Source organism: Emydura macquarii, unplaced genomic scaffold (genome assembly GCF_026122565.2).
Source record: "Emydura macquarii macquarii isolate MOO-44397 ecotype Brisbane River unplaced genomic scaffold, CSIRO-AGI_Emac_v2 contig_3470, whole genome shotgun sequence".
NCBI lineage: Eukaryota > Metazoa > Chordata > Testudines > Chelidae > Emydura > Emydura macquarii.
In genome coordinates this window covers 9,244,137-9,314,574 of record NW_027133607.1, presented here as the reverse complement: position 1 = coordinate 9,314,574, position 70,438 = coordinate 9,244,137, and the positions used below count along the sequence as shown (strand labels likewise).

Here is a 70,438-nt window from a genome sequence, read left to right as displayed (position 1 = left end):
CACTCATTCTCCTACTGGCAAAGTCAGGGTGGCCCCCAGGCAGGGAGGGGGGCACAACTCCCACGCCATAGCTGGAAAATTGGGCGCCCTCAGCTGTAGACATCCCACCCCGAGGGAGGGTCAGGGGAAGCCCCATACCCCCTGGCAGAAGCCGAGCGGGAGTGGAGGGGGGGGAGCCCCAAAGCGTGGCAGGCACCGGCAGCCAGTGAGCTGGGCCTGGAGCTCTTCATGTGTTGGGTGGGTGTGAGCCGGTGAACCCACAGAGACGGGGAGCGGGCAGCAGGAAGGCTGACCAGCACAGCCTGTCGCCAGTGGCAGCCAGTCCCGATCCTGCCTTTCTTGACCCTGCCGCCCATGGGACCCTCCCGGGCAGGGGCAGGATGGGGACTGCTGCCGGGGCTTGTGTCCCATCACAGCCTGCCACCTCCTGCCCCTGCTGCTGCTCTCACCCCCCCCCCCCCCACACGGGCAGTCCTGATCCCGCCCTGACCCTCACCACCTTCATGCCGGGGGGCAACGTTCAGCTGTCCTCCCTAAGATATTTTTAGGTCCGCCTTTGTACTGTTGGAGTGGAGCAAAGGGGGTTATTTCAGATCCGGGTCTGGGTAATACGACATGGCGTGTTATTTGAACACCAGGACCTGCTTAGCATGCCTGCCGGAAGCACAAATATCTGGATGAGGCCTGGTCAAAAATTTTCAGTTGAAACAGGTTTTTTGACTGAGAATTGGAATTTCAGAGAATCAAAGAGCCATAGAAGACGAGGGTTGGAAGGGACCTCAGGATGTCATCTCATCCAACCCCCAGCTCAAAGCAGGGCCAACCCCATCGAAATCATCCCAGCCAGGGCTTTCCACAAGCAAGACTGCTTGTGAAAAATGTCTGCTTTCTGGAGAAACGGCTGGGTTGCTGCTGAAAACCTAAATGGTTTTTGTTTTTCAAGGAAAACTTTACATTTTCTGCAGAAACTCTCTGCCCTTTGCCCCATTTTCCGCTTAGCTCTAATATGTGTGTTCTTTGGGTGGAAAAACTGTGCAACTGCAGGCTAGCTATTTGCTGCTATAAAAACCATGGACAAAAATCTCCCACATCTTGGAATTCAAACATTTTAAACCACTACTTTAACTGTAACTTCAAACAACACGGAATGCAAAGCAAGGCATTGCAGGTTTGTGGGAGCCTGGCAGGCCACTTCTGGGGGATACAGATATTTAGTTGAAATGCCCAGTGGAAGTGTTTTGATTTAAGCTTCAGTCTTTGGGCAGTTGAAAGGAAAAGTATGCAAGCATGGGCATGAATGCCACACAGCCCCGTGGGCTTACTCAACAGACTTTTCATTACACTGACCAAACCGCAAAAGAGAATCCTGAAGCTTCAGAATTTGAATGGCAAAGTCTAAAATTATGAAATGAGAGACAGCATAAAAGATAAGAAATCAAAATAGTAAACAAAAAATAAAGTTGTTTTACATACTACTTCTCTGTAAGAAAAAGAAACAGACTGGAAAAGAAGCCATGCAGCACTGGCTCCCATGAGAAATAGCAGTCTGCAGGGCAGGTGCAACCAGGGCACAGTTTTTAAATTAAAACTATTATTGGAGTTGATATTTTCAAGCATAATCATAGAGTCATAGGCCTGGAAGGGACCGTGAGAGGTCATCTGGTCCAGTCCCCTGCGCTCATGGCAGGACTAAGTAATATCTAGACCATCCCAGACAGGTGTTTGTTTAACCTGCTCTTAAATCTCCAGTGATGGAGATTCCACAACCTCCCTAGGCAATTTACTCCAGTGATTATAACCACCCTGACTGTTAGGAAGTTTTTCCTAATGTCTGACCTAAACCTCCCTTGTTGCAGTTTAAGCCCATTGCTTCTTGTCCTGTCCTCAGAGGTTAAGAAGAACCATTTTTCTTACTCCTTCTTGTAACAACCTTATATGTACTTGAAAGCTGTTATCATGTCCCCTCTCAGGCTTCTCTTCTCCAGGCTAAACAAACCCAGTTCTTTCAGTCTTGCCTCATAGGTCATGTTTTCTAGACCTTTCATCATTTTTGTTGCTCTTCTCTGGACTTTCTCCAATTTCTCCACATCTTTCCTGAAATGTGGCGCCCAGAACCGGACACAATTCTCCAGCTGAGGCCATATCAGTGCAGAGTAGAGCGGAAGAATTACTACTCGTGTCTTTCTTACAACACTCCTGCTAATACATCCCAGAATGAGGTTTGCTTTTTTTTTGCAACAGCGTTACACTGCTGACTCAGATTTAGCTTGTGGTCAACTATGACCCCAGATCTCTTTCTGCAGTGATCCTTCCTAGACAGTCATTTCCCATTTTGTACGTGTGCAACTGATGGTTCCATTCTAAGTGGAGCACTTTGCATTTGTCCTTATTGAATTTCATCCTATTTACCTCAGACCAATTCTCCAGTTTGTCCAGATCATTCTGAATTATAATCCTATCGTCCAAAGCACTTGCAACCCTGCCCAGATTGGTATCGTCCACAAACTTAATAATGTCCTCACTATGCCATTATCTAAATCATTGATGAAAATATTGAACAGAACCGGACCCAGAACTGATCCCTGCGGAACCCCACTCATTATGCCTGTGGCTGTGAACCACTGATAACTACTCTCTGCAAACGGTTTTCCAGCCAGTTTTGCACCCGCCTTATAGTAGCTCCATCTAGGTTGTATTCCCCTAGTTTGTTTAAGAGAAGGTCATGCAGGACAGTACCAAAAGCCTTACTAAAGTCAAGATATACCACATCTACCATCTCCCCCCTATCCACAAGGCTTGTTACCCTGTCAAAGAAAGCTATCAGGTTGGTTTGACATGATTTGTTCTTGACACATCCATGCTGCCTGTTCCTTATTATCTTCTAGATGTTTGCAAATGGATTGCTTAATTATGTGCTCCATTCTCTTTCTGGGTACAGAAGTTAAGTTGACTGGTCAGTAATTCCCCGGGTTGTCCTTATGTCCCGTTTTGTAGATGAGTGCTATATTTGCCCTTTTCCAGTCTTCTGGAATCTCTCCTGTCTTCCAAGACTTTCCAAAGATAATGGCTAATGGCTCAGCTATCTCCTCAGTCAGCTCCTTGCGTATTCTAGGTTGCATTTCATCAGGCCCTGGTGATTTGAGGACATCTCACTTGTCTAAGTAATTTTTAACTTGTTCTTTCCCTATTTTAGTTTCTGATCCGGCCTCATTTTCACTGGCATTCGCTATTTTAGACATCCAATTGCCACCAGCCTTCTTGGGGAAACGTGACTTCTTTGTTTTGGTTAGCACCCTTGCCATTTCCACATTTTCTGTTACTGTTTTTCCCCCATCATTGAGTAACGGGCCTACCCTGGCCATGGGCTTCCTCTTGCTTCTGACGTATTTGTAGAATATTTTCTTGTTACCCTTTGTCTCTAGCTAGTTTAATCTCGTTTTGTGCCTCGGCCTTTCTAATTTTGTCCCTGCATACTTGTGTTAGTTGTTTGTTTTTCATTCTTTGTCATTTGATCTCATTTCCACTTTTTGTGGGACTCTTTTTTTTACTTTTAGAGCACTGAGGCTCGCCTGGTGAAGCCAGGATGGTCTCTTGCCAAACTTCCTCTCTTTCTTACAAAATGGGTACTTTGCTCTTCTGGCCTTAATAGTGTGTCTTTGAAAAACTGCCAACTGTCTGTCTTCAATTGTTTTTCCTCTTAGACTTGCTTCCCATGGGATCTCACCTACCAACTCCCTGAGTTTGCTAAAGTCTGCCTTCTTGAAATCCATTGTCTTTATTTTGCTGTTCTCCCTCCTACCGTTCCTTAGAAGCATGAACTCTACGTCACTGTGTTCTCTTTAAACAGTACAGATTTTATTTAAATATTAAAACTACTGCACCTGCTTGTTAATGAACAAAGCTAAATAGAAACTAGTGTGCAAGGGCGGTTCTTCCAACACAAACTATGTCACAAATGATCTGACATTTCCAACCAAGACGGGCCACGGGGAGAGGCTCAGAAATGCCACTTTACATTTAATTTCTCTATAATTTGACTGTCAGCAATGTGGGGTCGGGTGAGTTCTTCTTCTGCGCGGTGACAGGTTTAACAATTTGGGGTGTTCAAATAATAAGTTATTATTTGAACTCCAGAGCCAGCATACCCCACCCCTTCTCCTGCTCTGTCTTCCGGAGGTCTGGGTCTCCACCACCCCCACCGCAGCAACATGAAGATGTCAAGAAAAAGGCTCCAAATGGGAGTGACCCCCACTGCCCGCCTTAATAAAGTTTACTATCAGCCGGTCTCTGCTTCTTTTAAATCCCCCAAAGGAGGGGGAGGTGCTCATGGGAGGGAGTCTAGGGGGAGGGGGCAGAGTGGTGGCAGGAAGAGGAAGAGTGGGGGCGGAGCCTCAGAGGGTGGGGCGTTGGGGGGCAGAGCCGGGGGGGGGCACCCCCCAGGCAAACCAAAAGTCAGCCCCCTCTGGCCGTTCTTATATTTAACCATGATAGCAAATTACCAAGGATGGTGGTGGCCATTTTTAAATAAAGTCTGGATGTTTGTCTATAATATCTGCTCTAGGAATTATCTTGGGGCAGTTCAATGGCCTGTTCTGTGCCGCAGGTCAGACTAGGGGATCGTAATGGTCCCCTCTGGCCTTGGAATCGATGAATAGAAGAAAAGTCTTCACAAGAGACCAGCCCGCTGTCATCCAAAGCAAATATCTCCGTCTATCCCCAGAGACGGCAAAGGAAACATGATTCACCTTAGCAGCGCGAGAGGAAATCCCAGGGAAAAAGAATCTGACAAGACCTGGCTGGGAATAAAATGGGTTTGGGGAAGGGAGACGCGGGCAGTGCTGAAACTCTGCGTAAATGGGGAAATGGATTTTTCAGTTTCTTTTCTGACTGGGATGTCTCCCGTCCTGATATCACTGCAGGGGCCTGACCCTGCCCTAAAGGAGGCTAGTTCAGATTTCCAGGCCAAGTGTATCCCAGCTACAGCCCGAATAGTTCCTGTGCTGCTTCCTCGCCCTGCTTTTAAAAAAGGGAAATCAAATGTTGGGATTAAAGGGCCTCCCCAAAACTCAGCTGCACCGGGGGGGGGGGGGGGGGGGGGGGACGACGACACACACACGCTTGAGACCCAGCGAGAGGAACCTCTTGTACCCGCTTCCTGGACCAGGAACCCCCATGTGGATGGAGACCAAGAGGGAATCCAGCGCCAGGTAGACACTGGTTATAGTCTGAATTAAAGGAAATTCAATGCCCTGGCCTTTCTGAACTAGTCCCTCCTCAGCACGGAGAACAAGGGCTTCCGACGCTCAAGAGACATGAGGCTTTGAAGTGAAGGGATAAGACCACACGCGGCAGGTAAGGGGACAGGCACAAGGCAGCGCTGACAGCAAGAGAGAAACACAGGGTTGAAAACAGAGCATCTTTCTGCTCCAGGGAGGGGCAGAGCGCTGGTTCAGGCCAGGTCCGCACTACAAACTAACGTCCATGTAGCTACACGGCTCAGGGGTGTGAAAAACCGTTCTAGGTTTCTCCCGCCTCTGCCTGGGGCTCCTTTCAGAGGGTTTCCCACACGCTTCCGACTGCAGCCATTGACTCTCTCTGGCTCACAGAGAGGGAGGGAAGCCGTGGGGAGGGGACGTGGATTTTCATCGGATGCTCCATGCGCTGCACACCGGGGGCAACTCAGCGAGAGGCATGCCGGAAACATCCAGAACGAGGGACTGGCCGTTGCTGGTCCTCAGTGCGTGCCACCCACATCTGCAACACATGCATTGCCTGGCCCCGGGCCAGCTAGACCTGCGGGATGGAGCCCGGTGGGCCTCTGTACGCGCCCTGTTGTTCTACTCAGCGTGCCTTCCCGTGGGGGGCTGGGCCAGGTCATGCCTGGCATACAAGTGTGGGACGACAGGCCTCACTAAAGTGTCATGCCAGGCCCCTGCTACTCATGCACGCTGGGCTCCAGCAGCAGATTCTGAAGCTGCATCAGAAGTTGTCGCTGTGGACAGCCCACCAGGCCCAGCCACGCTCTGGGAGCCCAGCCATTTGGAGATACGGAGGAGTTACGGACAGCCCCCTGGGCTCAGCAGCTGCTCCCAGCAGGACCCACAGCCGTGTCTGTCCTGTGGGACGTGTCCCAATCCCTGGGCCACTTTGGGTACAGGGTTCTGAAGCATTTGAAGATGTGAGCAGGATCTGAATGAGCTCTCCCCTGCCCAGCTCGCTGCAGAGGGGGAAGGGCGTCAGGACCAGACTGCATTTACATGAACACACCCACGCTGCCCAGGTACCCAGCAGACAGAGCTGTGTGGCCAAAATGATCACCATTGGCTGATCTTGGGTTACAAATCCCTTCACAAATTCACTTCACTTGAGTGCAGGGCTAGTGAACCGTTGTTGTCCTTCCTGCCCGAGTAAAGGGCAGCCCAGCTGTGCCCAGCCCCCCCTGACTCAGGGGGTCACCCTCACCTGAACTGAGCTCACTCAGCAAGGGGCTCCAATGCCCGGGGGGGGGAGGGGATGCACATGTGTGGCAGGTGTCTCTTCTAGGGGTATGAGTTTTGCTTAAGACTCCTAGGTGTGTTTGCGCTGTTCTTCCTCCTTGTGCAAAGATTGAGTTAATTAAGGCTCCATTAGGAAGTGCGTTGTGGTTTGTCAGACAGTCACTAGAGCTGCTGTGGGATGGCGTTTCCTGCACAGCCTGCTTCAGCACTGAAGTCCCCACCCCACTGAGCTGGGAGGAACCAGCAGCGGTTGCAGCAGGGAAGCAGGTGGCAGCAGAAAACGATGGTGTGCGTCGGTGACGGCTGGCAGGGTGGCCTGAGAGCAGAGCAGCTGGACAGTGGCGTGAGCAAAGGGCTTTCTTTGCCCCCAACCAGGGGATGAGGGGATCTCTGCAGCTGCACCTCTGAACTCTGGGCCAGCCCTGACTAAGGACAGCCCCTGTGAGTGGGGGGCAGAGAGGGGAGGGGGACATTAAAGGAACTTCTGGCTGCTAGACTCAAGAATCGGAGGCAAATGGAAACTGCCCAGGGAACTCGGGGGTGGGTGTTTTGCTCCTGGGTTTAAGTTGTGAATCCTGCGTGCGCCGTTTTCCCAAGTTAATGCCGGGTTATTTTTCCCCTTTTCATTCACAGTCTCCTTTCTACACGCAGTCTCTGTGCTGCGAGAGGGGCAGTGTCGCCTCTACAGACACCCAAAGGGGGGGGGGGGTAATTGTCCCATGTTACTGGGTGGGGGCTCGAGCTGGTTTTGTGTTGTACGGGGGAAAGGGCCGCCTAGATATTGAACCCGGCCCCTGTTGCTGCTGACTCCGATGGGCAGAAGGGCTACACAAGGACTTAGACGCTGCCCTTCTTCTCCAGCGCTGGAGTTCAGGTGCCAGGCACTACATACCCTGGCCACTCTACAGAAACCACAAGAGCAGGTCGGGGGGGGGAATACGTCGCCATGCGTGTGCCAAGGCAGGGATGTGCAGAACGTTATGTTGGAACGTTGTATTTAAACTCCCATTGGACCAGCGACAGCGTGGAAATGACCCACAGGCCTGGGTGGTGGGAGACCCCGGCTCCAGCCCCCCCTCGCTCCAATCATTATTTATCCACAGGGGAACAGCTTCAAGAGGATTGCTGGAGGGATCCCCCGTATCCCAGTGGTTAGCGCACTCTCCTGTGCGGTGGGAGACCCCTCTTCAAATCCTTTCTCCCCCTCTGGCAGAGACGGGGGAACTGAACCTGGGCCTGCCACATCCCAGGTGAGCGCTCCCATCGACTCATTGACTCTCAGGGCAGCAGGGGCCAGTCTGACCGCCTGCGCAACGCAGGCCACAGAACCTCACCCACCCACTCCCATAATAAACCTCTAACCTCTGACTATAACTTAAGCCTCCAGAGCCTTTGCCAATCTGCCCTGGGGGAAAATTCCTTTCCAACCCCAAATACGGCGATCAGTTAAACCCGCAGCACGCGGGCTCTAGCCACAAGCCTGAAAGCTACACGCTGAGCCCTGCCGCCACCATCCGGCTTTCGAATGGGGCCCGATCTGGTAGGTGCGCTCAGAGGGTGCCTACTAGACCAGGCCCCGTGGGCGGGGTAGGCGGTCAAACGCCTCTCTTCACCCGGTCTGTGGGTTGCTCCGGGACCCAGGGGGGAGACAGGCGGCCGGACACCCGGAGGCAGGCAGAGTTGGAAACAGGGTTTGTTGCACTAACCCAGGAACCTATCCCTGCAACAAACCCCGTTGCCAGCTCTGCCCACACATCGACTGTAGTGTCACCATCTCTGGTCCTAACCACATCAGCCACACCATAAGGGGCTCATTCACCTGCACATCTACTAATGTTATATTTGCCATCATGTGCCAGCAATGCCCCTCTGCTGTGTACATTGGCCAAACCGGACTGTTACTACGCAAAAGAATAAATGGACACAAATCAGACATAAAAAATGGTAACACCCATAAACCAGTCGGAGAACACTTCAATCTCCCAGGACACTCTGTAGCTGACTTGAAAGTTGCCATACTTCTACAAAAACACTTCAAAAACGGACTTCAGCGAGAAACTGCAGAGCTGGAACTCATCTGCAAACTTGACACAATCAAACTGGGTCTGAACAGGGACTTGGAATGGTTCTCTCATTACAAGAAGTAATTGTCACTGTTCACACATTCTCACCTCCTAATCAATGGTTGTGAATAGGCCTCATCTGCTCTAACTGAATTGACTTTGTTAGCACTTGCCCTCCCCATTGTTGTTCCCTACCCTTAGATGTATATATATACCCCCTATCTGATTTCTGTTTCTTGCATCTGATGAAGTGGGTTGCAGCCCACGAAAGTTTATGCCTGCAGAAATTAAATTTGTCAGTCTTTGAAGTGCTGCAGGACTCTGGTTGTTTTTGCTGTACACAGACTAACACGGCTACCCCTCTGGATCTTTTCATTTGGTTCCATTTCCACTAGGTGGCAGAACGTACAAAGTAATGCAACCTTTGATCTTTTTACTGTGCTCTGTTCTTCTAAGCTATGCCGCCTTGTCCCCTGAATTCGTCTTTCTCAGGGGAAATGCTCTCCCCCTTTGACAAGCAAGCAACTGTACCAGGCAGGTGTTAAGACTCACGTCTTCCTTCAGCCTGTTTGTATCAGGCCTAATTTTGTTGGCGGTGAGAGGAGAAACGTGCAGGATTTCAGCGTCTTTCAAGAGGATTTCACATGGTTTGCAGTGAGTGACCCAGGGGTGTGGTTGCTGTACAACCGCTTGGCTTAGAGAAGAGCTCAAGGACCAGTTACAGTTTCGGATGAGACATGGCGTGGTTGCTGTTTTCTCTCTACCTTCTGGGGACCAGGCTGTGTGGAGGTAAGAACAGAAGGCTCAGGGGTGAATTGATCACAGTCTGTAAGTATCTACATAGGGAACCAATATTTATTAACAGGCTCTTCAGGCTAGCAGAGGAAGGTCTAACACGATCCAATGGCTGGAAGCTGCAGCTAGACAAATTCAGACTGGAAATAAGGTGTACATTTTTAACCGGAGAGTAATTAACCAGTGGACCAATTAACTCAGGGTCGTGGTGGATTCTCCATCACTGGCAATTTTTAAATCAAGACTGGATGTTCTTCTAAAAGCTCTTCTCTAGGAATTACTGTGCAGAGTTCTCTGGCTTGAGTTATACGGGAGGTCGGACTAGAGGATCACAACGGTCCCATCTGCTCTTGGAATCTCTGAACCTTAGTACATTCTATTCTAGCCCAGCATATCTGTGAGCGCAGTCTTACCCTAGGACAAATGTTTGCATTTTCTTGAGAGCCTGCAGTGATTGTGCATGGGCTGAAGCTGGAACCAAGCTGTGAATCAACTGTAAGCAAAGTAGCTTTGTGCAGAATTTTACTGTATAATAGCAGACAACTCCCTCCCTTAGCTGGAAAACCTGTCCTGCCCATATAGAACTTGATGTGGCCTCATGTTCTATGCCCCATAATGTGAGCAGAAACGCTCTTCAAATAGAGCTCGTGTTATAGTAACTGACCAAGCGTGAATACAAAATTGCAGATGGTTTCTCTTTTTCAGGTCAGTTGTAACATACAGTTTGTAGCACAGGCATTCACTCGCTAGATGCTGGGCGTAGTATATACGCACCTCGGTTCCAATCCTGCCCAGACTTACCGATGTGCTTGACTTTACACACGGTGAGAATTCAGTCCATTAAATTACTTGCAATGCATAAAGGCAAGAATGCGCTGAACTCTTGGCAGAATCAGGGCCCTAGTTCGTTGTCTGTGTAGCCTTCCTCTGAAAAGGTGCGTCTGGGAGTTAGCGTTCTCAAGTAGTGAACGATATATGCGAGGCTGAGAAGGGCTTTCAACTCAAAGTTTCTTTTTTTATTCGCTCCTAACTCTCTGGAGGAAAAAAAATTCTTTTGGGATGAAACATTGTATGTTTGGTTTCCTCTAGCGTTGGCTTAAAAATGGGGAAAAAAATATTTCTGAGCAACACCTGGAATTATTTGTGTGTCAGAATTTCCAAATGGCAGTTTTCCTCAGGAGCCCTTCTCAAAAGTGATAGGTGGATGGAAGGTTTGAGTGAAATCCATTCAGCTAGCTGAGTGGAGGGGGATAAAATACACACACACACACGTATATGCTGTGTGTCTGATACTGTGTAGAATATTGTACATGCACTATTTCTTATCTATTATGTGTGTGTATATACTGCTCTGTTCTGTATGTGACAGTAAAGAATGGAACACACCATAGTATATTTTAATTTTAAATTCTAAGTTCCTTGAGATACGGACCTTGGCTTCCTGCACATCTGCAAAGCATGCTCATCTTTGGTGTGTCGGAAATAAAAATATCGCGTTGATGTGTGGGCCAAATTCTGCTCTGTTGGATCCATGCAAATGTACTGAAATCAATAGGTTTGGCCTGTGTTTTTATTCTGAGGAGATTTGTTAGAATGGTTATGGAACAACTTGTTAGACAAATTAAGGATTTCATTCTGCTTGGGGTATTTGTATGGTCCTCATTACCCTAACATCTGGGCAGCTCATAATCTTTAGCATAGTTATCCTCATGGCACCCCGATGAGGCAGGGCTATTATTCCCATTTCACAGATTGGTGACTGAGGCAGAGTTGCCCAAGGTCAGACAGGAAGACCAGGTGGGGATAGGGAAATGAACCTGGGTCTCCAGGAACCTAGTCTTTACTGTACTAACAACCTGCTGTTTTGTCTGTGTGTTAGACCAGCCTTTAAAAAAACTCATTTAATCTCCTCAACGTGTTAGCTGTGATTTTTCTTAAAGAAACAACGCTTTCCCTTGATTTATTGTGTTCTGCAACTTTCACTCTCCTGTACATAGGCAATGGAGAAATGTTTCTTTTAATAGTCACTTCCTAGCGCCTACTACTTTCTACTGTGGCAAAAGCACTTTGTGTGACGGGAGGATTCCTAGACAACCAGCCCAGTGTGTTACGATGAAAATGTGCCAAGGAGCCATTTTAATGTTGGGCAATTCTGTCAAGGAAGTGACACGGGGTTTATTAGGCAAAGAAATCTGGGTGAAGTTCTGACCACGTCTACAGTGCAACTTGCAACTTTGTTTGCAATTGGATGGGGCGGGGGAGACAAATGTAGCGTAACCAGATTCCCTGACATGGCTGCCTTTGCTGTGTAGACAGAGCCTAGTGGAGTCACTCCAGAGTGAACTCTTGCATTCTGATTTACTCAACACTCTCCTTTTCCTTAGCTGTGTCCAAACAAGACCTGGTTTTAGATCAGCCTCGAGTTGTCAGAGCTCTCAGAGGGGAGTCTGTGACTCTGACCTGCTCCTGTGACGTCTGTAACTACACTGACTTCCACTCAGAATGGCGTTTCACCAGTGGAAACGGGGATCCAGTGACAACCGTTGCTGTGAAGACGTCCATCACTTCCAAACAGCTGGACCCATGGTACAAGTTTGCTTTGACGCTCCAGAGAAACTCAAGATCTTTGCTGCTCATTAAAAACCTGCAGATAAACGACCAGGGAACCTACATTTGTACAATGATTAAAAACGTGCCGCCTCCAACGGTGATCTTGAAGGGACCCGGGACTCAGCTTGAAGTCTACGGTAATGATCATTTACACGAAACACGAATAGCCTGGGCCTCATGCTCAGTAGTCATGGGACTAAGCTAACCACCTGGCCTAAACACAGTCTATGTCAAACCTGTCCTTTGTCTTGCAGCTCAGATGACGGGAGAGAGAGAGCTGGGGTGTGTCTCGTGTTCTTTACGGGTGAAATTCACCCCTGCACATCGCACCAGCAGAAAGTCACCACTTCAGAGCTCAGAATAGGAGTCTGCACATCTCTGATGTGCTAATGCAACTGTTCCCAACCTGGGGGGCGGGACCCCATGGGGGGGGGAGGGGGCGCCACCAAAGATTACAGGGGGTCCATGAGGCTTCAGGGATATTGAGGTCATTTAGCCCCCCGAGCGCCACGCCAGCCGGAGAGGAGGAACAGCCGGCCCCAGCCCCGCACTGGTGGGGGCCTGGCACAGCCCCGGCCAACCCGCCAGAGCCCACCTCCATTACCCTCAGTCCATGAGGGACAGGAAGGGGGGGGTGGGGGCTGCGCCAGGGAGGGCTTAGCTCCTTACTCAGGTAAGAGTAACTTATTATTATGTGATTCAGTGTTATTATTATTATTACCATGATATGTGTTTGCAGGGGTGATATGTGTTTATGGCCGGTGTGGGGGCGGGCGGGGGGGGAGGCGTGTTTTACCTAGTGTTAACTAGTGGGGCTTTCGCTCAGAAAGACTGGGAACCACTGGTCTAATGTACCTGAACAAATCAATATCCACCCCGATGCCTATTCATCACAACTGGGACCTCTAGATCACCCTCTCTCTCCAGATCTGCGCTTTGGTTCACCTTGTTCCCTTCTCCTCCCCACAGTGTTGCCCAACGTCTGGTTCTTTTCTCCTCCTGCGGAAGCAGCTCTTCACATGACCCTAGTGACTTGTGCGGTGAGGGACTTTTATCCAGAATCTCTGAACGTCACCCTGAGCACAACATGCGGGGCATACGAGGCGCTGGATGACAACCCATCAGCTGTCGTGGCTGGTGATGGCACCTTCAGCGTGATCCTACGGGCCTGGGTGAATGCGACCGACTGCCAGAATGGGGCAGAAGTTACCTGTCTGGTTAAACAGCACGCAGCTGAGACACGCAGGATTCTCTGGATACCCAGAGTGAAAAATAAAGGTAGGAGCCCTGGCTACCTGAGGGGTTAATGGCCTTATGTATCACTTCAGAGACGGCTTTCCGGGTGTCAGAGCGTTGAGGGAGAATGCGTGACAACAGTCGTGATAGACGCGGTGAGCGCTAGTTGGGTGGAAGGGGTAGAGGGTGTCCTGAAAGAAGATAAAAGCAGATAATAGAGAGAAGAGCTGTGAAGGGCAGACAAGAAGCTTGGATTGGATTGTCTAAAATGGTTTGACCGTGTGCCCAGAGTGCAGGGTGGATGCATTTACTAAATCAAAAATAATAAGAACCAAATTGTGTGTGCAAATTATGTGTCTGTGCAGGCAAGTGTCCCAGTACTTGTGCAAATGCCCATTTTGCCTAGTGACACCCAGCCTTTGATGGGATATTGTCAACTTCAAAATAGCCCTTCAGTCTGCAAACTTCAGACCCGCTGTTGTAGCAAGTAAGAACTTAGAGTCCTGTGATGTGGGGGCGGGGTGTTAAAGGAAACAGATATTTTTCAGATTGTCTACTGCACTCACCAGCACTTTATGTATGGCCAGTTTCATGGTTTCCTCTGTAGAGTCAACAAGGCTGAGTTTGACCAGTCCATTTCCCTGTTCGCAAAAGGCTTAAGCCCATGTTTAAATCCCATTGAATTCCCCGGGGCTGGAGCACGTGTTTAAAACTAAGCATGTACTGAAACACCACTGACTAATGGTGCTTAAATAGGTAGCTAAAGTTAAGCACAGTCTTAAATTAATGGGGGTGGATTTAAGCACACGCTTAAATGCTTTGCTTAATTGGGTACTTAGGCCTGATCCTACAACAATCTACACACATAAGTAACTCATTTGCATGAGTATTTGTAGGTTTGACTCTTAGGGTTTGTCTACATGGGGAGTTATTCTGGATTAACTAATCTGAATTAAATCCATAGCTGGATACTCTTATGCCAGAATTAGAGTGCTTTATTCTGAATTAATTTAATCCAGTGGATTACTCCAGTTACTCTGGAATAAGAGTAACTCCATGTGTGGATACTCAGGAATAATTAATCATCTTTAAATTCACACTCTAGTTTATTCTGGATTAATTTTCATGTGCAGACAAGCCCTTAGTTTTATATGTCATTTTAGTGGGTCTTTCACCCAGCAACAGGGAAGAGAGAAATATTTCAATAAGTAGAAAAATGTGACAATGAAACCACACAAATTAGCAGTGGTGGACTCTAATGGGCAGGTGTAATTCACACCAGAAACTACTCTGTAACTCCCCTTTTCTGAACCTGACTAGGTTTCAAATTAGTTGTGTCCTTGTAAGTGAGTGATTGTGCAAATGACATCTTGCTATGAAACCGTACTTGGGCAAGACTGAACCAACACCACACATTTGTCCAGTTCCTCCACTGACTCCATTCTACTTTCGTTGGGATTCGTGGCCTGCAGTCCCACTGAAGTCCATCAGAGTCTTTCTATTGATGTCAGTGGGCTTTGGATAAGGCCTTATATTTTTTTAAAAGCATATTTTGGCAACTGAGTTTTTTAGCGGCTTGGTTTCTTCACAGGCTGGGTATACCTCAAAGCCCCATTTCCATTTTCCTGTCTGTCCGAAAGCTTAACAGCAGCTTCCACGTGGTCACTGCTGTTGATTCTGTTTTATCTGTGTGGTGAGCCACAGACTGATGGGTCTGAAACATACTTCCCAGCTCATCGATTGCTGTTTGCAGAGCAGACCTGTGTCCGGCTAAACGCCCTGCTGTTCCCATTGCTTTCAGGCGTCTAGTGAGAGCCAGGGCTGTCTTACTTACCGCTCTTTTCTAACAAAACCAAATAATTAAGTAACTTGCACATTGAAAAGATGATCGAAGATCGGTTCTGATGTCCAGAGATGGCTGCCCAGCATGCAGACTGATACTGGCCCCTTGTTTCTTTGTGCTGCCGTGTCTGCCTGTGGGGATCTATCTACCTGTCGTCTCTTGTCATAGATTGCGAGCTAGCATCATAGCAGATGAAGGTTGGAAGGGACCTCAGGAGGTATTTAGTCCAGCCACCTACTCAAAGCAGGGCCAACCCCAACTAAATCATCCCAGCCAGGGCTTTGTCAAGCTGGGCCTTAGAAATCTCTAAGGATGGAGATTCCACCACCACCCAAGGTAACCCATTGCAGTGCTTCACCCCCACTTTTTGAGACAGGGCCATCTTTTTCTTCTGTGTTTTGTACAGCCCCAAGAACAAGAGGATCTTGGTCCAGGACTGGACTTCTCACCACTACAACAATACAGATAATTAATAGTAATTATTATTACGATATAGCTTACATAAGTAACTTACAAAGCTAGTGGTTTACTTTATCGTCCCCTCTCAATCACACGTGCCTGGTTTAACCTCGTGGTGGTGTGTCGTGGGATGGATAGATTGCAAACTCATGAGGGCAGGGACTCTCTTTACCATACGTGTGTAAACACTGCAGGAAAGTAGGCATTCTCGCCATTCGGGGAAAGGAAATCAAGCTCTGTGCATTGCTCCTTTCCTTGAGGCTTGTTTATTGACCACAATACAGCTACCAAAACAACACAGCTGAAAAAAACTACAATAATCCCCAGCCACTTTCTCTGAAGTGGTAGTTTTGTTTCAAAATGTAGCTAGATTTTTTTTTTTTTTAAAGGAGTAACAATGCCTTACAATTAAATGAAAAGAAATATTTTTAAAAATTAGTTTCTGGTCGAACTAAACGTTTTGTTCCACCCAAATGGAATATTTTCCATGCTACGTTTCGGCTACTGAACTGAAAAGTCTATTATCGCCCTGCTCTGACCGTAAGGATTCAGCCTGCTGGGTTGCCTGGTGCATAGTTTGGAGAGAGCCAGTGTATCTTGCAGTGGGCTGATTTTGCTTTAGTGACACATGCATGCAGTGTACTGGAATTTCTCCAGTGCTGGGAGATTACTCCGCCCCGTCTCTCCCAGACCATCTTCATAAACTTCAAGATAATCTGCTCGAACACTGCAGCAACTGGGCACGCTTCCGGTCTGAACAATGCCACAGGCCTTATCTTCACACCTGCAGAGTGACCATAGAGCAGAAAAGATTCAGGAGGAAGCCGATCATGGCCTGTGGTCAGGGCCCCAGGTTTGCACTAAACTGCACATCATCTCTTTCTCTGCAGAAGCAAACACTGTTGAGTATTGGGTGGACAGTATTAGGGAAGAACATGAGATGAGATTAATAGGTTCTAAAGTGCCAGTGATGTGGAAACATCTGGCTTTTTACCGACTGCAGTTTCTTAAGTGCTTGTTTCTCTGCCTGGCCTGGAATTGTTCCCCTTGCCCAGGATTTGCCCGTCACCTTGGGCTATGCTCATTTATTAGGGTTACCTTCTTGGAAGGGGGTGTGATTCTAGGGGTGTGATTCTATTAATGTACTGCTTGTGTTACTGGTGTGTTCATATGGCTACAAGTCCCCTCCCAATGGAGCTATCCTGCAGGACCGAAGGTTCTCAGAGCTGGGTTCCTCCAGCACCAGATTCAAATAAACCCCCCACAGATACACACACACATTCCAGACTAACCAAGTGTGTCTGAGCGGACCGGGCTATCGGCACTCTCAGCTGATCCCCCATGTGTCCCTGAACTCAGCAGGCTGGGTGACACAGCACCTCTTGTCTTGCTTTTGGTATTTTAGCCATGACTTAGGAAATATTTAGTACCGGTGGGGACTGACCCCATCCTGATCTGCACGGGGCCTGATCCTGTATCAGGAGCAATGGCCTATCTAGGCCAACGGCCTGGCACTGCACCAATAAAAGTGAATGTTTGTCCACGTGTGACAGGGTGCACAAACCCTGCACTGGAAAGGAAGGGCTTAAAAAGCATCCCCCATCCTGCCGCCCCTGGAAAGCAGGTCTAGGTTGGAGTTTAAAGGGAGAAGAAACAGAACAGGGTGCAGAGGAACTGACCCCCCCCAACTCCTTGGAGGGAGCACAGCGAGAGGTCCAACTGTCCAGGGCCACCGGCTTTTGGGACTCTACCGGGCCTGCTGAGGGAAAGGCCTCTCGACACTCAGAAGGCCTGAGATTTATTTTATTTACTGTCTCCAGTTTGCCCTTTTGGAGCAGGGGACTGGCAGGAAGCGATCCAGAGCAGGAGAAGTACAGCACCTTGGAGTGCAGACCCTCGCTGCTTACCACAGGGCCCTGGATTGGAATCCAGTGGAGAGCATGGGCTCCAGTTCCCCTACTAGCCTAGGGGGTGCCGAGGGTCACAAACCTATCCTGGTATGAGAGAACCTGAATGGAAACAAAGTCCCAAAACCAGGGGAGTAGTGACCTCAAAACATAGAGTCAGGGGCATTATCTAAATCTGGCATTATCTAAATCTGTGGTCGAGCCTCTGTAACTAGCATCCCATAAGTAGGGACAGAGCCCAACGGAGGGCGAACCACTAGGGACAGACTCACCATGATGCCACGCCCAGATGCCAGGGGGCGCCCTGGCAGTGAACTGCTTGCTACATCACATGACATGTAATTAAGCTGTGGAACTCATTGCCACAGGACGTTGTCAAGACTGAAAACACAGGGAGGGTCAAAAAGGGATTGGATGTTTGTATGGCTAGCAAGAAGGTCCAAAGTTGTTACAGTTAATGCTAACGGGCATTTTGGAAGTGAGATTAAACCTCTTGCTTCAGGGCTGAAGATCACTTTTAACTAAAGAGATTAGAAGGAGACCTAATATGGGGACATCTGCCCATTATGGGGTTCCATGGACCTTCCTCTGAAATATGTGGTGCTGGGCTCTGTCAGAGACAGGATACTGGATGCGTTCCAGTCTGGCTGGTCCCAGGTTCCTCTGCTTTGCTGTGGTGTTGTACTACAAGTGCTGATGTTACCTCACCTTAAGCCAGCATCACACTGCCAGCAAGGCCAGATGGGTTTGTTGCGCTGTGTTTACCTCATGGCTCTGGGGGCACCATTCATTGAGTGGGTCTTTGCTCAGCGATGGGATTCCTGATGCTACTGTTTCTTTGCTTCCCACCCAGTGCACGATGCTCTGCTGATTACTCATCAGAGATCAACAGTTATAAACAAATGCTTTTCTCTTCTCTCCTTTGTCTCCAGCAGCGCTGTCACCTGTGCCGGTCATCCTCGTCAGATTCATCCTTGGAGGAGCTGTGGTTCTTTGGCTTATTTTCCTGTTAGGCTTCTTCAGGAAAAGTAAACGTCCAGTAAATGGAAGCATTTGATGCTGATCAAGGTAGCTTTAAACAAAGCATCTCCGTCTTGGCAAGTGCTCTGACATTTCTCCTGGTGGCAGGATAAACGTCCTGGCGACCAGAGCTGGGTACAATCTGACTTCTCAGTGCAGGGGTCACTGGGTGGAATGCTTTGTGCAATGCAAAGCAGACTAGGGCCAGGTCGACACGACAAAGTTTAATCAACTTAAATTACATTGGCTGACAGCCGCCGATTTTTGTCTGTTGCTTGGGCGTGTGCACATTTGAGTGCTTGCATCAGTGCTGTGCTTCCTCACCATGCTGTGTCAATGGAAAATTCTCTTCACCCTCAGTAGATATCCTGGTGTGCCCCACACCGTCATCCGGTGCAATGCCTTGTGGGGCATTTTTGTAGAGCTTTGTGAACACAATGGTCCCCAGTGGAATGAAATGCACTGCCACTGTTCTGCCACAAGGTGGCATGGTGTGTAAAATACTGTAGCCAGTCCAGATCTGGTACGAGGCACATGACATGGTGTCAGGAGTAAACTAAGAAAAGAGACAGAAGGAACAAAGCACCAAAGGTTGCAGGATCTCATCAACATGCCCCTCTTCAATGCCCCAGAGAACTTCAGCTTTGACAAACCTTCACGGTGCGCAGACTGGAAGCAGTATTTTGCAAGACTTTCTCCTCAGAGCCTATTCTGTGATATCCGAGGGCTTAGCGATAGATAACAGATTTCCTGGTGTGTTTGGGGTGGTGACTGGATCTGTGAAGGCAGGTGTGGTGATCTGTGTGTTTCTTGTATAGAGTTGTTTGTAGGGTTCCATTGTTGAAGCCAGTCATAGTGTCCAGGAAGTTGATGCTAGTGTGGGAGTGTTCCAGAGAGAGTTTGATGGATGGGAGGAGGGGAAAAGGGGGGTGGGGGTTTGAAGTTGTGGTGGAAATCTATGAGGGGTTTTAAGTCGTCTGTCCAAAGGATGAAAATGTCATTGATGCAGCTGAGGTACGTCATTGGTTTCATGGGACGTTTGTCCAGAAATTCTTCTTCAAGGTGGCCCATGAAGAGGTAGACATATTGGGGAGCCGTCCCGAGGGTAGGGTGAATCGGGGCGACCACCCCAGGCCCTGCACTTTGGGGATCCCTGCCAGTGGCGTACCGAGGAGGAGGAGGAGGAGGCCATGCCCCTGGTGGGGGACGGGCACAGGCTGAGACCTCAGAAGAGAAGCCAGCCCCCCCCCAGGGGTAGGCGCAAGCTCCCATGTGGGGAAAGCAGTGGCCCCTGCAACTGGGGTGGGGTGGGGCACTGGGCTGGCTCAGCCAAAGGCAAGGGAGCGCGAGCCCAGCTGATTTGACCCGGACCCTGAATCCCCCTAGGGACGGCCCTGCCCATGGCTGTTCCCACGGTTCGCACAAAGTGTTTGTTGAGTGTAGAATCGTGCTGGGTGAGGACGAGTGTGGCTGTGTCTGGGGTGGATCTCTGATGATTGTCCGGTGTCTTGTAAACATGTGAGGTGGGCAGCTATGCCGTCATTGCGAGGGATGTTGGTGTGTAGGGAGGTGACATCCATGGTGTCAAGGATGGTGAGCTGAGGGAGGCTGTTAATGTTGCGGAGTTTGTGGAGGAAGTTGGTTGTGTCCCGGCAGAAGCTGTCCCTTTGTGTGGTGAGTGGTTTGAGGATGGTTTCTATGAGTCCCGGTATTCCTTCGATCAGAGTGCCATGGCTAGATATGGTGGGTCTGCCGGGGTTCCCTTGTCTGTGTATCGTAGGAGGCATATAGGAAGTCCCTGGGGTGGGTTCTTGGGGGATGAGTTTGTAGAGTTTCTCTTGGAGTTGTTTGGGGAAGAATTTGAGGATATCCTTCAATTCCTGGGTGAATTGGGGTGTGGGGGTCGTCTTTGAGTTCTTTGTAGGAGGTGGTGTTGGAGAGTTATCGGTTGACCTCATTTCAGGCCACTTCACCTTGGCTGGTCCCTTGAAATATGTGTTAACTATGTATGCTAAACAATCTGTCCCACTTTATACTTAGCTCTGACGCTCTGAGTACATTTCCCAGACCTGACGAAGAGCTCTGTGTAAGCTCGAAAGCTATTACCTCACCCACTTTGTGTCTCTAAAAGCTGTGCATTCAGAGTGCATGTGATCAAAGGATCAAAGACCAACAGCTTTCTCACCTGCAAGGTGGCAGCCATGATGGGCCTCGTGAGAAAGGTGGAAGAACTTGATGGAGGATTTGATGATATTGGACTTTTGAAAGGAGATCTGGTACAAATCAACTTAAGAGACACAGCTGAACCATACAGCGTACAAACACCTCTGCCAGAGAGACCTTGGAAAAGACATCATTACCTGGTCATCGTGGGCTATTTTTCCAGGTATACAGAAATAATATACTTGAAAGACAGAACATGTTGCAGTGTTATCAAGAAACTGAAGTGCACTTTTGCTCACTTTGGCATTCCAGAACAGCCAGCGACAGACAATGGATCCCAATTCGCTGCAGCTGAATTTAAGTCCTTCCAAATGAAATATGATTTGGATCCAATTACTGGCAGCCTCAGGGCTGGCTGAATGGATGGGCAACGTGGGCGACTGCCCAGGGCACCGTGGTCCGGGGGGCGCCGTGGTCAAGAGCCAAGGAGTAGGGAGGGCCTGGGGTACGAGGCCGCAGTGTTACCCGGGGTTTTTCCAACCCAAAGCTCTTGGTAACGTTACTCTGTGCAGGGTGATGTCAGGAAATAAATCAAATGCAGCAGCAGCGGCTTGCCGATTGGCTGGTCCTTCCAGCTGCCGTTGGGGGACCCCAAAACTGTGCCCAAGAAGAGATCCCTGGAGAGTCCAGACCTCTTCCTGCCCAATTGACCCTTGTTAGCAGACAATAACGCATCAAGAAAAAAGCTTGTTGGGCCAGTAGTTTCAAAAGTTCATTGAGAGGTTTCCCCAGATTGCTTTTTAGCCGGGGGGGAGGGGGGTGCAGAGTCAGATAGAGGTTGAGAAAAAGGCTCCCCTCCCCTCCGGGCTTAGTCATGCTAAAGCTGCATGGTCCTGCAGAAAGGCCTACTGATTTTGGCTACTGTTAGCAACAAGTCTGATCATCAACATTACACTATCAAGTGGTCCCTGGCCCTTTTACTGGTCCATCAAAATCTCCCCATACAGTGATAGGGAGCCTGGGGCAAGGAGGGTGGGGGAGGCAGCAGGGCTCAGGAGTGATTGGGAGATGGGTGGGGAACCTGGGGAAGCAGTGTGGGCCATGGGGATGGGGGATGGATGGGGGTTTACAATTTTATTCAATGGCTTTCAGCGAATCCACGGTCCAAAGTGTTCCAACGCCCCCTGTGTACAGACAGCCAAGAAAACCCGACAGCAGGAGGAGCCATTCCTTGCCCTTCTGAGTTACAGATCAACTCCAACAGCAGCTCCTGGATATATTTTGTTTATTTTATTGTGCTAACCCCAGGCTGCGGGCGCGCTATTCAACCCTCTCTCTTGTTTTGCTAGTTGGGAACATTTAACCTCCTCTGCTCCCTCCCCCTTTTTTCATGTGTCAGGGCAGCACCTGTTCTTTGTAGGTTCTTACACCCAGGGACCCTATGTGCGGGGGGGGAGGAGGGTATACTTTACTGGGGACCAGAGGCCCTGGGGGGTCCAGCCTAGGCTGCAACCCCCATTACCATGAGCAAAAAATTGAAGCTAAATTGTAGCTTATGCCTGAGGATATTTATAGAAACGTATTTCCCTGTGTCTATGTATCCATTACCCAGATCTTGGGAGATTTGCTGGCGCCAGTCAGAAGCAGTGTTCCAGAAGTCTCAAGCAACATTGTGAACAGTGAATTGCTGGGCCCGCTAGCCCAGCCCAGGCACTTCTCTAGAACAGAGAGTGTGTTCTTGTGCTGTTAAACTAGGACTTGTCGTTTGAGACTGAGAGACAGAGAGATTTGTGCTCCTCTCTGTGAGATGCTCTATCATCTCTAGATCAAGAACTACCAGTCCCAGAGTTCCTTGTGCGTAGGCAGGAGGGAGGGACAGCTGGTGGGAGGGGCAAAGCAGAGCACCATAAGACAGTGGGGACCAATGCCACTGCTTCTTCTGGTAGGATTTGCAGGCCCAAAATACATGTGAGTAAGTGTCTGATTCACTCACAGTCACACACACACACACCCCATACTGCCATGTCTGGTGGTGGCTATAAATACAAATCAGGCAGCCAGAACATAAGGCGGTAAAAGAAAGGGAACTAAAACAAGCTAAAGGACACCAATCGATCCTCCAGTTTTTCAAATCAGACAGGGCCTTTCTGCAGTCAGGCAATACACTAACTAGGGAAGCAGATGAACAAAATCAAGATGAAAATGTTTTCAATATAGAGACCGTGTCTGTGGCACTGGCAATTGATGACAAAGAAAAGCTGCGAGAACATGCATCGTGTGACTCAAGATAGTCAGGCAGTATCACCATTAGCACCACCACATTCAGAAGGTTTACGAGAAGCAGGAGAGAGCAGTGCTGCACTATCTGATTCTTGTCTTTTCAAAGATCCAGGCTTGTGGCCTGAAAACAGAACCGATTCTATCCGTCAAAAAATTGTTCTATCTGGTGTCCTGACTTTTGAAGAAATGCGGAAGCTAGCAAAGTCAATGCCAACAGATGCAGATGGGTGTAATTTTCCTGAATTTCTTCTCAAATGTCAGACTTCCAAGAGCAGAGAAAAGATACCAGGAGACTGGCTTGTTTGGAGTGCTACCAACCAAGCACTGTATTGTTTTCCATGTCGGCTGTTTCCTGAAGGGAAGCTTAAACAACACAGTATGCTGGCCAAAAATGGAAGGTATTCACCAATTGTGAAAAAATGGCATAAACTATATACTAAACTTCCTGAACAGGAGAAGAGCATAGAACATAAAACTTGCTACTGCCAGTGGAAGCAATTACAGCCATCACTGTCAGCTGGAGTGGACAGTGAGTTCAAAATTAAATATTAACAGAAGCTACAAGATGGAAAGAAATATTGGAAAGATTGTTGGATGTTCTCTTAGTTCTTGCTTCGTAAGGTTAGCATTTCAAGGAGGAGACAATCTGAGAGGTGACCCACACAATGGTAACGTTCTTGGAACTCCAGAGATTTTAGCTTTGGGAAGCTAATTCATGATTTTGCAATGAAAAAGGCCAGAAAAATAAAGCTTTAAAGTGAATTGGCCTAATTATAAAATGTTTGCAGTCACATTGGTCCATTAGAATAAACAAAGCAAGATATCGACGGAATATAATACCTTTATAATGACCAAAAAGTTACAAAACAGTCAGCAAACGTGTAGGACTCTCAGGCTGGGTGTTATGTTAAACAAAAATAGCAAAGAGGGGGCATTTCCCAGAAATGTAGAATATGTAACAGTAATTTCAGAATTCAAACCTTTTTCATGGCTCATGAGATTGTACGTATGGGATGAGGGATTGTGGTACGTGTGTGGGAGGGGGCCCATGTTACAAGTTTGTACTGGGCCCGAAAAATTATGCTTGGGCCCTGCTTACCCCACACTCATCACTGCCATATCTGAGCGTCAAGCAGCCATGCTGGTGACTCCACTGTGCTAGGAGCTGTACAGACATGTCCAAATAGACATGACAGACGCAAGTTGTGGGGGGAATGGAGGTCCAAAGAGGTGATGTGAGCCACTCAGGCTCACACACCAGGTCAGGGTCAGAGCCAGGGAAAGAACCCAGGTGACCTGACACCCAGCTCCTCCATTTTTTTCTGACCTGCCCTTAATTTGTCTCTTTGTGACTGTCAATTGGTTTGAGCCTCTTTATTTTGTTCTATCTGAAGGCTGAAACAGGCCCGCAGACCTGTTACTTGGGCGTCTCCCCCAGCGCACGCGGCCCTTGAGGAGAACATTGGCTCGTGAATAGCTGGGAAGGGCAAGAATACGCTTCAAGGATCCCATCTGCACGGAATTCCCGCGCGTCAGCTCCCGGTGCAAGACACAGCAAAACGCCCCAGCTCAGAGGTGTTTGAGCCTCTGAGAGTACCACAGGCGCCTATGTAAGGAAAAGGGCACGTCCCACGAGCAGCCCCAGCACGGCTGCAGCTTGCTTGTGGGTCTCCAGACCCGGCTGGCCAGCCCCCAGCAGGCAGAGAACTAGCCAAGCTCTGGGGCTGAGTGGCGCACGCCCGTCTCCCAAGCCAGCCAAGCAAAGCAGCTGCGGACTGGAGCAGACGGGGCATAAAGGTGAGCCTTGTTCAGGAGCTGAGTGTGGGGCTGGGAGCAACCAGCTGCGGGGGACGCATGTTTCCACCTGCCGCTTTCAGCCTTCCTCTCCCTGGACTAGTTCCTGCACCACCAAAGTCACAGGATCAGGGCACCAAGCCCCGGCCTTTTATCACTTTTGCTCGTGGCATCCCCCGTGCAGTCACTGTCAGCTCCATGGGGCAGGGACCGGGACTTTATTTGCTCTGGAACCCGCTTAGCGCCTGGGACAAATGGATACGAGTGAGGCAGAATGAGACGCAAGTTGTGCCCGAGCCCCCCAGGAACCGGGCTCTGGAAGCCCTCGGGGCGCAGCCAGGCAGGACTCTAGTGCTTCGGGGTCTGCACCCTCAGGTCTCCACACACCCATGCAGCCGCCTCCTGAATCTGGCCTCGGAGGGTCCAGCGCCCCTGCTCTGCCTGAACTCCCCCTGTGAGTCCCCCTGGATGGGATCCTGGGGAGCTCCTACATGCCCCCAAAGGGGCCCTACACCCCGCCTTGCAGTCCGAAGCGTGGGAGTCAGAAGGTTTTATTAGATCTCAGGATCACAGCGTAGAACAGACTTTGTTAGCCGCTTAATTAGAAATTACAGCAGCACCTAACGAGGGAGCCTCAGAGCCCATTCTCAGGCCCTGCTCCCGAGCCCCCTGACAGGGGCCTGGGCTCTTCCAGCCAGCCACCTGCCCCCCCCCATCCCTGTCCCCCAGCCCCTCCCCAGTCCTTTGTCTCCTTCCTGGGCAAGGTGGCTGTAGGAGATTAAAGAGTTAAAAGCTGGATGAGTGGTCAGGCCTAAAGTACAGGGAATGGGGTCAAGGCAAGGGCAAACCTTGTTTCTGTTAATTGGTGTGAATTTTAGTTAGAGTCTGATATTTTTTTCTTCTTTTCCTCCCTTCCCTGGGAATGTGGTTAATAAAATACCTATCGCTATTTCTGTGCAAGGCCTTGGTGGGAAGAAAGTATCATCTTCCTTCTCCCCCTGGCCCCATGCCGTTACTTCAAAGAACGTTAGTGCAACATGTATAGGTTTGAAGGTGATGTGCCTGACCTCTGTATGGTAATCCTGTAAACAACAAACAGGGGCGGGTATAATTACATTCATGAGGTAGTTGTTAATATTCATTTTATAGGTGTCAGTGTAACCAAGGAAGGGTCTGTGGGGAGTTGCTGAGAATGTATACATTTACATACTGTTATGGATAGAAGAATTGCTCACTCGGCGAGGAGGTGGAACGAGCAGGCAATAAAGGGTTCTGTCTCCCCAATCCACCCCCGGGACAACCTCTTTGATTATTTCTAATGGTCGCCATCCTCCCTTCTCTCTGCCTGCCACAACCTGTTGGAGCTGGCCGACTCAGGAGGGCAAAGGGATCTGGTCTGCAGACGTGTGGCTAGGAAAGGCCCATCCGCCCTCTCGTGGCCCCTGCAATGATCACACACCCGGCTCCCATCAACGAAATACATGAGTAACATATGGGGGAAACTGAGGCACACACACACAGCACTCAGAGAAAAGAGCAAGAATATCTCCACTTCGTCACACAAGTTATTGCCCCTAGCTCAGCCGTAGCCGACATCCGAACCCGCACGTCCCTTGGTTGCTAAGCACATGGGTTTCCAATGAAGAAAATCACCGTATTAGAGGGGTGACATTTGGTAGCCCTAAATAACACTGGGAGAGAGGAAGGCTGGTCTTGTGGTGATCAAGTACTGCCCTGGGACGCTGGAGATCTATACTGATAACTGGCTCTGCCACAGACTGCCTGGGGGGCCTTGGGTGAGTCCCAAAGGTGGATGTTTTCAAAAGCACCCAGCCTTGCTCACCTCTGCTCCCACGGATGTCACTGGAGTTTCACTGCCAACTCCAGTGACCGCAGAGGTAGAACAAAGTTGAGCACTTTGAAACCCCTGCTCTTCACCTCTGTGTGTCAGTCCCCCGTCTGTAAAGTAAGAATCCTTCCTTAGTCTGTCTTGTTTATTTATCTATAAATTCTTGGGGGGGAGGGGCAGGGCTGCTTCTCATGGGGTATGTACAGCGCCTGGCACAATGGGGCCCTGATCTCAGGTGGAGACGCAATGCTACTGTAATACAAATTAAAAAAAAAAAAAACTTCGCTCTCTTCTAGCTGCGGTTAAATATCCGCACGGCATTCAGGGTGTGTAACTGAATTGGACGGCCAGGCAAACGAGACCGCGTCGGTCCCAGGGGAAGAAGAATTCTTTTCTGCCTTTCCCAAGATAACATTTCAATGTTCCGTAACTCAAGCCTCTTGCCAGTATTCCCACGCTGCTCACAGCCCTACATTCCCCCAGGATTTGGTCTATTGATCTTTTAAGCGCTGCTTCTTGTTCTGGTTTTGCGCCTTGCCAATGAAATCTGCTTTTATTTACCACACTGTGGCATGGGGCCCAGATCCTGTTACATGCATCTGTTCCCGATGGACGCCTTAGAGGAGAACTGAGTGGTGTCCTTGTGGGAGGCAGGGGCAGAAAAGCTGGTAAGCACTGGAGGACAGGACCCAAGGTGTTGGACGAGATCTCGCTGTCCTCCACGCAACAGCTGTTGTGGCCCTGGGAAATCCAATCAACCAGGAAAATACAGTACCCAAAGCGGTGACAGCATCACTGCCTCTCAATGGCTGAAAGCCTGCAAGAAATAACCTCTTCCCCTCTCCTGCTATTACTAACAGGACTGCAGGACTCTCGTTGTTTTAACACTAACAGGAGTTCTCGTCAAACCCAGATTACAGCAATCTATTTTTCGAATCCTGGGTTCTGTGCCCATGGCCCTCCTGCATTAGCTGGTGACCACAAGACCAGGATGCGTGCACCAAAATTCAGCTGAGTGCTGCAGGGTTGGGGTGAAACACAAAATGTCCAGGTCTGCATCTTCATTGGTTCTTGCCCGTATTTTTAGCATTTACATGCATATGGTCCAGGGCTAGAAAGCCTGGGGGCATGGAACTGCTCCCTCCGTAGAGGAGACAGGGAAAAGACAGTTCTCTCCACGTTCATTATTTACAGTAGTTACAAGATTGCTTACCCATCACACCACCTACTGACTGTTGTAGGAATTTGATTATGTTCTGATTGTCTACTCTTAAATAATCATAGATTATGATAACTGTGGGCCCAGGAGAATGTAGCAGACACTTGCCCACACCAGCCTGTCCATTACATTGTGTACTTCATATTAGTCCAGCATCAGTAACGGCTAGCATGAAAACACTCAACGTATCAAAAATTCAATGCAGTACAAAATTTGCTTTATGACAAGCATGCAGAAATCAGTTGTAAACTGGAGTCAGCAGTACAGGAAACAGTTGATCCAATAAAAGATATTACCTCATGAGACGCTGGCTGGATTAGGGGGACCATTCATGATATTATTTAACATCGATATGTCAAAATTACAATAATTCATATGAGATAGGCCATGTCAGGTACCGTTAGAAAGATTCTAATTTGCTAAGTATGATGATATTGTTTATGTGTATGTGTCATATTTGTAATGTAGGTTATAAATGTGTAAGGCGTATCTGTATTTCAGCTTGTGCTGTGTTTCTGGGCGACATCCCAGACAGGATAGCTGCAGCACTAGCCTGCTTAATGGCCCGTTAAGAGAACTCAATGGTACAATAAGCCCAGGGGCTACACCTTATGTGTCATCAGGATTTACTCATGTGACCCTGGACTCCAACTTATTTCTGTAAATTTCCACAAGCAGCAGCATGGCAAAGGGACATAAAAGGCAGTTGCACCACATCCATATTGTCTTCAATCAGTTTTCATGCCTGCTTCCTACCTCTGGATCAACTCATCTACAATTGAAGCTGTGAAACGAAGGACTGAGACCCATCCAGGTACTGGATGTACACCAGAAGGACTATATCAGCCTGCAAATTCCACAATTCTAATGAAAACCTGATGAAGATGGACTTTCAAATCATGTGTATATGTCTGATTGCTTTAATCATTTAACATTTCTCTTCTAGTTTGTTTCTTTCCTTTTATAATAAACCTTTAGTTTTAGTTACTAATGGATTGGCTGGCAGCGTGGTATTTTGGGTAAGATCCAAACGTATATTGATCTGGTGCTGTGTCTGACCCTTTGGGGTCAGGAGAACCTTTTTGGTAAAAAGCATAGAGTTTAAATAACTGATCTCTTTACTGGGCCTAGTGGCTGATTGGGAACCTGAGACTGAAATGCAGAAAAGGGGCTGTGTACTTTCTGTTTTAGTTTCTTGATAACCAGTGTGGGGAATCAGAAGCACTGCTTGTGGCTGGTTGGGAAGTCTGTTTCCTATTAAAGTCCTGGTATAACTATGGTTTTCTGTTGGAACATCATATTTAGGATAAAAAAGATATCTGATAAGCTTCCAAACAAAGTCACCGTAACATGCAAAGAAGTCAGGGAAAGAGATATAGATTTAAAAAGCCAACCCAAAGAGTCAAGGTAAATTTTTTCTTGGGATGGAAGCTGTTGTTGATTTGATGTCTGCCATGTATAAGACAAGTTGGAAAGGGGGTGCATGTTGGGATCTGTTGATCCTAGCGACGTAGGAGATGGGCGTTTTCGGTAAAAACCCTGGAGCAAGTGCCTCCTGCCTGAAATGACTTATCTGGAATCCACGACAAAGGCTCCTGAATTCTGTTTTGTCCCACAAGTGCTGCACTTTCCAATCTGAAGCTTCCTTTTAAGTGAGTCCATGTACAACTCATTCTGCCTATTGATCCTTCTTAGTCATTGTCACGCGGGCTGGCTTGAGTGGGGGGGCATTTAGTATATTGTGTGACATCAGTATGTCAGAATCATGCTAATTCGTGTGAGATACGTCATGTCAGGCACTGTTAGAAGGGATATATTGTGCTCAGTAAGATAATGCTCATGTTCACGTATTATATGTGAAATGGAAGTTATGAATGTATTTGATATTTCTGTATGTCAGTTTGGGCTGGCTGGGACACACCCTAGACAGAGAGGTGGCAGGACAATAGCCTGCTTGATGTCCCATTAAGACATTCACGGATGCAAGGGGCCCAGGAAGAAACTAAAGACACACCTGAAGGGTTACCAGGATTGGCCCATGTGACTCTGGACCCCATTTTAGTTCCTGTAAGTTTCCACAGGCCGCATGGCCAGGGACAGAGGGTGTATAAGATCAAACCCCAGAAACTATTTTGTCTATGTCCCTGTCCAGCTGCAGACACACACCTACCTCTGGATCAATTCATTTTGCATCTGACCCGAGGGGTGTAGATCCATCCAGGTGTTGGATGTGAACCAGAGGAACTGTACAAGCTGCAACTCCACACTTCTTCCAGAAACCTGGTGTAAATGGACTTTCAATCATTTGTATGTATGTGATTTGCTTTAATCCTTTAACATTTCTCTCATGGTTTATTTCTTTCCTTTTACAATAAACCTTTAGTTTAGACACTAAAGGATTGGCTGCCAGCGTGGTATTTTGGGTAAGATCCAAACTCATATTGCTCTGGTGCTGTGGCTGACCCTTTGGGGTCAGAGGGAAGCTTTTTAGTAAAGAGCAGAGAGTTTAAAGAACTGGTCTCTTTACTGGACCTAGTGCTGATTTGGGAGCCGGGAACTGAACTGCAGTGAAGGGGGCTGTGAGCATTTGTGGACTGGCTTCTTGATATCCAGTGTGGGGAAATCAGAAGCAGTTCGTGGCTGGCTGGGAAGCCGGGCTTCAGTGTCACCCACCAGCGTAGGGAGAATCTGCTCTCCTTTTGCAGCCTGCCCTGATCTTGGTATTCGCAGTTGGCTGCCCTGGGCACGGAGGGGTCACAGTCATAAACCCTGGCACGCATTCTGGTTGCATTCTCGTCTTGCCGGCTGCCTAGTTCTTCCCAAGTATTTTGCTGAGACCCTCTGGAACCTGCCCTGCAAGGTACCAATCGTGCATTGATGGAGTATTAATAATAAATAAGTTGGTCAAATACCAGAAAAAATGGTTTTTGTTGACAAGGTTATTGTATAAATATCGGTCCCAACCATATGAGCGGAAGCTGATTGGCTTCAATGATGCTCCTTGCAGGGCAGTGGTGCATTGTGGGTCTCCGGTGCCCAGGGGCCATACTTACATTGGTGCCTTCCCCGCCCCCCCATTGGCAGTGTCTCGCGGGGGAGGAGGGTCTGCAGGCCCGTGTCCCGCTTTCCCCCACTCCCCCTCCGTCAGCTGCAGCAGCAGCGTTGGCAGCGCCCCACATGGGGGGGGGGGGTCTACGGACCCGTTTCCTGCCCTCCCCCCACTGTGGGGGTGGTGGGGGCTGCCTGGCAGCAGGAGGGGGCAGTGATGGGCTCTGGTCCCTGTGGCTCCCTCCTTGCGCCCAGCGCAGGAGCAAAGGAGCTGGGAGGACGCCCTGGCTGCCTGTGACAGCGGGTGGCTCTGAGGAGGGAGGGCCTGGCTGGCGCCCTTCCCCAGGCCAGCGCCCGGAGCATGCTCCTCCCCCAGTACGCCACTGTTGCAAGGTCTGCCAGTGTGAAACTCATGGCAGGCTCGGGACCATTGCTGTGATTTCTTGCATAGCCACTCAACGAGCCGTTTTCGAGCTGCTCCAGAGTCAGCTGAATGCTAGAAAAATTGAATTGTCCGAGAAATTCAGCCCCCAGACTGGCAAGAATTTGTCACATCATGGACTGGACAATAACTCTTCAGCCAGGTCCAGGGAAAAGGTCTTTGGCCTGGTGGAAAGCTCACTGGATGGGGACTCAGGAGAACTAACATCTTTATCTGGCTCAGTCTGCTGGGTGATCGTGGGCAAGTCACATCACTTCACCACCCTGTGCCTCAGTTTCCCCATGTATCAGAAAAGGATAATGATGTTGGGGTCCTTGGCAAAGTGCTTTGAGATCTCACCTCACCACACCTGTAGCAAATACTCCATCTGGAGGAGGAGTTAAAAGGCTGGGGAGCAGCTCATGTGGGGGCAGCCCAGGGAAGAGAGCAGATCTGTGACCTGCAGCTCCGGCAGAGGAGAGCGGCAGGAAGTCCAAATCTCTCCCTAAAACACCTGCCCAGAGGGAAGGGAGGACCTGCGACAGAGACAGATGGAGAGGGAAGCATCCCCCTCTCCCTCTCATAGGAACTCTGGGCTTTGGGAATCCTCTTTATTTTTTGTTTGGACTACCCCCATCGGGGGAAAGCCCTCGGACTGAGCTGGCCCGGGAATGACGGCCATGCCACCAGAGGAGGCAGTTGCCATGTGATGAGCGGGCCCCCTGCACACCGCCTTAACCCAGACAGTAACTTTGGGACAATCACAAAGGGTGGAGGTGATAGGAAGAGGCCCAGGGAGGGCAGCCTTTAGCAGCTTAAATGTGGCATATTTTTCTGACAGGAAATGTTGTTCTGGTTGGCGCATCAGCCTCTGGAAGTTTATAGCCGAGGATACAGTTACTATCGAGTTAGTGGCAAGTAACCTTGCTGGGAACGTAGCTATGTAGCTGCTGCTTTAAATTTCAAAGAGTCTGCTGGGCACATTGCCATTTTGTGTTCCGTTTCCATGCAGCCTGTTGGCCAGAGGATAACACACTGTGCTCTCTCTCGCACAAGCAGCGCATTTGGTCTTTTGTTGTTTTCCCCTTTAATCTAAAGTAAACGATGTAGGTTGTTCTCCCAGCTCCAGCCTGGATTCTCCACTGTCTTACGCCTTGTGTCGTCAATCCCACCGGTGTAAAATGCGGGCCCAGTGAGTGTAAAGTGCCATGAAATCCAAACTCTCCATTCAGTCACACTGGGGGTGGCATTTTGCACAGGTATAAATGACAACACAAGATGCAGGACATTGAAGACTCAGGCCCCCTACCTCTAAGTGTCCCAAGACATGAGGCCAATGTTTTGTGTTCCCCTGGAAATAATTGTTGCTGTCAGTAAAACGTAAACCAGTTTAAGGAACTCTGCTCTGGTCCTGCTCTACATGTGAATAGTGCGGTCATTAGTGAATGTATGAGAAACCCAGAATCAGGAAATCAGGTCTTGGGTTAGCAGGAAGCTTTCAGTTCCCTCTAGCCCTTTGATATTTGGGAGGTTAGTTCTGGGGTAGACAATCCAGACTGATGGAGACGGGGTGTTTGTCTCCCACTGGAATCTGTAATGAATGTAACAGTGGACAAGAGCCTGAAATATGACTGATCTGCAGTCATGAGTCACGGATTTATGGCTCAAAATGTGACACACAAGATCAAACCAGGAGTTATCGTTTCGTACCAGAGCAGACCATAAACCATCCTCTGCGACTTTCTTTCGCTGATTCAGGGTTGTTCATCTTCATGCCTCATCCTTCCCTCCTCACAAAGCAGGCGAATCAGCTGTGCCCAGCTTCATTTGGCCCTGTGTGAAAATGCACCAGCCTGGAGCATGCTGAGGCAGTGGAGAAATTCTTAGCTAGCAGCACGCAGAAAGTTAATTAAAGAAACCCGTTAATGCAGCACTGTGCAAGGTTTAATTTCACTCCAGGTAATGGGAATGACTCAGCCATGTGTAATTTGGCACAGTTTTAAAGTGGTGAAGTAACCGACCATATCGTCAGGAGACACTGGGGTGAGAACATAGGTGCTGGAACTAGGAGTAGGGGGGCTGAAGGGGGGCTGCCCTACCCCCTGGCTTGAAGTGGTTTCCATTATATACAAGGTTTGGTTCAATGGCTCTCAGCCCCCCACTCTATAAAAATTGTTCCAGCACCCCTGGGTGAGAGCTCGTTTAATAAGCACTGAGAACACTTTTGGTATGATATAAATAAGGAGCCAAAGTTTGTAGATTTAATCCCCAGCTGGACCTCACCTCAACCCTCCACTATCTTTTTAAAGTGATGCTCTCAAGGTAAAAATGATAGCTTAAAAGCCCCAAATCCCTGGTCTGTATCGAGTAATAACACCTCAGATTATCCAAATGGAGTGATTTTTTTAAAACCTCATTTATTCTGCAGCACGCGTCTGCAGTAATGATCATTCCAAATCAGGCATCAGATCCCAAACATCTCGAGACGGGCTCAAAGTCCTGAGATTTAAAAACAAATGTCGGGTTTTTTTTCTTTGTCTCCTGATGTTAGAGATTAGGATTCACACCCTGCAGTTTTTCTCTGCAGCCGGAAGGGCTGGAAATCGACTCTTTCCTTTTTTTTAAATGAAAGCTGAGATTTTTCAGCTAGTGACATGATTCCAGCAATTGAGGGCTTGGAGAAACACCCCAGGCCCCCGCCCCGACTGCAAGAGTCTTGATAAAAGCACAAGAGTTGGCAAGGCTGCAGCAGCTGCAGTTTCTTTCCTCTTTTGTTTCTTCTCAGCTGGGGCACTGAGAGCGGAATGGGAAATGTCAAGTTCTCTCTCAGACCAGTTTCACATCCTGATTCTCAGGCCCTGGCATTATGCTGATCCCTTTGAGAGCCCAGCCCCGCTGGGGGCCGTTGACATATAAACGTACTTTACATTACAAGGCGTATAAAGACATTTCCCTTCACCGTCAGCTTTGTGCCACCCGGGGCAGGCACCGGACACGGTTATGGCATTAAGCTTCCGATAGTCCACACAGAATCGGCTCGACCCGACCCGTCATTTTTGGGGACCAGCACCACGGGGGAGGCCAAGGGGCTGAACGACTGAATCACCCTTAGGATCAGCATGTCCTTGACTTCTCTCTCCAGGTCCTGAGCTGTTTTCCACATGACTCTGGAAGGGGAACACCTGATGGGAGGGTTTGCTCCTGTCTCCACCCGGTGGACAGCCAGGTTGGTGAGCTGCTGGTAAGAACACAGCACCTCTCTGATCTCTGCCTGCTCGGCAGGGGTTCGCTGGGCAGAGAGGGGAATTGACTCCAGCGGGCAGCTGGCTGCTGTCTCCGGGAATAGATCTATCAGGGGGTCTTCCTCCGGCCCACACCCGGCCAGCACCAACGTCTTCCTCTCAAAGTACGGCTTCTTCATGCTGACGTGGTACAGCCGGGGGCTGTGAGCCCCATCGGACAGTTGCACCGCATAGTTCACTTCGCTCGGCTGTTTGACGACCCTTGAAGGGCCCGTTCCAGGTGGCCTGGAGCTTATTCCTCCGCACCAGGATGAGACCCATCACCTGGTCCCCGGTGCCGTAGGAGCGTGGTGACGTCCTACCAGACTTTCTGTTTCCCTTGGGCCCGGGCTAGGTTCTCCCAGGCCAAAGCCATGAGCGCGGTGAGCTCTTCCTGGAAAGACAGCACATACTCTACCACCGATTCCCCACCGGGAGAGGCCTTCCTCTCCCATTCACCCCTCACCACGCCCAGGGGTCCCCTCACTCACCTCCTGCACAGCAACTTGAACGGGGAGAGCCCTGTGGCTTCCTGGGGCACCTTCCTGTAGACAAACAGCAGGTGGGGCAGGTACTTGTCCCAGGCCTGCGGTGCTGAGCCATAAAAGTCATCAGCATCTTCAGGGTCCCATTAAAGCTCCCCACCCGCCCGTTGGACTGAGGCTGGTATGCTGAGGCCCAGGCATGCCGGACCCCACCCTTCTCTCACGAGCAGCGGAGCAGGGCTGACATGACATTGGACTCCTGGGCTGTAAGAACCTCCCGGGGGAACCCAGCCCTGCTGAAAATGGTGCCATGGTGTCAGTCTCAGTGGAGGACAGAGCCACCGCCCCCAGGTAGTGACATCTAATGTATCTCTTCCCTGAGCGGGTGGCCTCACCGAGGGGCCCCACTATGTCCATAGCCACCTTCTGGCAGGATTCCGCTACGATGGGTAAAAGTCTCAGGGCTACTTTCCACTTGTCCCAGGCCTTCCCGCCGTCTGGCAGCAGTCGCAGGATCTGCAATACGGCTTGACGGCGTCCTGGACTGCAGGCCAGTGAAAGTTCTGCAGCCGTCTCTGCCTGGTGCGCCAGATCCCCCGAGAGAGGGGCATGGTGGGCCAGGTAGAACAGCTGGCGGCCGTACTTCGGGGGAACCACCAGCTGACTCCCGACCCCCACGGCTCAGGTTTCCCGACGGGGACCCACTCCCGGTGCAGGAATCCCCTCTCCCACCGGAATCGTTCCCGGCGGTCCATTCCCAGGGATCTGGTCCTACTGTGGCCGGCAAGGGCCTCAGCTTCTCTAAGGAGGGATTTTTCTGCAGCTCCGCCTGGAAATCCGCAGCTGGGCTTGGGCACAACTCTGGGCTGGGCCTCGGTCTCCCCGCCTCGGGACGCAGCCCCTCACTCAGCCCTATCAAGCCCTGTCCTCGGTAATTCCCTCCCCCCCCTTGGGAGTTCCCGTGATGGGGTAGGGGTACCGGAGCAGGGGGCCCCTCTCTGGTTCCAGCTCAGGACCAGGGCTCGCCCAGTGCCATCTGCCAGTCCTCCCAGTCAGTTCCCATCAGCAGCTCAGTAGGACTGATCATGCATCCCAACCTCTGTGGGGCTCTCCTTGGTCCCATTTCAGATGTAGCCTCGTTACAGGAGTGCAAACGCCCCCCTCAGGGTTAGGTATGCATTGGACACTAACTGCTCCGGGTCCGCCACCTCCAGCCATTCTAGAAACGCCTCCGCGCCCGTGTCCCAGAACCCCTGGATGCGTCTCCCACCCACCTCAGTGGGGAAAATGTGGCGAGTAGCCCCCCGGGACGGTCCTGCGCCCCCCCCCGACAGACTGAGCGTGAGCGCTCTGGGGCTGGGGCACGGCCTGTCCCAGATGGCCTGGCCCTGTCGCCCACGTCCCCCTGGACTGCCGGTGCCCCCTCTGGTCGGGTTCCCACCCACTTGACACTCCAAGGGCTTAGCCTCCCTTTTCTTAACCTTCAGGCATTGTGTCACCTTGTGCCCTCTTTGCTCGCAGTAAATACATCTCAGGTCCCCTCTGAATTGGCATCTTGGTGTCCTTCCCGCTTCCCCCGGCAGATCCTCCTGGCCGGCCTTTCCCTCCACACCAGGTCGTGTTTTCGCTGCTCCGCCCGGTCTGCCAGCCGCCACGTCTCCACTTCCAGCTCCTTCACTCACAGCACCTGTTCCAGTCTCCTCCAATCCACCCGGGGGGAAATCCGATTGGGAAGCCTCCTTGCTGACCGGGGGTGGGAGGATTGAATCTGGTGGCCCCCCAGCTACTACCCAGACTGTCCCCCCTGCTACTCCCAGGCTCTCCGGGCGACCCAGAAGCCCTGCTGGGGTCTGTAACTTGTTCCTCGGACTGGTCATTTTCTACCAGCCGAGCAATTAGCTGCTCCTGGGTGAGCGTCCCCACGCGTAGCCCTCCCTGCACAGACAGGCAGTGTCTGTAGTGAGCTGGTTCTAGGCCATTTCCTCGCTGGTCCCTTCACCTCCCCTTGTTTTATCGCTACCTCTACGGGGTGCATTCCCCGACCATCCTCTGCTACCAAGCTGTCACGGATTCACATGCCCCCTGCTCCTCGGCTCTGCACGGTCCCCGGGAGGAACCTCCGTCAGCGTAACAGCCTTCCTGGAAGGTTGCACTCCCTCTGTCTGGGGCAAGGCCTGCCGGCCCCGCCACCTCCCAGCACCGCGCCTCTGAGCTTTGGACACGCCGGCCTCTCTCCGTGGCCCCCCTCAGGGAGTCCGCTCACTCCAGACCCTGGGAACCGCCCACGCCTGGAGGGCACAGTGCAATCCCGATCTCTGGACTGCAGCGACTTTCAGCCAGCGTGAACCAGGAGGGTTTGTTGAACTTCTGAACACAGCAGTCGGGCCCAGAAACTCTAAGCACCGTCCGTCTGGGTCTGTCCGTCTATCCCCTGGCCTGCCTCAGACTTCTTAGTCCCCACCCCGGACCAGAAAACCCCTCCTTCCCGTCAATCCTTCTACATCACCTTCCCCAACAGTCCTGCCTTCACCCTTTGTCACCTGCGCCCCCTGTTCTTTGTTCCTCCACCGGCTGAAACTGGCCAGGTGCCCGGCTCCTCTGTCCCTGGTCCTTTGTCCTCTTTCTGGACAGAACCGGTTGATTTCCCGGATGGGATGGGCCTCCCATCGCCAGGTGCTAGGACACCCAATCTCAAGCCATCCTCCGGGTTCCCGCCTACTAGGCGAGGTCATACCTGGAACAAGCCCCCACCTCCTTAAACATGACACACCTAGGGAAAACTGAGGCACACGCACATACACTGCTCATGCCAACTACTGCCACACGAGGAAACTCACTAAGAAAATCCCCCTCTTCGTCAGCCGGGCTAAACAAATCTCAAATGACAACAAAGCAGATGTCCTCCCAGCCAAATGCAGCCATGACACGGCAAAAATCCCTCTCATTAAATTGCTCCTCAAAAGATTATCTCTGCAGCAGGGACTTTTAGTAAAAAAAAATTCCCATGGAAGCAGCTGACCTGGGAATATTTTGCTAAAATCCCCAAGGACTACAGGACATGGCTGGACAAACCGTGTCATCCAAAGGAGACTCTCCTTTAGCTGAGGGGCCAGGAACCTGAGATTTCGGAGCAGGACACGTCCACACAGCAATGGAGGTGTCTTACTATATTCATAATTAAGAATGAGGGAAGAGAAATCCAGAAACGACGGAATTAAATTTATTTTAAAAGTTTCCAGTGAGTTTTTGGCAACCCTTTAAAATCCTCTTGGGCTGCTTTTGTCTTAGGATCCCAGTGGCTACTTCCTGGACAGCTTTCCAGGCTCTGTGTGAAGTGATTGCCTTTGGAGTGAACGGTAGATCGCAAACTTATTTGTAGTAATTTTGTATGACAAATCCTTCTGCTGCATCATGGAGGCGGCTGTGTCTTAGCAGCAGGAATGTACACGCCTAGCAGGTTTGCTTAAAAATCTGTTGTTGATTCTTTATAATTTTCTAACCCATTTCAAAGTGCAGCATAGAATCATAGAAGAGGAGGGTTGGCAGGGACCTCAGGAGGTGTCTAGTCCAACCCCCTGCTCAGAGCAGGACTAACCTCAGCTAAATCATCCGGTCTTTATCCTGTTGCAGAAGCTCTTTCTGGGAGAGTTCAGAGGTACAGTGTGCCCAGGAACGCTCAAGTTTCAACTCCTGATTCTCCACGCACTTACCACAGTTTTACACCAGTGTCATCCCAATGACTCCACTAGAGTTCCTCTGCTTTAGACTGGTGTCTATGAGAGGAGAAGCAGGCTGTGGGTGTGTTTCCTCCATGGCTGAATGCAGAAGTGACTGGCAGGGATACGTAGGGCAGAAAAATTGTAATAATCTGTGCTCACAACAGACTTTATGGCTGTCAGCTGCCGTGCACACCATCCCCATGTGGTCTTTGCCATTGTCAGGAGGCATGGAACTCAGGTTATTCTGCTCCATTCATAGGGGAGGAGAAGGAGGATCTCTGCTAATCTTTAGCAGCAATATGCACAATGAATGGGCATACACTGGAGCAAAATCATCGTCTTCAGTATAGTGCTGCAGCTGGCAGAGACAACAAGCTAGAACACCAGACTGGGACCTGTACTCTTTGCACACTGTTACTCCATCCACTTCAGATGATGGTAGCTTTGGTCCCTGTGTTAGAACTTCCAAGGAAGGAATTTGGCTCATGGGTTTCCCAGCGGCCAGTCTCTTGTGTAGTAGAGTGCTCTAAATAGCAAATTTTGCGAGGGGTGGCTCTCTGACAGCTTAAATGAATGAGAAATCAGTGGAAGTATCTGGGTGGGGGAATCTCTTTCTCTGGGAATCCCAGGGCATTATCAAGAGTTGCCATCTCTTGCCATTTATTGCAAGTCCTTGTGAGATTTGATGTTGTTGTTCTTAAGACCCTAGCTCCTGGAGTCCTGTGATTATGTGAGACTCTCATCTGTGTTTCTTTTTTCTTTTAAGTACATTTCTCACCCTGGTGATGGAAGTGAAAAGCTTGCAGACAGGACCCCTAGAGGCTCAGAAACCAGAAGGTAAATAAAAAGACCCCCACATTTATTATTTTTAATTTTTCATAATTTTAGACCAATCTTGTGACTTTTTGGCACCTGGGATGTGATTTTTTTTTTGAACACTTAGCTTTGGGGATACCCAGGCGACTCCGTAGCCCCCTCACTGTATCGGGGTGATCACTGTTTCTGTTAGACTGTAAGTGCCACAGCACGGGGACGGTCTCTCTGCCTGTGTCCTGTACAGCACCAAGCACCCTGGCAGCAAAGGTGGCCACACGCCTGTGCGGGTATTGAAGCCACACCCTGCAGTGTTTGCTCATTGGCAGGTGCCCTGAGGTCCCAGTGGGGCTGACAGCTCGGACTGTCAAAGACAGTAATAGGTGATGTAAGCCGGGGGCTGAGAGCCTGGGTCCCCGCCTGCCGGGGCTGACAGCCGGGGGTGGGGGGGGGGGGGTCCTGTCACCAGAAGGAGGGCAGTGTGGACACGAAAACCCACAGCAATTACCGCCATGTTTGTACCGCGACCTAACTTAGGTTGACTTAATTTTGCACTGTAGACGTGCTCTGGTCATGAGCGTTATTGGAGCTTGACAGAGAAATTTGGACCTTGACAAAAAATAACTGACTGTCCCTCTGGCTGGGGTTCCCCTTTCCTGTGGCAAAGGCCTCCCTTCCCCTTCTCCTGAGCCTGCAGGTTGCTTCTTCAAGTACCCCCTCCCCCCTTTCTGGGTCCTGCCCTTCCCTTGACCTCCCCGCCCCTGGGAGGCGGACGCTGCCCCTTTAAGACCTGAGGGGGCCCCCCCCCCCAAGGGTCAGGGGCGGGACGTGGCCCATTTAAGAGGCTCTTCCTCGCAGGTGTTACCAGACGCGATAGATACACAGCGTTCTGAGCCGGGCGGGGAGATGAGTGACGGGGGAGAGCCACCAATAGGGAGGCGGGCGGGGAGCCAGTCTAGCCAATGGACGGGCAAGGGAGGCGGGGTAAGGCTGGGGTCTGCCAGCTGCTGGACAGAGCTGTCCGCTGGCGGCCGATCGGTCGCTGCGGCTGGCCGGGGCGGCCCGGGCTCCCAGGGGCCGGCAGCGAGCGGGCCCGGGGCCATGGCCAGGCGGCTGGCGAGGCCCCCCGTCACCGCCCACGGGGAGGATTTCTCTTTCGTGAGCCCGCTGGTGAAGTACCTGCTCTTCTTCTTCAACCTGCTCTTCTGGGTGCGTGGGGCGAGCAGCGGGGGGCAGCGGGGGGGCGCAGGGACAGCCAGCCCCGCCCGTGGGCAGAGCGTGGGGGGGTGATTCCCCTCTCTGGGGCAGAAGGGGCCAGCAGGGCATGGGGGGCCCCAGGGTATGGCCAAGGGGAGGGGGGGAGAAGATCCTGGAGGTAAGATGGCAGATGGAGGAAAATGCCCCCCTAAAATCTACCCACACTCATGTAATCTTCACCCCAGCTCCCGGGGCTCCCAGCTCGTTAAGGAGCAATTTCCCTTTCTGTGGGTAAGTGTGATTTGAGGAAGCTTTCTCCCCCGCTCTCTGATTGCCTGCTCATTAATTTTGGCTAGGGGGTTTCAGATTTTTATTCCCAACGCAACCACTAGCAGGGACGCTGTCAAGTAAAAATCAGACGTTTAAAAAACAAAAAAAACCGCACACACACCTTCCCTGGGTTTCGGAAAGGAAAACTGAAAGAAAGGAAAAATTCTAATTGACTACTTCTGCAAAAGAAATGGGACCAGTTTCACTTTTTCTAGTCCCCTTCGTGTCTGGGCTCTGCACCCGAGCTGTGGTCTTTGGGTTCAGTTCCCAGCAGGGAATATTAAAAATCCATGAAACCTGTGTGAATTAAAACCAGAGACAAAATGCATTTCTGTTCTCCGTAGGCTGTCAAATTGTCAGCCTCCCCCACGCCTTCCAACACACATGCAGGCGTGGTAAACTTCCTCTCTAAACTGCATTGCCAGACGTGTCCCTTTAAGAAGGGAGCTGTGCTTAAAATAATATCTCAGAGGTCACTTAATAGTGATTGCATCAGTTCAGTCTATAATTATAAAGACAGCAACTCTATCCGGTGAACTTAGCTGAGAATTGGGAAACCACAAATGGCTCTACACATAAAGGGCCTATTTATATCTTTTGTTGTTTAGACTCAGACTTTGATTATTGTGTGAAATTGGCCGAAAGGGCAGGGGCGGGGGCTATGCAAAGGAGAGCAGTTGGACGGGACTGTGTTTCCTGTGCTTTCGGCCACTATCAGCAGTGACCTATCTGGAAATGCTGTCCCTTTCCACAACTGGCTGTCTGTAGCTTTGGGCACCATTTGTCTCTGTTGGTGTTCCTTCTGTTGCACTGTCACCTGCGTGCTGCATGGTTTGAGACTTTGGCCGGTCAGCTAGTGGATGACTTGTTCCCATATCTCATATACTCGTCTTGGTTTGGTTTTTTTTTACTAAAAAGGCCTTTCTTTAAGGGAAATAAGACACAAAATATTATCTGTGGATCTCCTGACCCTTCAAAGCCTGCAGGATTTACAGGGACATTGACTTTAAAAATCACATGCCCTTCGGGGGGTTTTTAAAACCACTTCGGAGCTTTGTTTGGGTCTGAAGTGACACCTGATGGCCTGGGAGGGATTCAGAAATACAGTTACAAGCAACAAAGATAAAGGAAAACTATTTCTCAATCCCCTTCACACCCACCCACACCCCTGGACTTTGTTTCCTTCCTGCATGTGACAGGACTTGGTGGGTACAGGCAGTTTCACTGTTTCCTTTGTCTGCAGTCGGTCAGTTTCCACTTTTAGTTTCTGTGGCTTTTCTTGCCAGTGACAGGACAGAGGCAGAGTGAAATTCTTTGTTTTTAAAGGCAAATGTTATTGTCAAACTGCCGCCATGGGGATGCTGCTTCCAATGTTTTAAAATCACCTGGATTTCCAGCTGATGGTGCCTGTTTAATGTTACCATGACTTCATTTCACTTTACAAACTGGAGTAAAGTCTTGGGGGTCAGAGGAAGGTGCTTTCCAAGCTTCTTAGAAAGGCTTGGGCTGAGGGCTGTATGCTCAGACCTACCCTGTCGGCACCAGCAGGTAGCTGGTTGTCTCCAATGCTGCAGAGTGAGTTTGGCGCCATGTAACGCATCCTTTGCAGTTTGGCGGCTGTGCTTTCTGCCTTCCCGGGCTTGTTTAGCTCAGCAAAGTTTTCAGCGCTCACTGGAGTTGGAAATGAATTGCCACGGACAGCTAGGTGACCACAGCGTCTCCGAGGGGATAGATACAGGCCAGAGGACAAATCGGAGCAGATCTTTCTCCCTGGTCTGCATTGTAACCCACTCTCTGGTCAGATGTATCTTCCCCCAATGCACTCGTGTGCCCAGCATAGGTGAGGGGTGGCTGCTGGTTGTCTCTAATGTTGTCCTTGAGCTTAGCGGGGGAGTCCCTGAACTGACCAGCAGGTTTTCTGTCTGTACAGGGAAGGGTTGGAGATAAAAGGATTCCTATAAACGTGGCAGGAGATTCACAGGATCTCCTTTGATCAGCATGCCAGTGGGGGTCTTGTGCTAGCAAACCTCACGCGTGGACATACTGTAGAGCTGGTGAAAGGGACTTGCTGAACGGGGATGGTGTGTGGGCAACGGTAGACTTGCCAGGGCCTCCTGCCCATGTTCTCTAGCCACGTCCAGGGCCGCCTTGGAGAGAGGGCAGCTCCGGTTCCGTGGCACGTTCGTTCCTTGTTGCCTCTGCTGAGAATGGTGGTTAGGAAGGGTGGCTTTTTGTGGGGTGGAAATGGGGCTGAGATTCTATCTCCTTTCCCATGGGCCTCCCAAATCCACTGGTGGTAACAGTTTCCTTGGGCAGTCCTGGTTTTGCATTGCCCTCTGCAGACCTGATGCAGCGCCTGTCCCCACACTCCCAAGAAGAGGAAGCATCAAATATGCTAGTTTCACTAGTTGATCTCGTGCATCTGACTAGATTTGGGCCAGTTCAGTGTAAGCGTGGAAATTGACTGATTTATGCCACGGAATAAATGTACAGCTGGGTCACCCATCCATCTCCCCTGACGCACTCTGAACCCTCCCCTGGCTGATGGTGTTTTCTTAGTAGCTGAGATTCTTAGAGTATTCCTCTGATTAGGAAGCAGGACCTCAAAGGGCCGTCACTTATAGCTTCATAGAATCACAGAAGAGGAGGGTTGGAAGGGACCTCAGGAGGTCACCTAGTCCAACCCCCTGCTCACAGCCGGACCCACCCCAACCAAATCATTGCCAGGAACGGTCCAAAGCCACCTGTACTTCCAATCTACTAGACTCTTCTGCGTCTGGCTTTCTTGCCTAGATCTCTTTGTACTGGTCCCCTCTTCAGTGAGTATCCACAACGCTGTCTAGTGGTCAGAGCAGGGGGACCCTGAGGTCGGGTTATGTTCCTGATTTGCTGCTGCACCCACCCAGGCCTGGCTTAGGCTAGAAGGGCTTTGATACCAGCGAAAGGGCTTCTTCACCTTCCCCCAGAATAACTGCATCTACACCAGGTCTTTGCCAGCATGGCTATGTTCGTAAGAGGGGGAGTTTTAAAAATTTTGTTCACACTCCTAACCAACATGCTGGCAAAACCTCTAGGCGTAGCTCTAAATACACCTGCCTCCGTGGGTCATTTTCCCTGTCTGTAAAACAAGGCTAATGCTCTCAGAGTTGAGGATTTAACTAATTGTCCCTTGCGAAGGACACCGAGTTCTTCTGACAAAAGGTGCCGTGAGGTCAAAGGCTTGCTGTCCAGTGAGGCTGTCTCCGATGAAGCTGAAGTATTGGCTCCCCGGCCAGGGGGACCTGTCACAAATCTCAGCCTCACGGACACAGCTTTGGCATGAACTGGGCCAGAGCGAACCCGCAGCCTGGGAGAAGATGCACAGAGGATGAGCTCGGGGCAGTTTCCTGCCGCCTCTTGGTCTGAGGCACGTTCCTTCGGCCTTGGTTTGATATCCCTTCATCCCTCATGCCTCTCTTCAGCCTCGTCCCACCACGGGCTAGAGTGGCGGCGAAGCCTCCAGGCTCGGGAATGCCGGCCCTGCCTGTGCAGCCTGTATTGGGTGGACGGGGCCATTGACGCAGCAGCCTTATAGCGGGAGGAGGGAGCCACCATTTGGTTGCAAAGGAGAGCCCTTTCCAAAGGAGAGCCAGTGTCCCTCAAAACATCCTTGAGCTGAGAGGGGCTCCTTTCAGAGCCCACCCCCCTGCCCCTTGGTCAGCTAGCCACGTTCCTGTCGAAAGTGCAAATGAATGCCCTGTGTGTATGCCGGAGTTCCCCCTCTGCCCTCTCCTGAGGCTACAGTGACTGCCGGGGTGTGGAGCAGCTCGTGTGCCGGGGTGAGCATCGCAGACCTTGCCCCTGGCCTTCCGAGTTCATACAGCCCCGTGGAGTCGGGCCGCTCTGCTCGCTGCTTGTCCCTAGAGAACAAGGGGCGTTTGTGGGGGGACGTTGGCCGGCGGTGACGGAAAACGTGTGATTTGGGGCCTGGCGAAAACCAGAGCAGTGGTGATGGGGTGGGAATGCCCCCCCTGTCCCCGCTTCAAAGCGTCCCATCCCCCCTCCCCCCCCCCCCCCCCCCGAAAAGAAATGCTGTCAGCATGCTTCAAGGCAGAGACCCGGGGTTGCACACCCCATAATTACTGCTGGATGCATTATCCAATTACCTGCCTGGCACCTTCCTTTGTATCCGACCTAATCTGTTCAATGGCTGGCTTGATTGTTTGCTGTTATTTGGCTTGCCTGCGGAGGAGGTATTGAAAGGGTACAGAGCTGATCCCATCCCCCCGCCCCACACACACACACGCACACACCCCTGGCAAATAGCACAGGCTGGAAGCACAGAGTTAAATCAGGCTGGGTAGGATTTAGAGGTTAAGCCAAGTGGCATGGCAGGGTCATATATTCGTTGAGGAAGGCGATCCCATGCCGGCTGAGGGGTGAGCTGGCTGAAGTAACAGGGACCTGACATGTAACGACTCGTTGGTTCTCAGCAGGGGCCCGTCCTCGAGCCGTGCCTGGGCCCGAACTGTGCTGGACAAGTGGAAACCCCGGCTGGCGTTCCCCGCTGAGCCGCTAATTGAATTACCGTCCCTCTGGCCGCCCCATGGAGAGGACACGCCCCAGCCTCAGGGAGCAGATTACAGCACTTTATATAGCTAATGAGCAGCGCCGCCAGCTGAACAGAGACGCGTGATGAGCTCAAGGCAGAGACGAGGCCCCGGAGGAAGGTGCCACTGGCTTTCTGCTGTCAGGAGATGCCCTGACCCGGTGGCTTTTGTTGTTTTAACTTCCAGGGGAGGGCGCTCAGCTTGGCGGTGCAGTGAGTGAATATTCCTGCAGCTGGAATCCCCCCAATCCTGCCCCCACCCCATAGTGCAGTCCTAGCGAGGCACTTCTTGTTGTGTGGGGAAGAGGGGCAGAGAGACCTGCGGGCTGCCTTCCTCTGAGCCCTGATCGGCGAAGTGCTGAGGCATGCATGCAGTTAAAGAAATGCAGAAGCAGAAGAGGGAAGCATCTGTATGGAATTCCCCTTGCAGAATCCAGCTGAAGAGTCTTCCTTATGCTGGGGCAGATGCAGGAGGAGCTGGGCAGTAAAGCTCAGGACTTGTATTTGCTAGGAAAAGGTCCCAGTTTCTTTCACCCCAACCCATGCCGAGCCCTGTGTGCAGAGAAGCAGGGGGAGCTGATCAGAGTGACTATCCACCTGGCAGATTTCGGTTGCTTGGAAGAACAAACCCAGACGAGAGAACTGCGTGCAAAGAACGGACCCGGGCTTCACGCTGACGAGGAGCAGTGAGGGGGAAGTTGGGGGCGCCAGCACGTCTGGGAATAAGTCCCTGACTGCTGACACCTGTGGGAGCCGCAGTGCCGGCAATCAACCCCTTATCTCAGCCATGGATACCTGCCTTTGGCCATGTCTTTCTGGGCAGGTCGCTGTGGGGACATCTACACGGGGGCTGGAACCATTTTTATAGGGGATGGGGTGTGGGAGCCATTGAACCAAACTGTAAACCTTGTATATAATGGAAACCACTTCAAGACAGGGGACGTGGCTGTCACCTCCTGCCCGGCACCCCTAGTCCCAGCACCTATGGGTCTGCGCTGCAATAAAAGATCTGTAGGAGTGAATTTCAGAGCCCGGTCAGCTCTGCCCACCTTGTGCAGGAGCTCAGACTAGATGGTCATGTTGGTCCCCTCTGTCCTTAGAGTCGTCTGAGCCGACTCACAGCAATGGAGACGTTGGGCTTGGGCGGGAGCCTGAACCGAGAAACCCTGGCGAGGGTCTCGGGTCCCAGGCTCCAACCTGAGCCTGAATCTCGACTCTGCTTTTTTTTTTTTTAAAGCCCCGCAAATCGCAGTCAGTTGAGCCAGGCCCTGAGACCCAGCGCCGGGGGCTTTTCTCTGCTGCGTGGACTGACCTTGCGTTGCTGGGACGTTGTGTGAAAAAACACACCCGCCCGAAGGTGCCGTGTGGCTGTCCTTTGTGTCACGCGGCCAACAAAACCTTTCTCCCCAGAAGCTTTGGCTGTTGAATTGGCTGTTGTTTCCCGCCACCCTAGATGTCAGCCTTAGGATTGTATTTTCACAGTGGGTTAGCACGCGGTGCGCTAGTGTCTGTACCGACCCCGAGCCTGCCCCACAAGCCTCCCATCTTAACAAGACAGTCTGGCTGAAGGAGGCCGCCTACATGCAAACAAAATGTCTGAGGTGGTATTCAGTGCACGGCTGCTTGTGGGGGTTGGATTTTTTGTGCATCTCCCCCTTCCCTGCTCCCTTTACCAGCCATTAACATCCACAGATTGGGGGGGTAGCGGGGTGGGGAGGGGGAGCAAAATCATACAAGTCACTTTTGAAAATGTTTGGGCTGGATGTCTGCTTTTGCACGTCCAACTCAGAACTTCCTAAAGGGGCTTGATTTTTTTTTCGGGAGGCCTCCCTCTGAAAACCGGACCCTTTATAGGTATGTCTGCAGCGAGCTGCCCAGCGCAACTAGACACTCACGTTAGCGGGGCTGGAACTAGCACGCTGAAAATAGCAGTGCGGACGTTGCAGCTTCGGCAGAGAGTCTTGAGCCGGCTGAGTTCTAGCCCCCCAACCCCTTAGAGCCAGGCTGTTGAAGGGCCGACTTCCAGCGTTGTCTTTACCAAAGCTGCTGCCCCCAGATTATGACAGGTCCCCTGATATTTTGGGGTGACTTTAAGCACTGGCAAGAGGTTTTGTGTAGAAGTGGTGGCCAGTCTGAAGATGGAGGCAGTTGTGTAAATTACACAATGGAGGACATCTTTGTAATTTCCCCTCCTCCCATAACGTCAGTTTGTTCTCAATATTTCAGAGAAAATGAATCCTCTGAGAAGATGCTTTAAAAAAATAAGAACTGGTTTGGGGTGTTTTTGGGGGGGGGCCTGGCAGTAGCTTCATACCCAGCAGATCAAAATCTTGCAAATGGTTTTACCAAAAAAAGCTGGGTGAATTTCACTCCCTGCAGAAGACCAGCATAGGATGTCTGTGTATCACTTCAGCCCCTAATTGTTTGCAGTGCTGTGTAAGCTCGAAAGCTTGTGTGTGTCACCGACAGAAGTTGACCCAGTAAAAAATATTCCCTCACCCACCTTGTCTCTCTTAAGGCCCTTGAGCATAGTGGAATTTAAGTGACCCCCCCAGGAGTCCGTGCACTAGGGATCCATGGGGATGAATTTAAATGGGTACAAAAGCTTTCATGAAATTACGAAAAAATAAATCGGTGAATTAAAGATGTAAATCTGCCTCTGAACTCCTGCCTGAGAGCGGGGAACTAGTGAATGCAGCCAATGGAATGAAACGGGCCAGTTTGGTCTAATTTAGTGCTAAATAGGGCATGCAACACCCTTGGTAAAGTAAATCAAGCTTTCTTGAAATGTTGTGGTTTTAATAATCTAGTCACGGGAAGGACACACTTTGAAATGACTCATGACCTGGAAAGATAATGGAGCAAATAATTAAGCAATCAATTTGCAAACACCTAAAAGATAAGATTGTGTCAAACCAACCTGATCGCGTTCTTTGATAGGGATGTGGGGAAGCAGTAGATGTGGTATATCTTGACTTTAGTAAGGCATTTGATACTGTCTCACATGACCTTCTCATCAACAAACTAGGGAAATACACCCTAGATGGAGCTACTATAAGGTGAGGGCAGAACTGGTTGGAAAACCGTTCGCAGAGAGTAGTTATCAACGGTTCACAGTCAAGCTGGAAGGGCAGATCGAGTGGGGTCCCACAGGGATCAGTTCTGGATCCGGCTCTGTTCAATATCTTCATTAATGATTTAGATAACAGAGAGAGCACACTTCCAAAGTTTGCGGACGATCCCACACTGGGAGGGGTTGCAAGTACTTTAGAGGTAGGATTAAAATTCAAAATGATTTGGACAGACTGGAGAAATGGTCTGAAATGGAATTCTATCCTATTTACAAGGGCAAATGCCAAGTATTCCACTTATGAAGGAACAATCAGCTGCACACATCCAAAGTGGGAAATGCCTCCCTAGGAAGGAGTACTGTGGAAAGGGATCTGCGGGTCATAGGGGATCACAAACTAAATGTGAGTCAAGAGTGTCACACTGTTGCAAACAAAGCAAACATCATTCTGGGATGCATTAGCAGGAGCGATGTAAGCAAGACACGAGAAGTAATTTTTCTGCTCTATTCTGCACTGATTAGGCCTCAACTGGAGTGTTGTGCCCAGTTCTGGGTGCCACATTTCAGGAAAGATGTGGACAAATTGGAGGAAGTCCAGAGGAGGGCAACAAGAATGATGAAAGGTCTAGAAAACATGGGTTTGTTTAGTCTGGAGAAGAGAAGACTGAGGGGGGACATAAAAGGTTCTTACAAGAAGGAGTGAGAAAGATTCTTGTCATTAACCTGTGAGGACAGGACAAGAAGCAATGGGCTTAACTTATACAAGGGAGGTTTAGGTTGGACATTAGGAAAAACTTCCTGACTGTCAGGGTGGTTAAGCACTGGAATAAATGGCCTAGGGAGGTGGTGGAATCTCCTCACTGGAGATTTTTAAGAGCAGGTTAAACAAACACCTGTCAGGGATGGTCTAGATATTCCTTAGTCCTGCCATGAGGGCAGGGGCCAGGACTAGATGACCTCGCGTGATCCCTTCCAGCCCTGTGATTCTAAATTTAGGCAGTGTCCCTTTAAAATGAAAAGCGTGGACTGGCTGCATTTCCCAAGCGCTCACGCCACAATGTTCTCTTTCTCCTGCTCTGTTAAGGCTGCTGTTGAATTTCTCTCCCCTGGCGCAGATCTCTGCCTCTTCTGAGAGCCTTTATGCTGGCTGAATCGCTCTGGCTGCCTTTTGAAAAGCCCTGACGTGCTCGTTTGTGCGCTACTCCCTTTTCCACCTCCTCCAGACGAGTTACTTGTGTTTTCATCTTCTCTGGCTTGTAAATGGCCTTCTGTGTTTGCAGCAAACTGCTCCCTGGTTCTGGAGCTGGGTGGTGGGGTTCACGGATGCTTTGGGGAAGGGCAGGGATGCTCCCACAGAGGTGCCAGGGAGCCAACCGGGATGCCTCGGTTCCTTTGGTCCAAGAGAATTGCATCCCGGCTGTGCTCTGAGCGCGAGGCAGGCGTGCAGCGCCAGGGTGTGTGTAGTGCAAAACTCGATGGCCTGGGGGGAGAAAATTGGTTGCCACCAAAATAAAAGAAATCTTGGTTAATACAGGATGAAATGAAGCTGTAGCTGGAATTCCTGCAGCAGCCGTGGCTTGGATGTTGGCCTTGCCCTCCCCTGCAGCCTGCTAGCCCTGGAGATGCTCATCGCCTGGTCTCACAGGGAAGGGGTAAAGTCTCCCACCCGGCCGAGACACACTCGTTAAACAGGCATGGGCTCCCTTCAGCCGCTAGGCAGGCACGGCCGTCAGGGAAACTGTGTTTTGACCCGTTTCCTTTTCCTGCTCTCGCTTTTCTCTCCTGCCCAGTGTTCTCCGGCAGAGAAACTCCGGCTTGGGATAGTCTGGAGCTGCTGCGCCTTCTGGGGCGGATGAGCTCTTTTGGAAGTCTCCCAAGGGGAGCAGGGCCCCGTCCCATGGTCTCCAAGGATGCAGTCGAGCCGTCGCTGCTTCTGAGCGAGCTGTGAGCCTCTCAGTGTGTGCAACGCGCCTGGGCGTCGGTCTCTGCTGCCCCGTTAGAGAGACGCAGGAGGGGGAAGCAGAGAGGACTATGCCACTAGCTGCCTACGCGTCCCACCTCGCTTGTCTCCAGTGGGAGGGTAGAAGAGGCTGTGAAATGCCTCCCAGTTGCTGCTGCAAGCGCCTGTCACTTCACGAGAGCCCGGCTCTCACGTGTGATGCTGGCCCTAGGTTGGGTGTGGACCTGCCTGTTGGGCGTGGATCGTGCCAGTGTCTGGGGTCTCGTGGCTTTTCCCTGCCATGGCCCGTCAGCCCGTCTGGGGCCGGAAACGCGTGTAGGTTTTTGCACCGAAGTTCGCAAGTGCCATCTGCGCCGTGTTGCTTTGTCAGCGGGTCCGGCCGGAGGTGGCCGGTGCGGGGAGGAGAAGGGAAGGTAAACGGCAGGGCTGCGGCAGGCGTCCGTGCAGGGTGTGGCTGTCGCACGCCAGCAGACGCGTCTGCAGTTCAGGCTGGGTAGCGGAGCCCTCTGCCCAGCTGCTGCGCGCCTGGTGCGCGTGATCCATAACTCGGCCGCGTCTGTGCAGGAGCATTAAAGCACGTGCCAGGTGCGGTCATCCAGAACTCAGTGCGTGAACTGCGGAGGGCTGAGTCGCTTCCATACATTTACATCTGGTCCCGGGTGGTGTAATTTTGCCCCGCTCCAGTGGAGTTGGGATTTCTTTTGTCCTTGATTCTGATAGTTTCACTGCTGGGGGGGAGGGAGAACTGATGCAGTCCGGGCCCTGAATGGTTTTCCACTGGCATTTTAACCACCGTGGCTGTATCCCAGGCCTGCTCTGGGCAGGCTTCGCTGAGACGCTGTTGAAGTGCTAGTGGGTGCTGATGAGGATGAAGACAAGCGGGGATTTTTCGGGGGGAAGGGGCTGGCATACACAACCGCCGACAGCGTGACTGGCATATGAAATGACTGGCATTGTGCGGGCAAAGGGAGCCCTCGCCATCTGTGTGCCTATGCAAAGGGCAGTAACGAGCAAGATAAATTGGCACGCTTGGGCTCTGCTTTTTTTTCTTTTCCCCCCCTCTCTCAATGGCTTCCACAGTGAACTGCTGCTACTTAGAAATCACAAGCAGAGTCTTTTTTCCCCCGTTGCCTTCCCTAGCTCGTGAAAACCCAGCTGTTCTCTTGGTCTCTGATGCAATCCCAAGGAACCCTGCCAGCTGACCCTAGCAGACACTTCGGTTGATTTTGTTATTCGCTTCTATTTACTAGCCTAACTTACTGCATTGCATCCTAGTGCCGTGCAAACCCAGCCCTGGTTTGTGCTAGGAAAGCCTGCTCTGATTGCACTCCCGGCAGGGATCAAACCTCCGACCTCTGGATCTAAAAGCATGGGCCTCTAAGGACCGCCAGACCCATAAAATAAGCTGTAGCAGGCTCATCAATGTCTGCCCGTGGCCCAGCCACCATAGGGGGGAGCAGAGCACCGTGCTGAGGAAGGGCGGATAACACTGGAGCAGGCGGCGCTGAACCAGCGTGAGCCATGCGGAGAAACTGGTGCAAAATCTCTAGTGTAGCACAGACTCCCGGGTGCTGCTGAGACGCCGGATGGAACAGGTGGGCTTTGAGCAGCAACTTAAAGGAGCAGAGGCCTTGATATAAACTACGTGCGTGCCACCCACACAGGCCATGAAGGTGCAAGTGGGGGAAACCCGGTGGGATATGGGCCAGACAGACTAACTTGTAAACACGTGTATGAGAGCCAAGAGAGCTGGCAACTGGGAGAACGGCACAGAGCAGGTGGGCTGCGAGAAAATGGTCCGTCTCCCACCTGTAGCTGCACTTCAGAGGTACGCTGTCAGATCAGAGACTTAAGCCAAGATTTAGACTCTGTCAAACCGTGGTTTTCAGCCTGTGGTCTGTGTGTGGAGCCCTGGGGAGGGGCTGCAGACTATGCGAAAGGTGACTCTGAAAATCAAGTGTCAGAACCCAGAAAAGACCTTCCGTTTTTCGGATCAATCAAAAGTACGCGGGTACCCCCACCTGCAGATCGAAACCCGGCGGCATTGTTCCCATAGAAGCCCACCGCTCAGCGCCCTTTCTCACGCTGCGTCAAATGCCGGGCCGAGCACGGGCAGCGTTTACAGCTGAATTGTGTTCAGTCGGTTTTCAGTCTGAAACATCTACAGTAGGGGTCCGTGGACCACAGCTTCAATTTCCAAAGGGGTCCTCACCTCCACTGGATGCTTTTTAGGGGTCCGCAAATGAAAAAAGGGTGAAAACCGTGGCTGTAAAATAAATAAATAAATACAAATGAAGGTTTTCGGGCCCTACAAAATCTAAGGCCAATAAAAAAGCTTCTGACGCTGACACATTTTTCCCAATTGCCTAGTGGCCCCAGCCAAGAGCCAGGCCCCATTAGGGTAGGTGTTAGACATGCGCCCAGTAAGAGACAGCCTTCATGCTGAAGAGCTGACAAGCGAAATGGCCAAGTCGGGTGACGGGTGGGAGGGGAAATGGAGGCACGGGAGGGGCTGTTACGCCTGTGGTCGCATGGAGGCTCCATGGCCGAGCTAGGCATTCTTAGGATTTTTTTTTTAGACTCTACGCTCCCGTGGGCAGCGACCTTGTCTGTCTTCCTTGCTTTATCCGGGGCCGAGCTCTTGGACGGGGCTCTGATAATAAAAGGCATTTAAAACGCCTAGCTTAATGTTTAACGTGTGCTGGATGCCTGGGTCGGCGACTTCTCGTTCAGGCCGCTGGAGGGCCAGTGATGTGGACAGCGGCTCTGGCCTTCGGGCCCAGCACGTCCTCTGGCGTAATGCAAACAGCCGAGCGCAACCCAGGGAACAAGCTCCCCCCCCCCCCCCGCAGAGCCATGTGCCTGGGACTGTGCTGCTCTGGTTTGCCGGGCAGCTGGGTGGGGAGCCGTGGGATGCCTGCTGTGTGGCTGACGCTGCCTCGCGCCTGAGATGGGGAGCGGGAGCCTTGGCAGTGCAGTGGGTGCAGAGCGGGCGCGAGGGACGCTGTGGCCGGCCAAGCTGCCAGGAGACCTCTGCTAGGGACCCGGGCTAGTGCGAGGAGCTGCCGAGCTCCCCCTATGGGAAAGAAGGGGCTGTTGTCCCTTCAGCCACGCAGGTGAAGCGAGCCCAGGTAAGCAGAGGAGGATGGGGAAGAGGATGGAGCTGTGAGGGGGGGGGGGAGGAAACAATTTCCACTGACTGGTTTGTTCTAGTTGCTGAAATGGGCCTGGGGATGGCCGTGTGGGGGAGAGATTCTGGGGAGAAGACCAGACGCAGAGGGATGGATGGCATTTTGTCTGGCAGACACAGCCAAAGGTGGCATTTTGTCTGGTGTGAGGCCCAGTGGGCGCCCAGGACTGTAGACTTGGATGTTGTGAGGTCGGGGAGAGCTTCCCCTTCGCGCCATCTGGGCGTGCCGTGCCAGTGCTGGAGTTGGCCTGTCTGAGCAAGGGGCTGGTCCCTGCCGAGGTGGTGGGTGCAGGCGTGCAGCCTCCCGTCCCCGGGGAATCGGGAACAAGCGGAAGGTATCCTGGATGGCTGGGCAGGGCACTCCCTGCCTGGCCCGAAGTTACTGGGGAGAGCTGCTGCAGATTGGGGGGGCCGACTGGACAGCATGGGAGATTTCTCCCCTTTCCACCCCCCAGGAGGGCAGAGGATGCTGTGTGGAGCTGGCTGAAACTATGGGCTTGGAAGCTGCCTGCCCGGCGGCTGCTACACAGCATTTAGTGAGGGGCTCCAAGCCACCTGCCTGCTGCCAGTTTCCCCTTTACCTCCCATCGCTGGCGCCAGCTTCCCCGCTGTGTGCGCTCCTGTCTCACTAGGAATATGTTGAGGTGCAGGAATCGGACGACCTCTTCCCCGGACGTTGTTCCTTGTCCGTCGGCGCAAAGCACCAGGAAACCTTTTACAAGAGGGCCACAATTGCCATCTGCCTTCGGCACCAAAAGAAAGAAAATTCACTTCCCTCCAGGGCAGCTGCTGGCTGTGGCGCTTGCAGGATGAACAGAGCTCTGGAAGAGCAGCGAGTCGCTTGAAATGCAGCCGTTTTCTTCAGCCAGCTGGGTGTGGCGTCCTTGGGTGGGTGAGGGAAGGGGGGGGTGTATACGTCCAGGCCTGGAGGGTCTATGACACGCCCCACGTGGCTGGCTGCAAAGCGTTTGATTCCGTGCGTGGTGGTGAATCCGGCAGTGGGGAAAGGAGCTGGCTGACTGCCCTGCCGGGTGAAGTCTGTGCCCGCAGAGAAGGGGAGGATGCTTCCCCGGTGCGCTGCTCCCCGGCCCCGCTTGGATCCCCTGCCCGGGTGAGAGGGGAAGGCAGTCTGTACGGCCCATCTGGTCCTTGCCGTCCGCCTGCCGTGGTGGTGTGTTCTGGGGACGCTCGTCCCCTAGGGGCTGGACACCATGACACTTGGCATTGTAAGCCCGGTGGCTGGACAGGTGCTTTATGAAGCTCGGTCAGTACAGGCTGACGAAGGGAAACTGAGGCACAGAGTGACTCCATCAAGGACACCCAGCAGACTAATAGCGTCTGTGGGCACAGAGCCCCCAGGCCTTATCCACAACGCTGAGCAAAGCTCCAAGCACCCATCAGGTGGGGGTCACTTTCCGCCTCGGCTGGGCTGACCGGGATTTGATCCAGTCCCACAGAGAGGCACAGCTCCTAATCCCACTGCCGATTTCTGAACCCCCTGGAGTCCCCGTGGGCCCTCTCCTCTCCCAGGGATGCTGCGTGTACGGGTTGAATTGACTCTGACTCTCCACCTCCCGCCCCTACAGATGATCTCGATGGTGATGGTGGCCGTGGGCATCTACGCCAGGCTGATGAAGCATGCAGGTGAGTGACTGGCCCCTTCCCCCACTGCCCGAAGTCTGCTGCGGGGCGCGTGCGGGAGCTCTGCGATCTCTCCTTCCCACGGGGTAGGGCTCAGGAGACTGGCTGCCCTGAAAGCAGAAGGGTTTGGGGAACAGAGCAGAGCCTATCCCTGGGATATTTAAGGGGGCACCCCACCTTTACCCCAATCCGTTAGGCTCAAGGCATAACCCGGTTAAGGCATCCCCACCCTTTCCCAATCTGTAGGGCTCCAGGGGAAAGGCACCTACCCTCACCAATTCACACTCCAGGGCTCAGGGTCACCCATTCCCAGTCCGTAGGGCCGCTTAATATAAGTACCCACACCCTTTCCCAAAGCCGCAGGGCTCCGGGTGTGTACTACTGCAGGTTTGCAGGATCTTCTACCAGTGAAGGAGCTTACACAGTAATTTCCTTATTCTCTGTCTATTAACAATTTACCAAAACAGAACGCACACGCTAAGCAGACACTTCTCACCACTCCCAATAAAGCAAACAAACTTCTCCTGGTGGCCAATCAGGATTAGATCCTCTGGGGACTCCAGCACCTGCACAGTACGGTTGGCCGGGTGTTGAGCTCTGGCAGCTCTGACTTGGGCTGTGTCCTGGAGTTAGCTCCCAAAGCACTGCCTTTTGGACCTTCGTTTATATAGTTCAAACGTGGGTCCTGCTTAGCTGCACCTTAACCAAAGTACTGCAAGCACCAATCCTCGCCCTTTACGGAACAGTTCTTTAACCAATCATATCCCACCACCTTAATAGATGTAAATAGTGCATGCTTCTTTGCAACAGACAATCATATCCCACCACCATTCAGATAAACGATGTAAATAAAGACAAAACAAGAAGTGTAGATTTTACAACCACAGCTATTGATCAGTGATTCCTTGCCAGACAGAATCCTAGCAGAAACAATCAAAGATCCATTTCTCTATCGGACTAGAAATCATTCAGATACATGACATTGTCTTGAAGTAGTTTCAGGAATGTGAAGATGTGACCACCTGCTGCTTAGCTTATGGCTGCTGCCTCTCCTGGGTGGCTGCTGCTTCTCCAGCCTCCCATCTTACTGGGCCTGATCTGGGCTGTTGCAGGGTGGAGCCCTGGGGAGGGCGTTCTCCAGCAGCTGGGGCCTGTTGCAGGGATGTAGAGGGTAGAAAGCGGGGGAGGCGGGCGGGAATAATGGGAGAGGCGTGGAACCATAGGATCCTTCCCTCGACGCCACCCTATAGAGCCGTCTCCTGTTGGGTTCCTTTAGCTGGCAGGGGGGGTGCAACTGGACTAATGGCTCTGTGTTCTCACGCCGTCTCTCCCCGCCCCCCTGCTCCCGCCTGGCAGAGGCGGCCATGGCCTGCCTCGCGGTGGATCCCGCCATCCTGCTGATCGTGGTCGGCGTCCTGATGTTCCTGATCACCTTCTGCGGCTGCATCGGCTCCCTGCGGGAGAACATCTGCCTGCTGCAGACGGTGAGGGGCTGGGCGGCAGGGATGGAGTGCTGCGTGGCTGAGAGACCCCGCAGCTCTGGGGGAGGCGGGGCAGGGGAGAAGGACTCGCTGAGGCTGCCAGGAGTAGGTTTTGGTTTCCCCCTCAATGACTGGCACCTTGGGCTGCCATCGGGACTGCGGGAACCCAGAGTCTCGCTGCTCCATCTTTTCCCCCCACCCATTGGTGCCCAGCCCCGCTGATTATGGGACAGCCTGGGGCTCCCTCTAGTGGGCAGAGCTGGGGAACTCCTGCACCCCCGTAGATCCTTTACCCTGCGCCTCCCAGGGAAACCGACGCTTTCCGCTCAACGTGCCGTTACACCGGCCGGGCATCTCTGGGTTTCTCATCCCTGCCAGTGGGTTGGACGTGTGGGGGTGGTGGTTGCTTGCGTAGCCAGGGGAGAACAGACGCTGGAGTCTGCACAGACCCTCCCAAGATGGCCCGTGGGCATCTGTTTGCTGGCACAGACGTGAGCAAAGAGCCGGCTCAAATCCATAGGAGATGGGGTCTGTCTGATTCAGCCCTGAACCCTTGACCCAGCCTGGTGCGAGTGGGTCTGTGCTGTGCCACGGTGCCATCTTTCAGAGGAGAGGTAAAACCCAGGCTCTGAGCACTTATGCTGCGGGATCTTTACCCCCCGTATCTTGCAAGAATGCGGTATTGCCCACGCCCCCAGGGCACTGGCGTTTGTGCCGCTCTGCCCCTCTAACTTCCCCTGCAGTTTCAAAAAGCAGCTGTTTCTCTCTTCCTGTCCAGAGCTCTGTGCAGTGTTAAACAGCTGCTCTGTTCCACCCCAGAGGTGGCTGCGTTTCAGTGCTGGGTGATCGGTAGATAAGAACCTCTGCAAAGGCACTAGAGGAGCGGAATGTGACAGGCCCAGAGTCCTGCTGCACTGTGACCTTGCAGCTCCACGCGTCCCTGTTTGGGTAACGATGGTGCAACTCTGGCTCCATAAGGGATGTTGCATTGCCTCTTCCGTGGCGATTTGCTGACGGCTGTGTTCTCCCTCCTGCAGTTCTCAGTCTGCCTGACCGTAGTCTTCCTGCTGCAGCTGGCTGCCGGAGTGCTGGGCTTTGTCTTCTCTGATAAGGTAAATACCCAAGATACAGCAGAGAGCCGGGGTGCGCATTGCTCTTTGGAGGTGGGTGGGGAGAAGGATGCACCAGCAGAACTGCAGGGACCAGTCCTGGGTTGGCAGGGAGCTGCCCAGGACGACAGAATCGATTTCTTCGCTCCTGCCACTCTCTGGGGAAAGCTGGTTCTACGTGGGGACGGAGGGGCAAAGCGGCTGAGATGACTGGGCTCCCCCCAACCAAATGGGATCGGAGACTTTCCTCTCTTCTTAAAAATCTTACCTCAATGAAAACATGTGTTTCGATTCAAGGCTTCCCCTGCAGACGTGGAGACCCAAACGCAGCAACCGTCGGCTGGGCCTGGGCACCAGCGTGTGCCGCTGGCCCGTTGGGTTCACCATCCCTATAAGGATGTCTGTCTGTCATCCCTATAAGATGTCTGTCTGTCATGTTGTCTTTGTCAGTGGCCAGCGTTTCGGTTTCCAGTTTGTCCCTCACCCCCATCAAGTAGAGGGGGCTGGGCAGGACGGGTCAGGGGTGAAGCCAATGGCCTGGGACTCAGGGAACGTGGGTTCAGGGCCCTGGCTCCACACCTGATCTGCAAAATGGGGATGACGCCCATCAGGCCACTGTGAGGTTAAATCACTGGGGCAGAAGCACTCGGGTGCTGCGGTGGTGAGGGGCGTGCGAGCCCCGAGGTGGGAGGGAACTCTCCCCGCTGACCTCTCGGCGCTCATCCCACAGGCGCGCGGGAAGGTGAGCGAGATCATCAACAACGCCATCGTGCACTACCGGGACGACCTGGACCTGCAGAACCTCATCGACTTCGGGCAGAAGGAGGTGGGTCCAGTAGCAGATCCAGGTGGATGGCTCTCCAAACGCACGCTTGCACTGTTCCCCCTGTCTTTTAAAACATCCCTGAAACCTTCTCTCTTGCCTTGACCCGAATTCCCCGGCTAAGCTTGGAACGGGGTCTCTCTCCTCACTGTTGCTGCGTGGCCCGTATCCGCCCCATTCCATCCCTTCTCGGAGCCGTGGCCGCGTTTCTCTGCTCCCCCATTCGTGGGCCGGCAGACCCCATTCCGTTCGTCCCATGTCCTTAGCCAGCGGCTGCTGCTTTGTAGGCCCTCCCCACTCCCCCGTCTTCCGTTGGGAGGGCGGTGCCATCAGAGACCACACCCCTCCCGGTTCGAGTCCAAGAGTGCTGGTTACAGGTACCAGCCGAATTCTCTCTCTTGCAGACACCCGGATGAGTCTTTGATCTCCTGCAGCGGGCGTTGTCCCACAACTGTCGCCCAACTGGCGTTGCATGTCTGGAATCCACATACAGTCCCACCCCTCTGCAAGGGCCTTGTTAGCCCTGGTCTCTCATGTCCGCTGTTGTCTGTAGGCCGTTAGAAGTGTTGGGTGCGGGCAGCGGTGGAGTTAGCGCTAGAGAAACGCAATCCTGCTTCCTGTGAAGAGTGCGGTCTTTTTGCTTTTGCCTGGGTTCTCACCCTGGCAAAGCAGGAAGCTGCAGGCTTCAGTTTAACTCCAACTTGGCAGCCTCCCTGATTCTTAGGGTTGCTTCTCCACGGGGCGTCCTGTAGTTAAGACTTTCATTCCCCTGCTACATCTGTTTTTAAACTGTTGCTTATGTAGGACCTACCAAAACATTCAAAACCGTTCAAATTGACCTGGCCTCTTTTTTTTTTTTTTTTAAAGACGCTATCTGAGATTGGCATCTCCCCTTCCTTGCCCTCGGGCCTTCTTTGACCTGTGCTATTTCATTACAGTTCAGTTGCTGTGGGGGTGTCTCCTACAAAGACTGGTCTCAAAACATGTACTTCAACTGCACGGTTGACAATCCCAGCCGGGAACGCTGCTCTGTGCCTTATTCTTGCTGCCTGCACACGGCTGACCAGGTAAGAGCAGCCCGGCTGCTCCGTGGGGGACCCGGACCACTCGAGTTCTGGCCACCACCCCGCACCCGGGACCAAGGAAGCCTCTGAGCTGGGGATCTAGAGGCTGGTGCAGCTGCCCAGAATTTATGGCGGAGGAGAGCTCGCTGCAGAAATCCCCGCCTGGAGAGAGAGGCAGCTTCCTTCTCTCTGACCCCAGATTCTCTCAAATGCCCCAGCCGTCTCCCTGCTTTGTCCTGCTGCTGGCTGTGCTGTGGTTCCTTCTGCTGGCAGATCGTCCTCTCCGAGAGCCAGCTGGCTGTGGCCGGCATAGGAGGCTCCTTGAATGATTGGTGCCAGGCCTGACGCCCTGTCTCCTGGCTCGTGTGCAAACGAAAACCCTTGGACTCCTCTGCCACGTTCCCTCTTTTGGTCATACACAGGAAATTAAGGACAACGCAGGGAACTACAGACCAGTCAGCTGAACTTCTGTACCTGGAAAGATAGTGGAGCAAATAATCAAGCAATCAGTTTGCAAACTCCTAGAAGATAATAAGGTGATGGTGACAGTCAGCATGGATTTGTAGAAAACAAATGGTGTCAAACCAGTCTAATAGCTGTCTTTGACAGGGTAACAGGCCTTGTGGATGGGGGAAGCAGTAGATGGGGTATATCTTGACTTTAGTAAGGCTTTTGGTACTGTCTTGTGCGACCTTCTCATAAAACAAAGGAAATACAACCTCGATGAAGCCACTATAAAGTGGGTGCAGAACTGGTTGGAAAACTGTTCCCAGAGAGTAATCATCAGAGTCATGCTGGAAGGGCAGAACGAGTGTGGTCCTGCAGGGATCAGTTCTGGGTCTGGCTCTGTTCAATATCTCCATCAGTGATTAAGTGTGCTCTCCATGCCATTATCTAAAAGTTTGCAGATGATACCGAGCTGGGAGGGGTTGCAAGTGCTTTGGAGGATAGGATTCAAATTGAAAATGATCTGGGCAAACTGGAGTAAAGGTCTGAGGTAAATAGGATGAAATTCAATAAGGACAAGTGCAAAGTGCTCCGGTTAGGAAGGAACAGTCAGTTGCATGCGTACAACATGGGAAATGACTGTCTAGGAAGGATCACTGCAGAAAGGGATCTGGGGGGTCAGAGTGGATCACAAGCTAAAGATGAGTCAACAGTGTAATGCTGTTGCCAAAAAAAGCAAACCTCATTCTGGGATGTATTTGCAGGAGTGTTGTAAGCAACCAAGTAAAAGAAGCAGTTGGAGGCACAAAGGCATCCTTTAAAAAGTGGAAATTAAATCCTATTGAGGAAAACAGAAAGGCGCATAAACTCTGGCAAGTGAAGTGTAAAAATACAATTAGGAAAGCCAAAAAAGAATTTGAAGAACAACTAGCCAAAGACTCAAAAAGTAACAGCAAAAATATTTCTAAGTACATGAGAAGCAGGAAACTGCTAAATAACCAGTGGGGCCACTGGACAATCGAGATGCTAAAGGGGCACTCAAGGAAGGTAAGGCTATTGCGGAGACACTACATGAATTCTTTGCATCGGTCTTCACGGCTAAGGATGTGAGGGAGATTCGCAAACCTGAGCCATTCCTTTTTAGGTGACAAATCTGAGGAACTGTCCCAGATTGAGGTGTCGTTAAAGGAGGTTTTGGAACAAACTGATAAATTAAACAGTAATAAACCAGCAGGACCAGATGGGATTCACCCAAGAGTTCTGAAGGAACTCAAATATGAAATAGGTTACATATTACAGTTCTGCTACCATTTAAATCAGCTTCTGTAACTGATGACTGGAGGATAACTAATGTGATGCCAATTTTTTAAAAAGGCTCCAGGGGCGATCCTAGCAATTACAGGCCAGTAAGGCTAACTTCAGTACCAGGCAAATTGGTTGAAACTAGAGTAAAGAACAGAACTATCAGACTCACAGGTGAACACAGTTTGTTGGGGAAGAGTCAACATGGTTTTTGTAAAGGGAAATCATGCCTCACCAATCTACTAGAATTTGTTGAGGGGGATCAACAAGCATGTGGACAAGGGTGATCCAGTGGATATAGTGTGCTTAGATTTTCAGAAAGCCTTTGGCAAGGTCCCTCACCAAAGGCTCTTAAGCAAAGTAAGCTGTCATGGGATAAGAGGGAAGGTCCTCTCCAGGATCAGTAACTGGTTAAAAGATAGGCAACAAAGGGTAGGAATAAATGGTCCATTCTCAGAATGGAGAGAGGTAAACAGCGGTGTCCCCCACGGGTCTGTACTGGGACCAGAACTGTTCAACATATTCATAAATGATCTGGGAAAAGGAGTAAACAATGAGGGGGCAAAATTTGCAGATGATACAAAACCACTCAAGACCGTTAAATCCAAAGCAGACTGTGAAGAGTTACAAAGGGATCTCACAAAACTGGGTGACTGGGCAACCAAATGGCAGATGAAATTTAATGTTGATAAATGCAAAGTGATGCACACTGGAAAACATAATCCCAACTATCCATATATAACGATTGGGTGTAAATTAGCTGTTACCACTCAAGAAAGAGATCTTGGAGTCACTGTGGATAGTTCTCTGAAAACATCCCCTCAATGTGCAGCGGCCGTCAAAACAGCGAACACAATGCTGGCAATCATTAGGAAAGGGATAGATAATGAGACAGAAAATATTGCCTCTTTATAAATTCATGGTACGCTCATATCTTGAATACTGAATGCAGAGCTTGTCACCCCATCTCAGAAAACACGTATTGGAAATGGAAAATTTACAGAGACGGGCAACAAAAATGATGAGGGGTAGAGAACAGCTTCCATATGAGGAGAGATTAATAAGACTGGGACTTTTCAGTTTGGAAAAGAGATGACTAAGGGAGTCTATAAAATCATGACTGGTGTGGAGAAAGTGAATAAGGAAGTGTTATTTACTCCTTCTCATAACACAAGAACTAGGGGGTCACCAAATGAAATTAATAGGCAGCAGGTTTAAAATAAACAAAAGGAAGTATTTCTTCACACGACGCACAGTAAATCTGTGGAACTCCTTGCCAGATGATGATGATGTGAAGGTGAAGACTGTAACAGGGTTCAGAAAAGAGCTAGATAAGTCCCTGGAGGATAGGTCCGGTCCATCAATGGCTATTAGCCAGGATGGGCAGGGATGCAAAACCATGCTCGGAAGTGTCCCTAGCCTCTGTTTGCCAGAAGCTGGGAATGGGTGACGGGATGGATCACTTGATAAGTACCTGTTCTGTTCATTCCTCTGACACACCATTGGCCACCACTGAAAGACAGGACACTGAGCTGGATGGACCATTGGTCTGACCCAGTATGGCCATTCTTATGTTCTTATGCGAGACACGAGAAGTAATTCTTCCATCCACTCTGCACTGATATGGCCTCAGCTGGAGTATTGTGTCCAGTTCTGGGCGCCACATTTCAGGATAGATATGGACAAACTGGAGAAAATCCAGAGAAGAGCAACACAAATGATTAACTAGCAAACATGCCCTATAAAGGAAGATTGGAGAAATCGGGTTTGTTTAGGCTGGAGAAGAGAAGACGGAGGGGGGACATACGTTTTCAAGTACATAAAAGGTCGTTACAGGAAGGGGAGAGAGAAATATTTCTTCTTAACTCCTAAGGACAGGGCAAGAAGCAATGGGCTTAAATTGCAGCAAGGGTGGTTTAGGTTGGACATTAGGAAACACTTCCTGCCTGTCTGGGTAGTTAAGCCCTGGAATAAATTGCCTCGGGCGGCTGTGGAATCTCCCTCACTAGAAATGAAGAGCAGGTTAGACAACCACCTGTTGGGAATGGTCTAGTTATTGCGTCGTCCTGCCTTGAGTGCAGGGGGCCAGACTAGACGACCTCTTGAACCGTAGAAGTGGAGGTCTGGGAGGGACCTCCTCTCCCCCATGTGCTCTCTGCGCCAGCTCCTCTTTAGTGACCTCTGCAGCAAACCTTCACAGCACGTGCTGTGGTTCCTCCTGGACCTTAAAAGAGGTGGACTTTGGCTGCCTTAAAAGCTTCTGCAGCAGTTGCCACTAGGTAGCGCTCCTAGCCCAGCCGTCCCTGCAGCACCAGCAGACCTGGCTGCGAGACCCCTGTCCGTGCCATCTCCATCAGCCGACTGACAAGGCCGTGGTAGGAGGAGAGCTCTGTAGGAATGGCAGGAGGCCCGGCTAATTCCCCTCCCCTAGAGGGCAAGGTGTCCGGGGGGGAGCCAGCTCAGATGGCTGGTGCTATCCTGCCCCAGTCGCAGCTGGGAACGGCTCTCGCCCGTCTCAGGCAGGCTGGGACCTGCAAGGTGCTGGCCCTGCCATTTCCCAGGGAGTCAGGGAGATGGAGGCTGGGCGAGGGATGCGTTCCCTCCCCGCCAGCAGCTCCTGCGAGGGGGAGACCCTCGCTGGAGGTGCTGGGTGGAAAAGAAGTGCCGTGACGCTTGCCTGGCTTGTGTTGGTAACGGCCCCCCCGACGTGCAGCAGGATGGTAAAGCAGCTCACGGGGCTTCCTGTACGTCATGGCCCCTCTGGGCCGGCTCCGTGTTGAAGACGGGATCCCCTCTCATCTGCCCGTCCCGCAGCCTGATCTCCAGGGCTGCTAAAAGTCCCGAGCAATGGAGCTTCTGCCGTAGGAGACAGCAGCTCTCCCGGCCCAGAGGTTTGCTCCGGACGGCCCTGCGATGGGAGGACGTACAGATAAACCTGCCCTTAACAAGAACTTGCTGGCTGAGGAAGCTGGGGCCTGCCCGTGGGTCTGTCCCTCGTGCCGTTAGGCCGCGGCCTGGGAAAACCATAGCCCCATCCCACGGGGGTGTCAGGGAGCTGGAGCGACTGGCGCGGACTGGGGCGGGTGGGCAAGCGCCGGACTCTGGCCAGCGTGAGTCGTGGCCATGCCCCGGGCTCGCTGACACCTGCCCTCCTGCTTCCCCCGCAGGCCGTGATCAACACCATGTGTGGCCAGGGCATGCAGGCCGTGAACTACCTGGAGGCCAGTCAGTTCATCTACACCAACGGCTGCATTGACAAGCTGGTGAACTGGATCCACAGCAATCTCTTCCTGCTGGGAGGCGTTGCCCTCGGCTTGGCCATTCCACAGGTAGCCCACGCCCAGCCAGGACCCGCCTCTGCTGGGGTTTGCATTCAAATCCGGGGGGGGAGGCACTGAGCCCATTAGCTCCGGCAGAAGGGGGCAGGGGACAGCCCCAGCCTGCTCTGCATAGCCCCGCAGGACAATGAGGGTCAGGTTACCTGTAGCAGGCGGCGTCCCCCGCATTAAACGAGAACGGCCCCGTGGATTTGGAACCAGGGGATTGGGACACCTGGATCTGAGGGGTGCAGCCCGTAATCTGTGCAGACAGACGAATACACCAACCCCTCCTTAGTGGTGGAGCGGGGAGGCGAGAAGCGCGGTGCGTACACACGACTACACCGTGATCGTGGCGGCTTGGGCAGGCTAGAAGGATTCAGAAGGGGAAGGACAGCCCCCCCCAGGGCACCAGCCCCACCCGTGATGTGGCAGGCAGCAGATTGCATGATGGGCCCAGCTAACCCTGCTGGGTGTTCTGGAGAGAACCGGGAAACCCCCTCGCCGTGGTGCGTGCTCACGTGCCCTGGGATGTGAGTGGGGAAGAATTGCTTCCCTGCCCCCGTTCAGGGCACGTGACTGAGGAGCATCCTCTGATGACCCCGGTCCCCTGGGACGAGGCGCATGACCGAGCTGTGCGTGGGAAGCCTGGGGCTGGAACAGGCGGGGGCCGTGGGTCAGGGCCGGCGGAGTTGTTGAGGGTGGAGGGAGACCTCACCTGGCCCGCTCGCCCCTCTGCGGGCTGCAGCTCGTGCCGCGAGTTTCTCTCCCGCGCACCAAACTCGAACCAAGGACGTTCTCGTAAAGAGTCGATAACCGCGCGTCGCTCGCTGGCCGAGAGCGGCCTGATTGGTTTAGCCACAGCGGGGAAGGGCACTGATTGGTCGGCTGGGATGCCAGCCTTTCCCGGCTGGAGCGGTGGCTCACCTGTCCCGGTTCTCCGGGTGTTTTCAGCCCGTTGCTGTCTCCTCTCCTTGCAGCTGGTGGGAATCCTGCTCTCCCAGATCCTAATCAACCAGATCAGAGACCAGATCAAGCTGCAGCTCTACAATCAGCAGCACCGAGCAGATCCTTGGTACTGAGACCCCCCCCCCGAGCTGAGCGAGTGCTTCCCTGCGGGGGCGCTGGGGCGGTGCCCCTGGCAGGGAGCGACGTGGGCACGGACATGCAGCCTGGGATGAAGAAGAGACCTGCGTTTCCCCCTGTTGTTGCTCGCCCGGCCCTGCAGCGGACGGGAAGTGGGGAGAGCCCCCCAGGCTGCCTGTGTCTCAGTCACCATCTGTAGCGTCCTGCCCGACTGACTGACAGCTGGATCCCTTTTTGGTAGGGTTTTTTGTTTTAAGAGGGGAAAAGAGCAAAATATCCCCCAGCATCCCCCCAGTCCTCTCTGGGAATTTCAATGAGAGCTGCGCTGGCCTGGAGTGATGGGCTGGGCTGGCTGAGAGAGGGGAGGGCATGGGAAAGGGGCCTTGGCAGCTCTCTCCCCCCATGCCTGGGCCAGCACACTGTATCCAGCTGGGCGTGACGCCGGACAGCCCCTGCGCTGATCTTTACTGATGCATTTTAGCCAGAGGAGCATCAGGCGGGGGCTGCTAAGGGGGCAGGGCCAGAGGGTATAACTAGTTGCCAAAAGCCTGAAGTGGTGGGGGTGGGAACGGGGTCTGGAGCCTGGCACCGACTCCAGTGGGTCCCCAGGCTGGGGGGACAGACTGCCTGGGGTGTGAGGCTTGGGGAGGGGAGATGAAGCCTTTTACCACTCTGTCCCCCAGTCCAGCCCCAGGCTGATGCGAGGCGCTGCCTGGAGGGGGCAGCCTGGCATCCCCGGGGCATGCCGCTGGCTCTCCTTGGAGAGGATGTCTTGGGCTGTTGAAACCTCCCAAGAGGCTGACTTTCTCACAGCTGATCTCTCTGGCAGACTGCATCCGGCAGCAGCTGTGGGAAGCCCTCAGTGCATTGGTAGTCTAGCAGGAGGCCCACGTGGGGTCTTGGCTCTGGACTCTTGGGTTAAGTGGACACACCCACAGATCGCGGGGTGCACTTGTTACCCAGGTCTGGCCGGTGGGTGCTGTAGCCGGTGGGACAGGATCAAAGGGGCAGACCCTCAAGCATTGAGCAGAGACACGGCTGGGGTAGTGAGCCCTGTTCTGGGGACAGAAGAGTCCCGTGTCACAACTGGTAGGCAGCAGCTTCCCATCAGGAGTGATGTTGTTTTTCCTGGAGGGGATGGCTTGAAATATTTCCCTGCGGTGCTGATGGATGAGGTCCAGCCACAGCGATGAAGGGGGACAGCCGTTCTGTCTTCAGCCTCCCATGAGGCATGCTTGGTCTGACGGCACTGGCCGACTTAATTTGGCCCTGCCAAACTTGGGGGTGGTCAAACCCTCAGAGTGACTTCCGTCTTGCTGAGACTCTGCTGGGGTTGAATTTCCCTCTGCGTGTACAATGCTGCGCCTGACTGCAGCTATCTGCAGGGATTGAACCTGGGATCTCTGGCTGTCGAAACGTGGGCTGCTGCTGTTTGAGCTAAAGGAGCAACTCTGTTCTCTCCCAGACAGTAACAGACTCAGAAACTTGTAACTATGGTGTAACTAGCACAGATTACACACCTGGCAGGAGGCGGTCGGCAGTTTTGTATCCAAATGCGCTATGCCTTTCCAGCGCTGTTTGCGAGAGACGCCCCCCCGCCCTGCCCCATTTTGTGAGCCAGCGGTGAGGGGCCCCGGGGTGGGAAGTGATGGGGAGAGCAGGTGTTGGCAGTTCTCAGTCTCACATGGGTTTACCGATGAACCGGGCAAAGAATGTGAATGAAAAGCAGCCTGGAGCATCTGTCCCCTAGAGTTGGCTGCATCCGAAGTGGTGGCTGGTTCATCTAGTTTGTTATCCGCACAGGGAGAAGGTGTTGGATACTGGCCGGCTCTTTAACCTAGCAGGCAAACGTGGGATGAGATCCAAGGGCTGGGAGTTGGCCAAATTAAAACTGGAATTATGGTGCACTTTTTTACGACGAAGGGACCCAGCCCCTTGGAACAGCTTCCCCAGGGAGGCAGCAGATCCTCCATCACGTGGGCTCTTTACATCAAGGCTGGGTGTAAAAGATGCCCCAGTTCAACCACAAGTTGCAGGCCTGAGACAGGCGTCACGTGGAGAAATTCTCCGGCCTGTGCTCAGCAGGATGTCAGATGAGATTATCGTAACAGTCGCTGGTGGCCCTCATGCCTACGGGTAGCTTATCTTGGATCCAGGCTGGGGCCAGGTGGGTCAGAGGAAGGTATAACCATCCTTCCCCTCCCCCCATCATGCTCAGTTAACGTGTGCTCTGCAAACCCGACCAGCTGGACCAAGGTGGAAGGTAAGACTAGGTGACCTGTGCTACATCTGCCCATGTGCTCTCCTGCCCCCAAGAGGCAGCATCTCCTCCTAGCCTGGAGACGCTGTACCAATCCTCTTGGACCATGCACATATATAAATATATTTTTGGAACACTGTGCAAAGGGATGGATTGGCCGAGACTAATCTCTTTTTGGATGTTTGTAAGTAACACGCGAGCTCTGTGTTTATCTGCGAAATTAACTCCTCTGTGATGTTTTCCCTTTGCTGCTGTGGAGAATAAAAGCAAATCGGGCTCTGGCTGGAATTATATTTTTGCTTTCTCTCTCCTGCCCCTGCCCTGAAATAAAAGAAACGTGTTTGCACACACCACTGCCCTCTGCTGGGTGGAGTCAGAACAGCTCAACTGTGTCATAGGCACTATATTGCTCCCGCAGATTCTCCTTTAGTTCAGGGCCTGGGGTGTTCTGTGCTTTCTGGAGCAGGAGCATCTGAGGTCTTTGTAGCCTGGAGGAGGCAGCTACATTATGTGGATCTGGAGTGACAGTGGAGCTCTCTGGTCTTGTGTAATGGGCAGCTCCAGAGGAAGCCCCATTGCTGGTGGTGTGGTGTTCACCTGGCCACATAATGGGCAGAACTGGGTGGAAGGGCTGCAGTTTCCCATGTGCAGATAACTGAATAGCTTCTATCTAGATTCCCCCTTTAAAATGCTCTTAGGGTGACCCTTGGCCCGAGTGTGTGTTGCCATCTTGTGTGGAGGCAAGGTGTAGAAACTACATCTGGCCACCCTAGCCTGAGTGAAGGGTGCTCTGGAAAGAGGAGTTGGTTGTTAGCCTGGAGCTGTGCATTTTGGGGGATCTCTCCATTCCTAGTGCACCTTTTTGTGCTGTTTGTACAGCCCCTAGCGCGACAGGGGCCTGGTCCATGACTGGAGCGCCTAGGTGCTATGGTCATACAAACTGATAACAGAACTGGGGCCAAAGCCGGCAGCTCGTGCCTGCTTTGATGCTGAGTTTCTGATCTCGAGTGGGAAGGGAATCTCTGTTGCTAGGCACTTGGCGTGTGGTCAGCCACCTCTCAGAGCCCCAAAAGGGCCGTCAGGGTGAGGAATGGGAATCTGAGTAAGGCTTGCTTTGTTGGTGTGTTAGATGGGGCCAGGCTGTCAATCACCATGGCCCCTGCCGGTGCGCTGCACTTTCAGATGAAGCATATTCCATCCCCCAAAGCCAAATTCTCAGCTCCTGCAGGCGGGGGCAACTCCAGGGACATCAAGGGGGCCGGACTTCTTTGTGCCCGTGCAGATTTTAGCCCCAGCCGGGGTTGGAAGGGAGGAAAGATGTATCACTGCGCTATGGGAAAGTGAAAGTCCACCCTGAGACCAATGACCGAGGAGGTGACAATGGGGGGGGGAGGCTTGTAACATGAGCAATAGAGCAAAGATCAGGGATGTTACCAGTGGGAAAATCTTCCCCTGGATCATCCCAGTCTTACTGGGGTCAGTGCAGGCAGGGCTGGGTGAAGTTCTAGGCACATCCCACTAGATCTGCAGGATGGTCCCTTTCCAGGCTCTGAATCCTCCCGGCCGAGCTCCTTAGCTAGTGAAGGATTGGGCCATTGGGGTTCTGGCCCGTCTCCTCTTACGGGCCCCCAGCCTAACCCGAAGCTCTCCCCAGTTGTCAGCCTAGCTCTTCCTTTTCATGGGGGCCCGTTGCTGCTGGCTCTCCTGCCCCGCTGGGCCGCCGTGGTGCCTCCTCTCTTACTGTCTGCACGTCCTGCAAAGTGAGATCACATCAGCACAGCTCCCTCCTCCCCCCACCCCGGCCTCTTTGACAGGGTGAGCAGAAGGGGCCTGGGGCCTTGAGCTCTGAGCTGCACCGGCTCCATCTCAGCTGCAGCAGAAACCTCCCCTTGCGAGTCCAGCACGGGGCAAGGCCAGGCCCCCCTCCCTGGAACCAGGCCCCTAGCTGCCTTCCCCGGCTCTGGCATCTCCAACCCGGCTGCAGCTTTTCAGCAGTGGTGGGAATGTGGGTGGGTTTTTCTTCTCCTGGCTCCGTGCAGCTTGCTGGGAAAAAACAGGGAGGCCTCAGCCC

General features: G+C 51.9%; 1 protein-coding gene across 2 annotated transcripts; it reads left to right on the top strand.

Annotated features, from left to right (window-relative positions):
- The first annotated feature begins 40,478 nt into the window (after window positions 1-40,478).
- Window positions 40,479-68,648, top strand: TSPAN33 (tetraspanin 33). Of its 2 annotated transcripts, none has more exons than XM_067534899.1 (8): window positions 40,479-40,672; window positions 55,424-55,481; window positions 56,835-56,962; window positions 57,997-58,071; window positions 58,799-58,894; window positions 59,830-59,958; window positions 64,872-65,033; window positions 66,002-68,648. In XM_067534899.1, exons 1-8 carry the CDS (start codon window positions 40,604-40,606, stop codon window positions 66,101-66,103), a joined length of 819 nt encoding a protein of 272 aa, XP_067391000.1. In that variant the 5' UTR covers window positions 40,479-40,603; the 3' UTR covers window positions 66,104-68,648. The 2 variants fall into 2 exon arrangements, with proteins under 2 accessions (XP_067391000.1, XP_067390999.1); XM_067534898.1 differs by having other exon boundaries at window positions 40,479-40,711.
- Window positions 68,649-70,438: the final 1,790 nt, after the last annotated feature.

What these genes read in the sequence shown, in the direction of transcription:
- TSPAN33 (XM_067534898.1), top strand. Translation starts at nt 40,604, where the DNA reads ATGGCCAGGCGGCTGGCGAGGCCCCCCGTCACCGCCCACGGGGAGGAT. An exon ending in GCTTTGTCTTCTCTGATAAG is followed by an intron (nt 58,072 to 58,798) that starts GTAAATACCCAA and finishes CTCATCCCACAG; the next exon opens with GCGCGCGGGAAGGTGAGCGA. An exon ending in TCGACTTCGGGCAGAAGGAG is followed by an intron (nt 58,895 to 59,829) that starts GTGGGTCCAGTA and finishes ATTTCATTACAG; the next exon opens with TTCAGTTGCTGTGGGGGTGT.